This window comes from Salvelinus fontinalis, chromosome 14 (genome assembly GCF_029448725.1).
Source record: "Salvelinus fontinalis isolate EN_2023a chromosome 14, ASM2944872v1, whole genome shotgun sequence".
Lineage (NCBI taxonomy): Eukaryota > Metazoa > Chordata > Actinopteri > Salmoniformes > Salmonidae > Salvelinus > Salvelinus fontinalis.
This window is the reverse complement of record NC_074678.1, coordinates 5,584,384-5,656,472: the sequence shown is the minus strand read 5'-3', so window position 1 is coordinate 5,656,472 and position 72,089 is coordinate 5,584,384. Positions and strand designations below refer to the sequence as shown.

At 43.0% G+C, this 72,089-nt stretch overlaps 2 protein-coding genes across 2 annotated transcripts; one reads left to right on the top strand and one right to left on the bottom strand.

Moving 5' to 3' along the window:
- Positions 1-33,124: 33,124 nt before the first annotated feature.
- On the top strand, positions 33,125-40,080 carry LOC129869438 (claudin-18-like). The gene is made up of 5 exons (XM_055943849.1): positions 33,125-33,561; positions 38,041-38,205; positions 38,335-38,479; positions 39,240-39,359; positions 39,593-40,080. The coding sequence occupies exons 1-5, from the start codon at positions 33,342-33,344 to the stop codon at positions 39,726-39,728; spliced, it is 786 nt and encodes a 261-aa protein (XP_055799824.1). The 5' UTR covers positions 33,125-33,341; the 3' UTR covers positions 39,729-40,080.
- A 10-nt stretch (positions 40,081-40,090) lies between these two features.
- dzip1l (DAZ interacting zinc finger protein 1-like) lies at positions 40,091-71,767 on the bottom strand. Its single transcript, XM_055943848.1, has 17 exons — positions 71,512-71,767; positions 68,917-69,193; positions 68,415-68,707; positions 66,364-66,448; positions 62,357-62,481; positions 56,605-56,766; positions 55,745-55,873; positions 55,403-55,465; positions 54,777-54,917; positions 54,619-54,649; positions 54,182-54,268; positions 53,958-54,091; positions 50,686-50,908; positions 50,334-50,463; positions 44,618-44,877; positions 44,237-44,379; positions 40,091-42,716 (listed from the first exon to the last, which is right to left on the bottom strand). The coding sequence occupies exons 2-17, from the start codon at positions 69,140-69,142 to the stop codon at positions 42,543-42,545; spliced, it is 2,406 nt and encodes an 801-aa protein (XP_055799823.1). The 5' UTR covers positions 69,143-69,193; positions 71,512-71,767; the 3' UTR covers positions 40,091-42,542.
- Positions 71,768-72,089: the final 322 nt, after the last annotated feature.

Here is a 72,089-nt window from a genome sequence, read left to right as displayed (position 1 = left end):
GGGACTGACCATCCAATATAACTCTAACCTATACAGACCAGGGACTGATCATCCATTATAACTCTAACCTATACAGACCAGGGCCTGATCATCCATTATAACTCTAAGCTATACAGACCAGGGACTGACCATCCATTATAACTCTAACCTATACAGACCAGGCACTGACCATCCATTATAACTCTAACCTATACAGACCAGGGACTGATCACCCATTATAACTTTAACCTATACAGACCAGGGACTGACAATCCATTATAACTCTAAACTATACAGACCAGGGACTGATAATCCATTATACCTCTAACCTATACAGACCAGGGACTAATCATCCATTATAACTCTAAACTATACAGACCAGGGACTGATCATCCATTACAACTGTTACCTATACAGACCAGGGACTGACAATCCATTATAACTCTAACCTATACAGACCAGGGACTGACCATCCATTATAACTCCAACCTATACAGACCAGGGACTGATCATCCATTATAACTCTAAACTATACAGACCAGGGACTGATCATCCATTACAACTGTAACCTATACAGACCAGGGACTGACAATCCATTATAACTCTAACTTATACAGACCAGGGACTGACCATCCATTATAACTCTAACCTATACAGACCAGGGACTAATCATCCATTATAACTCTAACCTATATAGACCAGGGACTTATCATCCATTATACCTCTAACCTATACAGACCAGGGACTGATCATCAATTATAACTCAAACCTATACAGACCAGGGACTGATCATCCATTATAACTCAAACCTATACAGACCAGGGACTGATCATCCATTATAACTCTAAGCTATACAGACCAGGGACTGACAATCCATTATAACTATAAACTATACAGACCAGGGACTGATCATCCATTACAACTCAAACCTATACAGACCAGGGACTGACAATCCATTATAACTCTAAACTATACAGACCAGGGACTGACCATCCATTATAACTCTAACCTATATAGACCAGGGACTTATCATCCATTACAACTGTAACCTATACAGACCAGGGACTGACAATCCATTATAACTCTAACCTATACAGAATATGGACTGATCATTCATTATAACTATAACCTGTACATACCAGGGACTGACCATCCATTATAACTCTAACCTATACAGACCAGGGACTGATCATCCATTATAACTCTAACCTATACAGACCAGGGACTTATCATCCATTATAACTGTAACCTATACAAACCGGGGACTGATCATCCATTATAACTCTAACCTATACAGACCAGGGCCTGATCATCCATTATAACTCTAACCTATACAGACCAGGGACTGACCATCCATTATAACTCTAACCTATACAGACCAGGGACTGACCATCCATTATAACTCTAACCTATACAGACCAGGGCCTGATCATCCATTATAACTCTAACCTGCACAGACCAGGGCCTGATCATCCATTATAACTCTAACCTATACAGACCAGGGACTGACCATCCATTATAACTCTAACCTATACAGACCAGGGACTGACCATCCATTATAACTCTAACCTATACAGACCAGGGACTAATCATCCATTATAACTCTAACCTATATAGACCAGGGACTGACCATCCATTATAACTCTAACCTATACAGTCCAGGGACTGACCATCCAATATAACTCTAACCTATACAGACCAGGGACTGATCATCCATTATAACTCTAACCTATACAGACCAGGGCCTGATCATCCATTATAACTCTAAGCTATACAGACCAGGGACTGACCATCCATTATAACTCTAACCTATACAGACCAGGCACTGACCATCCATTATAACTCTAACCTATACAGACCAGGGACTGATCACCCATTATAACTTTAACCTATACAGACCAGGGACTGACAATCCATTATAACTCTAAACTATACAGACCAGGGACTGATAATCCATTACAGCTGTAACCTATACAGACCAGGGACTGACAATCGATTATAACTCTAACCTATACAGACCAGGGACTGACCATCCATTATAACTCTAACCTATACAGACCAGGGACTGACCATCCATTATAACTCTAACCTATATAGACCAAGGACTTATCATCCATTACAACTGTAACCTATACAGACCAGGGACTGACGATCCATTATAACTCTAACCTATACAGAATAGGGACTGATCATTCATTATAACTATAACCTGTACATACCAGGGACTGACCATCCATTATAACTCTAACCTATACAGACCAGGGACTCATCATCCATTATAACTCTAACCTATACAGACCAGGGACTTATCATCCATTATAACTGTAACCTATACAAACCAGGGACTGATCATCCATTATAACTCTAACCTATACAGACCAGGGCCTGATCATCCATTATAACTCTAACCTATACAGACCAGGGACTGACCATCCATTATAACTCTAACCTATACAGACCAGGGACTGACCATCCATTATAACTCTAACCTATACAGACCATTGACTGACCATCCATTATAACTCTAACCTATACAGACCAGGGACTGATCATCCATTATAACTCAAACCTATACAGACCAGGGCCTGATCATCCATTATAACTCTAACCTATACAGACCAGGGCCTGATCATCCATTATAACTCTAACCTATACAAACCAGGGACTGACCATCCATTATAACTCTAACCTATACAGACCAGGCCCTGATCATCCATTATAACTCTAACCTATACAGACCAGGGACTGATCATCCATTATAACTCAAACCTATACAGACCAGGGACTGATCATCCATTATAACTCAAACCTATACAGACCAGGGCCTGATCATCCATTATAACTCTAAGCTATACAGACCAGGGACTGACCATCCATTATAACTCTAACCTATACAGACCAGGGACTGACCATCCATTATAACTGTAACCTATACAGACCAGGGACTGATCACCCATTATAACTTTAACCTATACAGACCAGGGACTGACAATCCATTATAACTCTAAACTATACAGACCAGGGACTGATAATCCATTACAACTGTAACCTATACAGACCAGGGACTGACAATCGATTATAACTCTAACCTATACAGACCAGGGACTGACCATCCATTATAACTCTAACCTATACAGACCAGGGACTGACCATCCATTATAACTCTAACCTATATAGACCAAGGACTTATCATCCATTACAACTGTAACCTGTACAGACCAGGGACTGACGATCCATTATAACTCTAACCTATACAGAATAGGGACTGATCATTCATTATAACTATAACCTGTACATACCAGGGACTGACCATCCATTATAACTCTAACCTATACAGACCAGGGACTCATCATCCATTATAACTCTAACCTATACAGACCAGGGACTTATCATCCATTATAACTGTAACCTATACAAACCAGGGACTGATCATCCATTATCTCTAACCTATACAGACCAGGGCCTGATCATCCATTATAACTCTAACCTATACAGACCAGGGACTGACCATCCATTATAACTCTAACCTATACAGACCAGGGACTGACCATCCATTATAACTCTAACCTATACAGACCATTGACTGACCATCCATTATAACTCTAACCTATACAGACCAGGGACTGACCATCCATTATAACTCTAACCTATACAGACCAGGGACTGACCATCCATTATAACTCTAACCTATACAGACCAGGGCCTGATCATCCATTATAACTCTAACCTATACAAACCAGGGACTGACCATCCATTATAACTCTAACCTATACAGACCAGGCCCTGATCATCCATTATAACTCTAACCTATACAGACCAGGGACTGATCATCCATTATAACTCAAACCTATACAGACCAGGGCCTGATCATCCATTATAACTCTAACATATACAGACCAGGGACTGACCATCCATTATAACTCTAAACTATACAGACCAGGGACTGATCATCCATTACAACAGTAACCTATACAGACCAGGGACTGACAATCCATTATAACTCTAACCTATACAGACCAGGGACTGACCATCCATTATACCTCTAACCTATACAGAACAGGGACTAATCATCCATTATAACTCTAAACTAAACAGACCAGGGACTGATCATCCATTACAACTGTAACCTATACAGACCAGGGACTGACCATCCATTATAACTCCAACCTATACAGACCAGGGACTGATCATCCATTATAACTCTAAACTATACAGACCAGGGACTGATCATCCATTACAACTGTAACCTATACAGACCAGGGACTGACAATCCATTATAACTCTAACCTATACAGACCAGGGACTGACCATCCATTATAACTCTAACCTATACAGACCAGGGACTAATCATCCATTATACCTCTAACCTATACAGACCAGGGACTGATCATCCATTATAACTCAAACCTATACAGACCAGGGACTGATCATCCATTATAACTCAAACCTATACAGACCAGGGCCTGATCATCCATTATAACTCTAAGCTATACAGACCAGGGACTGACCATCCATTATAACTCTAACCTATACAGACCAGGGAGTGACCATCCATTATAACTGTAACCTATACAGACCAGGGACTGATCACCCATTATAACTTTAACCTATACAGACCAGGGACTGACAATCCATTATAACTCTAAACTATACAGACCAGGGACTGATCATCCATTACAACTGTAACCTATACAGACCAGGGACTGACAATCCATTATAACTCTAACCTATACAGACCAGGGACTGACCATCCATTATAACTCTAACCTATACAGACCAGGGACTGACCATCCATTATAACTCTAACCTATATAGACCAGGGACTTATCATCCATTACAACTGTAACCTATACAGACCAGGGACTGACAATCCATTATAACTCTAACCTATACAGAATAGGGACTGATCATTCATTATAACTATAACCTGTACATACCAGGGACTGACCATCCATTATAACTCTAACCTATACAGACCAGGGACTGATCATCCATCATAACTCTAACCTATACAGACCAGGGACTTATCATCCATTATAACTGTAACCTATACAAACCAGGGACTGATCATCCATTATAACTCTAACCTATGCAGACCAGGGCCTGATCATCCATTACAACTCTAACCTATACAGACCAGGGACTGACCATCCATTATAACTCTAACCTATACAGACCAGGGACTGACCATCCATTATAACTCTAACCTATACAGACCAGGGCCTGATCATCCATTATAACTCTAACCTGCACAGACCAGGGCCTGATCATCCATTATAACTCTAACCTATACAGACCAGGGACTGACCATCCATTATAACTCTAACCTATACAGACCAGGGACTGACCATCCATTATAACTCTAACCTATACAGACCATTGACTGACCATCCATTATAACTCTAACCTATACAGACCAGGGACTGACCATCCATTATAACTCTAACCTATACAGACCAGGGACTGACCATCCATTATAACTCTAACCTATACAGACCAGGGACTGACCATCCAATATAACTCTAACCTATACAGACCAGGGACTGACCATCCATTATAACTCTAACCTATACAGACCAGGGACTGACCATCCATTATAACTCTAACCCATACAGACCAGGGCCTGATCATCCATTATAACTCTAACCTATACAGACCAGGGCCTGATCATCCATTATAACTCTAACCTATACAGACCAGGGACTGACCATCCATTATAACTCTAACCTATACAGACCAGGGACTGACCATCCATTATAACTCTAAATTATACAGACCATTGACTGACCATCCATTATAACTCTAACCTAAACAGACCAGGGACTGACCATCCATTATAACTCTAACCTATACAGACCAGGGACTGACAATCCATTATAACTCTAACCTATACAGACCAGGGACTGACCATCCATTATAACTCTAACCTATACAGACCAGGGACTGACCATCCATTATAACTCTAACCTATATAGACCAAGGACTTATCATCCATTACAACTGTAACCTATACAGACCAGGGACTGACAATCCATTATAACTCTAACCTATACAGAATAGGGCCTGATCATTCATTACAACTATAACCTGTACATACCAGGGACTGACCATCCATTATTACTCTAACCTATACAAACCAGGGACTGATCATCCATTATAACTCTAACCTACACAGACCAGGGCCTGATCATCAATTATAACTCTAACCTATACAGACCAGGGACTGACCATCCATTATAACTCTAACCTATACAGACCAGGGACTGACCATCCATTATAACTCTAACCTATACAGACCAGGGCCTGATCATCCATTATAACTCTAACCTATACAGACCAGGGCCTGATCATCCATTATAACTCTAACCTATACAGACCAGGGACTGACCATCCATTATAACTCTAACCTATACAGACCAGGGACTGACCATCCATTATAACTCTAACCTATACAGAACATTGACTGACCATCCATTATAACTCTAACCTATACAGACCAGGGACTGACCATCCATTATAACTCTAACCTATACAGACCAGGGACTGACCATCCATTATAACTCTAACCTATACAGACCAGGGCCTGATCATCCATTATAACTCTAACTTATACAGACCAGGGACTGACCATCCATTATAACTCTAACCTATACAGACCAGGGCCTGATCATCCATTATAACTCTAACCTATACAAACCAGGGACTGACCATCCATTATAACTCTAACCTATACAGACCAGGCCCTGATCATCCATTATAACTCTAACCTATACAGACCAGGGACTGATCATCCATTATAACTCAAACCTATACAGACCAGGGCCTGATCATCCATTATAACTCTAACATATACAGACCAGGGACTGACCATCCATTATAACTCTAAACTATACAGACCAGGGACTGATCATCCATTACAACAGTAACCTATACAGACCAGGACTGACAATCCATTATAACTCTAACCTATACAGACCAGGGACTGACCATCCATTATACCTCTAACCTATACAGACCAGGGACTAATCATCCATTATAACTCTAAACTATACAGACCAGGGACTGATCATCCATTACAACTGTTACCTATACAGACCAGGGACTGACAATCCATTATAACTCTAACCTATACAGACCAGGGACTGACCATCCATTATAACTCCAACCTATACAGACCAGGGACTGATCATCCATTATAACTCTAAACTATACAGACCAGGGACTGATCATCCATTACAACTGTAACCTATACAGACCAGGGACTGACAATCCATTATAACTCTAACTTATACAGACCAGGGACTGACCATCCATTATAACTCTAACCTATACAGACCAGGGACTAATCATCCATTATAACTCTAACCTATATAGACCAGGGACTTATCATCCATTATACCTCTAACCTATACAGAGCAGGGACTGATCATCAATTATAACTCAAACCTATACAGACCAGGGACTGATCATCCATTATAACTCAAACCTATACAGACCAGGGACTGATCATCCATTATAACTCTAAGCTATACAGACCAGGGACTGACAATCCATTATAACTATAAACTATACAGACCAGGGACTGATCATCCATTACAACTCAAACCTATACAGACCAGGGACTGACAATCCATTATAACTCTAAACTATACAGACCAGGGACTGACCATCCATTATAACTCTAACCTATACAGACCAGGGACTGACCATCCATTATAACTCTAACCTATATAGACCAGGGACTTATCATCCATTACAACTGTAACCTATACAGACCAGGGACTGACAATCCATTATAACTCTAACCTATACAGAATATGGACTGATCATTCATTATAACTATAACCTGTACATACCAGGGACTGACCATCCATTATAACTCTAACCTATACAGACCAGGGACTGATCATCCATTATAACTCTAACCTATACAGACCAGGGACTTATCATCCATTATAACTGTAACATATACAAACCAGGGACTGATCATCCATTATAACTCTAACCTATACAGACCAGGGCCTGATCATCCATTATAACTCTAACCTATACAGACCAGGGACTGACCATCCATTATAACTCTAACCTATACAGACCAGGGACTGACCATCCATTATAACTCTAACCTATACAGACCAGGGCCTGATCATCCATTATAACTCTAACCTATACGGACCGGGGCCTGATCATCCATTATAACTCTAACCTATACAGACCAGGGACTGACCATCCATTATAACTCTAACCTATACAGACCAGGAACTGACCATCCATTATAACTCTAACCTATACAGACCATTGACTGACCATCCATTATAACTCTAACCTATACAGACCAGGGACTGACCATCCATTATAACTCTAACCTATTCAGACCAGGGACTGATCATCCATTATAACTCTAACCTATACAAACCAGGGACTGACCATCCATTATAACTCTAACCTATACAGACCAGGCCCTGATCATCCATTATAACTCTAACCTATACAGACCAGGGACTGATCATCCATTATAACTCAAACCTATACAGACCAGGGCCTGATCATCCATTATAACTCTAACATATACAGACCAGGGACTGACCATCCATTATAACTCTAAACTATACAGACCAGGGACTGATCATCCACTACAACAGTAACCTATACAGACCAGGACTGACAATCCATTATAACTCTAAACTATACAGACCAGGGACTGACCATCTATTATACCTCTAACCTATACAGACCAGGGACTAATCATCCATTATAACTCTAAACTATACAGACCAGGGACTGATCATCCATTACAACTGTTACCTATACAGACCAGGGACTGACAATCCATTATAACTCTAACCTATACAGACCAGGGACTGACCATCCATTATAACTCCAACCTATACAGACCAGGGACTGATCATCCGTTATAACTCTAAACTATACAGACCAGGGACTGATCATCCATTACAACTGTAACCTATACAGACCAGGGACTGACAATCCATTATAACTCTAACTTAAACAGACCAGGGACTGACCATCCATTATAACTCTAACCTATACAGACCAGGGACTAATCATCCATTATAACTCTAACCTATATAGACCAGGGACTTATCATCCATTATACCTCTAACCTATACAGACCAGGGACTGATCATCAATTATAACTCAAACCTATACAGACCAGGGACTGATCATCCATTATAACTCAAACCTATACAGACCAGGGCCTGATCATCCATTATAACTCTAAGCTATACAGACCAGGGACTGACCATCCATTATAACTCTAACCTATACAGACCAGGGACTGACCATCCATTATAACTGTAACCCATACAGACCAGGGACTGATCACCCATTATAACTGTAACCTATACAGACCAGGGACTGACAATCCATTATAACTCTAACCTATACAGACCAGGGACTGACCATCCATTATAACTCTAACCTATACAGACCAGGGACTGACCATCCATTATAACTCTAACCTATATAGACCAGGGACTTATCATCCATTACAACTGTAACCTATACAGACCAGGGACTGACAATCCATTATAACTCTAACCTATACAGAATAGGGACTGATCATTCATTATAACTATAACCTGTACATACCAGGGACTGACCATCCATTATAACTCTAACCTATACAGACCAGGGACTGATCATCCATTATAACTCTAACCTATACAGACCAGGGACTTATCATCCATTATAACTGTAACCTATACAAACCAGGGACTGATCATCCATAATAACTCTAACCTATACAGACCAGGGCCTGATCATCCATTATAACTCTAACCTATACAGACCAGGGACTGACCATCCATTATAACTCTAACCTATACAGACCAGGGACTGACCATCCATTATAACTCTAACCTATACAGACCAGGGCCTGATCATCCATTATAACTCTAACCTATACAGACCAGGGCCTGATCATCCATTATAACTCTAACCTATACAGACCAGGTACTGACCATCCATTATAACTCTAACCTATACAGACCAGGGACTGACCATCCATTATAACTCTAACCTAAACAGACCATTGACTGACCATCCATTATAACTCTAACCTATACAGACCAGGGACTGACCATCCATTATAACTCTAACCTATACAGACCAGGGACTGACCATCCATTATAACTCTAACCTATACAGACCAGGGCCTGATCATCCATTATAACTCTAACTTATACAGACCAGGGACTGACCATCCATTATAACTCTAACCTATACAGACCAGGGCCTGATCATCCATTATAACTCTAACCTATACAAACCAGGGACTGACCATCCATTATAACTCTAACCTATACAGACCAGGCCCTGATCATCCATTATAACTCTAACCTATACAGACCAGGGACTGATTATCCATTATAACTCTAACCTATACAGACCAGGGCCTGATCATCCATTATAACTCTAACCTATACAGACCAGGGCCTGATCATCCATTATAACTCTAACCTATACGGACCGGGGCCTGATCATCCATTATAACTCTAACCTATACAGACCAGGGACTGACCATCCATTATAACTCTAACCTATACAGACCAGGAACTGACCATCCATTATAACTCTAACCTATACAGACCATTGACTGACCATCCATTATAACTCTAACCTATACAGACCAGGGACTGACCATCCATTATAACTCTAACCTATTCAGACCAGGGACTGATCATCCATTATAACTCTAACCTATACAAACCAGGGACTGACCATCCATTATAACTCTAACCTATACAGACCAGGCCCTGATCATCCATTATAACTCTAACCTATACAGACCAGGGACTGATCATCCATTATAACTCAAACCTATACAGACCAGGGCCTGATCATCCATTATAACTCTAACATATACAGACCAGGGACTGACCATCCATTATAACTCTAAACTATACAGACCAGGGACTGATCATCCACTACAACAGTAACCTATACAGACCAGGACTGACAATCCATTATAACTCTAAACTATACAGACCAGGGACTGACCATCTATTATACCTCTAACCTATACAGACCAGGGACTAATCATCCATTATAACTCTAAACTATACAGACCAGGGACTGATCATCCATTACAACTGTTACCTATACAGACCAGGGACTGACAATCCATTATAACTCTAACCTATACAGACCAGGGACTGACCATCCATTATAACTCCAACCTATACAGACCAGGGACTGATCATCCGTTATAACTCTAAACTATACAGACCAGGGACTGATCATCCATTACAACTGTAACCTATACAGACCAGGGACTGACAATCCATTATAACTCTAACTTAAACAGACCAGGGACTGACCATCCATTATAACTCTAACCTATACAGACCAGGGACTAATCATCCATTATAACTCTAACCTATATAGACCAGGGACTTATCATCCATTATACCTCTAACCTATACAGACCAGGGACTGATCATCAATTATAACTCAAACCTATACAGACCAGGGACTGATCATCCATTATAACTCAAACCTATACAGACCAGGGCCTGATCATCCATTATAACTCTAAGCTATACAGACCAGGGACTGACCATCCATTATAACTCTAACCTATACAGACCAGGGACTGACCATCCATTATAACTGTAACCCATACAGACCAGGGACTGATCACCCATTATAACTGTAACCTATACAGACCAGGGACTGACAATCCATTATAACTCTAACCTATACAGACCAGGGACTGACCATCCATTATAACTCTAACCTATACAGACCAGGGACTGACCATCCATTATAACTCTAACCTATATAGACCAGGGACTTATCATCCATTACAACTGTAACCTATACAGACCAGGGACTGACAATCCATTATAACTCTAACCTATACAGAATAGGGACTGATCATTCATTATAACTATAACCTGTACATACCAGGGACTGACCATCCATTATAACTCTAACCTATACAGACCAGGGACTGATCATCCATTATAACTCTAACCTATACAGACCAGGGACTTATCATCCATTATAACTGTAACCTATACAAACCAGGGACTGATCATCCATAATAACTCTAACCTATACAGACCAGGGCCTGATCATCCATTATAACTCTAACCTATACAGACCAGGGACTGACCATCCATTATAACTCTAACCTATACAGACCAGGGACTGACCATCCATTATAACTCTAACCTATACAGACCAGGGCCTGATCATCCATTATAACTCTAACCTATACAGACCAGGGCCTGATCATCCATTATAACTCTAACCTATACAGACCAGGTACTGACCATCCATTATAACTCTAACCTATACAGACCAGGGACTGACCATCCATTATAACTCTAACCTAAACAGACCATTGACTGACCATCCATTATAACTCTAACCTATACAGACCAGGGACTGACCATCCATTATAACTCTAACCTATACAGACCAGGGACTGACCATCCATTATAACTCTAACCTATACAGACCAGGGCCTGATCATCCATTATAACTCTAACTTATACAGACCAGGGACTGACCATCCATTATAACTCTAACCTATACAGACCAGGGCCTGATCATCCATTATAACTCTAACCTATACAAACCAGGGACTGACCATCCATTATAACTCTAACCTATACAGACCAGGCCCTGATCATCCATTATAACTCTAACCTATACAGACCAGGGACTGATTATCCATTATAACTCTAACCTATACAGACCAGGGCCTGATCATCCATTATAACTCTAACATATACAGACCAGGGACTGACCATCCATTATAACTCTAAACTATACAGACCAGAGACTGATCATCCATTACAACAGTAACCTATACAGACCAGGGACTGACAATCCATTATAACTCTAACCTATACAGACCAGGGACTGACCATCCATTATACCTCTAACCTATACAGACCAGGGACTAATCATCCATTATAACTCTAAACTATACAGACCAGGATCATCCATTACAACTGTAACCTATACAGACCAGGGACTGACAATCCATTATAACTCTAACCTATACAGACCAGGGACTGACCATCCATTATAACTCCAACCTATACAGACCAGGGACTGATCATCCATTATAACTCTAAACTATACAGACCAGGGACTGATCATCCATTACAACTGTAACCTATACAGACCAGGGACTGACAATCCATTATAACTCTAACCTATACAGACCAGGGACTGACCATCCATTATAACTCTAACCTATACACACCAGGGACTAATCATCCATTATAACTCTAACCTATATAGACCAGGGACTTATCATCCATTATACCTCTAACCTATACAGACCAGGGACTGATCATCCATTATAACTCAAACATATACAGACCAGGGACTGATCATCCATTATAACTCAAACCTATACAGACCAGGGCCTGATCATCCATTATAACTCTAAGCTATACAGACCAGGGACTGACCATCCATTATAACTCTAACCTATACAGACCAGGGACTTATCATCCATTATACCTCTAACCTATACAGACCAGGGACTTATCATCCATTAAAACTCTAACATACACAGACCAGGGAATGACCGACCATTATAACTCTAACCTATACAGACCAGGGACTGACCATCCATTATAACTCGAACCTATATAGACCAGGGACTTATCATCCATTATACCTCTAACCTATACAGACCTGGGACTTATCATCCATTAAAACTCTAACATACACAGACCAGGGACTGATCATCCATTATAACTCTAACCTATACAGACCAGGGACTGACCATCCATTATAACTCTAACCTATACAGACCAGGGACTGACCATCCATTATAACTCTAACCTATACAGACCAGGGCCTGATCATCCATTATAACTCTAACCTATACGGACCGGGGCCTGATCATCCATTATAACTCTAACCTATACAGACCAGGGACTGACCATCCATTATAACTCTAACCTATACAGACCAGGGACTGACCATCCATTATAACTCTAACCTATACAGACCATTGACTGACCATCCATTATAACTCTAACCTATACAGACCAGGGACTGACCATCCATTATAACTCTAACCTATACAGACCAGGGACTGACCATCCATTATAACTCTAACCTATACAGACCAGGGCCTGATCATCCATTATAACTCTAACTTATACAGACCAGGGACTGACCATCCATTATAACTCTAACCTATTCAGACCAGGGACTGATCATCCATTATAACTCTAACCTATACAAACCAGGGACTGACCATCCATTATAACTCTAACCTATACAGACCAGGCCCTGATCATCCATTATAACTCTAACCTATACAGACCAGGGACTGATCATCCATTATAACTCAAACCTATACAGACCAGGGCCTGATCATCCATTATAACTCTAACATATACAGACCAGGGACTGACCATCCATTATAACTCTAAACTATACAGACCAGGGACTGATCATCCACTACAACAGTAACCTATACAGACCAGGACTGACAATCCATTATAACTCTAAACTATGCAGACCAGGGACTGACCATCTATTATACCTCTAACCTATACAGACCAGGGACTAATCATCCATTATAACTCTAAACTATACAGACCAGGGACTGATCATCCATTACAACTGTTACCTATACAGACCAGGGACTGACAATCCATTATAACTCTAACCTATACAGACCAGGGACTGACCATCCATTATAACTCCAACCTATACAGACCAGGGACTGATCATCCGTTATAACTCTAAACTATACAGACCAGGGACTGATCATCCATTACAACTGTAACCTATACAGACCAGGGACTGACAATCCATTATAACTCTAACTTAAACAGACCAGGGACTGACCATCCATTATAACTCTAACCTATACAGACCAGGGACTAATCATCCATTATAACTCTAACCTATATAGACCAGGGACTTATCATCCATTATACCTCTAACCTATACAGACCAGGGACTGATCATCAATTATAACTCAAACCTATACAGACCAGGGACTGATCATCCATTATAACTCAAACCTATACAGACCAGGGCCTGATCATCCATTATAACTCTAAGCTATACAGACCAGGGACTGACCATCCATTATAACTCTAACCTATACAGACCAGGGACTGACCATCCATTATAACTGTAACCCATACAGACCAGGGACTGATCACCCATTATAACTGTAACCTATACAGACCAGGGACTGACAATCCATTATAACTCTAACCTATACAGACCAGGGACCGACCATCCATTATAACTCTAACCTATACAGACCAGGGACTGACCATCCATTATAACTCTAACCTATATAGACCAGGGACTTATCATCCATTACAACTGTAACCTATACAGACCAGGGACTGACAATCCATTATAACTCTAACCTATACAGAATAGGGACTGATCATTCATTATAACTATAACGTGTACATACCAGGGACTGACCATCCATTATAACTCTAACCTATACAGACCAGGGACTGATCATCCATTATAACTCTAACCTATACAGACCAGGGACTTATCATCCATTATAACTGTAACCTATACAAACCAGGGACTGATCATCCATTATAACTCTAACCTATACAGACCAGGGCCTGATCATCCATTATAACTCTAACCTATACAGACCAGGGACTGACCATCCATTATAACTCTAACCTATACAGACCAGGGACTGACCATCCATTATAACTCTAACCTATACAGACCAGGGCCTGATCATCCATTATAACTCTAACCTATACAGACCAGGGCCTGATCATCCATTATAACTCTAACCTATACAGACCAGGGACCTACCATCCATTATAACTCTAACCTATACAGACCAGGGACTGACCATCCATTATAACTCTAACCTATACAGACCATTGACTGACCATCCATTATAACTCTAACCTATACAGACCAGGGACTGACCATCCATTATAACTCTAACCTATACAGACCAGGGACTGACCATCCATTATAACTCTAACCTATACAGACCAGGGCCTGATCATCCATTATAACTCTAACTTATACAGACCAGGGACTGACCATCCATTATAACTCTAACCTATACAGACCAGGGCCTGATCATCCATTATAACTCTAACCTATACAAACCAGGGACTGACCATCCATTATAACTCTAACCTATACAGACCATTGACTGACCATCCATTATAACTCTAACCTATACAGACCAGGGACTGACCATCCATTATAACTCTAACCTATACAGACCAGGGACTGACCATCCATTATAACTCTAACCTATACAGACCAGGGCCTGATCATCCATTATAACTCTAACTTATACAGACCAGGGACTGACCATCCATTATAACTCTAACCTATTCAGACCAGGGACTGATCATCCATTATAACTCTAACCTATACAAACCAGGGACTGACCATCCATTATAACTCTAACCTATACAGACCAGGCCCTGATCATCCATTATAACTCTAACCTATACAGACCAGGGACTGATCATCCATTATAACTCAAACCTATACAGACCAGGGCCTGATCATCCATTATAACTCTAACATATACAGACCAGGGACTGACCATCCATTATAACTCTAAACTATACAGACCAGGGACTGATCATCCACTACAACAGTAACCTATACAGACCAGGACTGACAATCCATTATAACTCTAAACTATGCAGACCAGGGACTGACCATCTATTATACCTCTAACCTATACAGACCAGGGACTAATCATCCATTATAACTCTAAACTATACAGACCAGGGACTGATCATCCATTACAACTGTTACCTATACAGACCAGGGACTGACAATCCATTATAACTCTAACCTATACAGACCAGGGACTGACCATCCATTATAACTCCAACCTATACAGACCAGGGACTGATCATCCGTTATAACTCTAAACTATACAGACCAGGGACTGATCATCCATTACAACTGTAACCTATACAGACCAGGGACTGACAATCCATTATAACTCTAACTTAAACAGACCAGGGACTGACCATCCATTATAACTCTAACCTATACAGACCAGGGACTAATCATCCATTATAACTCTAACCTATATAGACCAGGGACTTATCATCCATTATACCTCTAACCTATACAGACCAGGGACTGATCATCAATTATAACTCAAACCTATACAGACCAGGGACTGATCATCCATTATAACTCAAACCTATACAGACCAGGGCCTGATCATCCATTATAACTCTAAGCTATACAGACCAGGGACTGACCATCCATTATAACTCTAACCTATACAGACCAGGGACTGACCATCCATTATAACTGTAACCCATACAGACCAGGGACTGATCACCCATTATAACTGTAACCTATACAGACCAGGGACTGACAATCCATTATAACTCTAACCTATACAGACCAGGGACCGACCATCCATTATAACTCTAACCTATACAGACCAGGGACTGACCATCCATTATAACTCTAACCTATATAGACCAGGGACTTATCATCCATTACAACTGTAACCTATACAGACCAGGGACTGACAATCCATTATAACTCTAACCTATACAGAATAGGGACTGATCATTCATTATAACTATAACGTGTACATACCAGGGACTGACCATCCATTATAACTCTAACCTATACAGACCAGGGACTGATCATCCATTATAACTCTAACCTATACAGACCAGGGACTTATCATCCATTATAACTGTAACCTATACAAACCAGGGACTGATCATCCATTATAACTCTAACCTATACAGACCAGGGCCTGATCATCCATTATAACTCTAACCTATACAGACCAGGGACTGACCATCCATTATAACTCTAACCTATACAGACCAGGGACTGATTATCCATTATAACTCTAACCTATACAGACCAGGGCCTGATCATCCATTATAACTCTAACCTATACAGACCAGGGCCTGATCATCCATTATAACTCTAACCTATACAGACCAGGGACCTACCATCCATTATAACTCTAACCTATACAGACCAGGGACTGACCATCCATTATAACTCGAACCTATATAGACCAGGGACTTATCATCCATTATACCTCTAACCTATACAGACCAGGGACTGACCATCCATTATAACTCTAACCTATACAGACCATTGACTGACCATCCATTATAACTCTAACCTATACAGACCAGGGACTGACCATCCATTATAACTCTAACCTATACAGACCAGGGACTGACCATCCATTATAACTCTAACCTATACAGACCAGGGCCTGATCATCCATTATAACTCTAACTTATACAGACCAGGGACTGACCATCCATTATAACTCTAACCTATTCAGACCAGGGACTGATCATCCATTATAACTCTAACCTATACAAACCAGGGACTGACCATCCATTATAACTCTAACCTATACAGACCAGGCCCTGATCATCCATTATAACTCTAACCTATACAGACCAGGGACTGATCATCCATTATAACTCAAACCTATACAGACCAGGGCCTGATCATCCATTATAACTCTAACATATACAGACCAGGGACTGACCATCCATTATAACTCTAAACTATACAGACCAGGGACTGATCATCCACTACAACAGTAACCTATACAGACCAGGACTGACAATCCATTATAACTCTAAACTATGCAGACCAGGGACTGACCATCTATTATACCTCTAACCTATACAGACCAGGGACTAATCATCCATTATAACTCTAAACTATACAGACCAGGGACTGATCATCCATTACAACTGTTACCTATACAGACCAGGGACTGACAATCCATTATAACTCTAACCTATACAGACCAGGGACTGACCATCCATTATAACTCCAACCTATACAGACCAGGGACTGATCATCCGTTATAACTCTAAACTATACAGACCAGGGACTGATCATCCATTACAACTGTAACCTATACAGACCAGGGACTGACAATCCATTATAACTCTAACTTAAACAGACCAGGGACTGACCATCCATTATAACTCTAACCTATACAGACCAGGGACTAATCATCCATTATAACTCTAACCTATATAGACCAGGGACTTATCATCCATTATACCTCTAACCTATACAGACCAGGGACTGATCATCAATTATAACTCAAACCTATACAGACCAGGGACTGATCATCCATTATAACTCAAACCTATACAGACCAGGGCCTGATCATCCATTATAACTCTAAGCTATACAGACCAGGGACTGACCATCCATTATAACTCTAACCTATACAGACCAGGGACTGACCATCCATTATAACTGTAACCCATACAGACCAGGGACTGATCACCCATTATAACTGTAACCTATACAGACCAGGGACTGACAATCCATTATAACTCTAACCTATACAGACCAGGGACCGACCATCCATTATAACTCTAACCTATACAGACCAGGGACTGACCATCCATTATAACTCTAACCTATATAGACCAGGGACTTATCATCCATTACAACTGTAACCTATACAGACCAGGGACTGACAATCCATTATAACTCTAACCTATACAGAATAGGGACTGATCATTCATTATAACTATAACGTGTACATACCAGGGACTGACCATCCATAATAACTCTAACCTATACAGACCAGGGACTGATCATCCATTATAACTCTAACCTATACAGACCAGGGACTTATCATCCATTATAACTGTAACCTATACAAACCAGGGACTGATCATCCATTATAACTCTAACCTATACAGACCAGGGCCTGATCATCCATTATAACTCTAACCTATACAGACCAGGGACTGACCATCCATTATAACTCTAACCTATACAGACCAGGGACTGACCATCCATTATAACTCTAACCTATACAGACCAGGGCCTGATCATCCATTATAACTCTAACCTATACAGACCAGGGCCTGATCATCCATTATAACTCTAACCTATACAGACCAGGGACCTACCATCCATTATAACTCTAACCTATACAGACCAGGGACTGACCATCCATTATAACTCTAACCTATACAGACCATTGACTGACCATCCATTATAACTCTAACCTATACAGACCAGGGACTGACCATCCATTATAACTCTAACCTATACAGACCAGGGACTGACCATCCATTATAACTCTAACCTATACAGACCAGGGCCTGATCATCCATTATAACTCTAACTTATACAGACCAGGGACTGACCATCCATTATAACTCTAACCTATACAGACCAGGGCCTGATCATCCATTATAACTCTAACCTATACAAACCAGGGACTGACCATCCATTATAACTCTAACCTATACAGACCAGGCCCTGATCATCCATTATAACTTTAACCTATACAGACCAGGGACTGATTATCCATTATAACTCTAACCTATACAGACCAGGGCCTGATCATCCATTATAACTCTAACATATACAGACCAGGGACTGACCATCCATTATAACTCTAAACTATACAGACCAGAGACTGATCATCCATTACAACAGTAACCTATACAGACCAGGGACTGACAATCCATTATAACTCTAACCTATACAGACCAGGGACTGACCATCCATTATACCTCTAACCTATACAGACCAGGGACTAATCATCCATTATAACTCTAAACTATACAGACCAGGATCATCCATTACAACTGTAACCTATACAGACCAGGGACTGACAATCCATTATAACTCTAACCTATACAGACCAGGGACTGACCATCCATTATAACTCTAACCTATACAGACCAGGGACTGACCATCCATTACAACTCTAACCTATACAGACCAGGGCCTGATCTTCCATTATAACTCTAATCTATACAGAACAGGGACTGACCATACATTATAACTCTAACCTATACAGACCAGGGACTGACCATCCATTATAACTCTAATCTATACAGAACAGGGACTGACCATCTATTATAACTCTAACCTATACCGACCAGGGACTGACCATCCATTATAACTCTAACCTATACAGACCAGGGTCTGATCATCCATTATAACTCTAACCTATACAGTCCAGGGACTGACCATCCATTATATCTCTAACCTATACAGACCAGGGCCTGATCATCCATTATAACTCTAACCTATACAGACCAGGGCCTGATCATCCATTATAGCTCTAACCTATACAGACCAGGGACTGACCATCCATTATAACTCTAACCTATACAGACCAGGGACTGACCATCCATTATAACTCTAACCTATACAGACCAGGGCCTGATCATCCATTATAACTCTAACCTATACAGACCAGGGTCTGATCATCCATTATAACTCTAACCTATACAGACCAGGGACTGACCATCCATTATAACTCTAACCTATACAGACCAGGGCCTGATCATCCATTTAAACTCTAACCTATACAGACCAGGGTCTGATCATCCATTAAAACTCTAACATACACAGACCAGGGAATGACCGACCATTATAACTCTAACCTATACAGACCAGGGACTGACCATCCATTATAACTCGAACCTATATAGACCAGGGACTTATCATCCATTATACCTCTAACCTATACAGACCTGGGACTTATCATCCATTAAAACTCTAACATACACAGACCAGGGACTGATCATCCATTATAACTCTAACCTATACAGACCAGGGACTGACCATCCATTATAACTCTAACCTATACAGACCAGGGACTGACCATCCATTATAACTCTAACCTATACAGACCAGGGCCTGATCATCCATTATAACTCTAACCTATACGGACCGGGGCCTGATCATCCATTATAACTCTAACCTATACAGACCAGGGACTGACCATCCATTATAACTCTAACCTATACAGACCAGGGACTGACCATCCATTATAACTCTAACCTATACAGACCATTGACTGACCATCCATTATAACTCTAACCTATACAGACCAGGGACTGACCATCCATTATAACTCTAACCTATACAGACCAGGGACTGACCATCCATTATAACTCTAACCTATACAGACCAGGGCCTGATCATCCATTATAACTCTAACCTATTCAGACCAGGGACTGATCATCCATTATAACTCTAACCTATACAAACCAGGGACTGACAATCCATTATAACTCTAACCTATACAGACCAGGGACTGACCATCCATTATAACTCCAACCTATACAGACCAGGGACTGATCATCCGTTATAACTCTAAACTATACAGACCAGGGACTGATCATCCATTACAACTGTAACCTATACAGACCAGGGACTGACAATCCATTATAACTCTAACTTAAACAGACCAGGGACTGACCATCCATTATAACTCTAACCTATACAGACCAGGGACTAATCATCCATTATAACTCTAACCTATATAGACCAGGGACTTATCATCCATTATACCTCTAACCTATACAGACCAGGGACTGATCATCAATTATAACTCAAACCTATACAGACCAGGGACTGATCATCCATTATAACTCAAACCTATACAGACCAGGGCCTGATCATCCATTATAACTCTAAGCTATACAGACCAGGGACTGACCATCCATTATAACTCTAACCTATACAGACCAGGGACTGACCATCCATTATAACTGTAACCCATACAGACCAGGGACTGATCACCCATTATAACTGTAACCTATACAGACCAGGGACTGACAATCCATTATAACTCTAACCTATACAGACCAGGGACCGACCATCCATTATAACTCTAACCTATACAGACCAGGGACTGACCATCCATTATAACTCTAACCTATATAGACCAGGGACTTATCATCCATTACAACTGTAACCTATACAGACCAGGGACTGACAATCCATTATAACTCTAACCTATACAGAATAGGGACTGATCATTCATTATAACTATAACGTGTACATACCAGGGACTGACCATCCATTATAACTCTAACCTATACAGACCAGGGACTGATCATCCATTATAACTCTAACCTATACAGACCAGGGACTTATCATCCATTATAACTGTAACCTATACAAACCAGGGACTGATCATCCATTATAACTCTAACCTATACAGACCAGGGCCTGATCATCCATTATAACTCTAACCTATACAGACCAGGGACTGACCATCCATTATAACTCTAACCTATACAGACCAGGGACTGACCATCCATTATAACTCTAACCTATACAGACCAGGGCCTGATCATCCATTATAACTCTAACCTATACAGACCAGGGCCTGATCATCCATTATAACTCTAACCTATACAGACCAGGGACTGACCATCCATTATAACTCTAACCTATACAGACCAGGGACTGACCATCCATTATAACTCTAACCTATACAGACCATTGACTGACCATCCATTATAACTCTAACCTATACAGACCAGGGACTGACCATCCATTATAACTCTAACCTATACAGACCAGGGACTGACCATCCATTATAACTCTAACCTATACAGACCAGGGCCTGATCATCCATTATAACTCTAACTTATACAGACCAGGGACTGACCATCCATTATAACTCTAACCTATACAGACCAGGGCCTGATCATCCATTATAACTCTAACCTATACAAACCAGGGACTGACCATCCATTATAACTCTAACCTATACAGACCAGGCCCTGATCATCCATTATAACTCTAACCTATACAGACCAGGGACTGATTATCCATTATAACTCTAACCTATACAGACCAGGGCCTGATCATCCATTATAACTCTAACATATACAGACCAGGGACTGACCATCCATTATAACTCTAAACTATACAGACCAGAGACTGATCATCCATTACAACAGTAACCTATACAGACCAGGGACTGACAATCCATTATAACTCTAACCTATACAGACCAGGGACTGACCATCCATTATACCTCTAACCTATACAGACCAGGGACTAATCATCCATTATAACTCTAAACTATACAGACCAGGATCATCCATTACAACTGTAACCTATACAGACCAGGGACTGACAATCCATTATAACTCTAACCTATACAGACCAGGGACTGACCATCCATTATAACTCTAACCTATACAGACCAGGGACTGACCATCCATTACAACTCTAACCTATACAGACCAGGGCCTGATCTTCCATTATAACTCTAATCTATACAGAACAGGGACTGACCATACATTATAACTCTAACCTATACAGACCAGGGACTGACCATCCATTATAACTCTAATCTATACAGAACAGGGACTGACCATCTATTATAACTCTAACCTATACCGACCAGGGACTGACCATCCATTATAACTCTAACCTATACAGACCAGGGTCTGATCATCCATTATAACTCTAACCTATACAGTCCAGGGACTGACCATCCATTATATCTCTAACCTATACAGACCAGGGCCTGATCATCCATTATAACTCTAACCTATACAGACCAGGGCCTGATCATCCATTATAGCTCTAACCTATACAGACCAGGGACTGACCATCCATTATAACTCTAACCTATACAGACCAGGGACTGACCATCCATTATAACTCTAACCTATACAGACCAGGGCCTGATCATCCATTATAACTCTAACCTATACAGACCAGGGTCTGATCATCCATTATAACTCTAACCTATACAGACCAGGGACTGACCATCCATTATAACTCTAACCTATACAGACCAGGGCCTGATCATCCATTTAAACTCTAACCTATACAGACCAGGGTCTGATCATCCATTATAACTCTAACCTATACAGACCAGGGACTGACCATCCATTATAACTCTAACCTATACAGACCAGGGACTGACCATCCATTATAACTCTAACCTATACAGACCAGGGACTGAACATCCATTATAACTCTAACTTATACAGACCAGGGCCTGATCATTCATTATAACTCTAACGTATACAGACCAGGGACTGATCATCCATTATAACTCTAACCTATACAGACCAGGGACTGACCATCCATTATACCTCCAACCTATACAGACCAGGGCCTGATCATCCATTATAACTCTAACCTATACAGACCAGGGACTGACCATCCATTATAACTCTAACCTATACAGACCAGGGACTGACCATCCATTATAACTAAAATATACAGACCAGGGCCTGATCATCCATTATAACTCTAACCTATACAAACCAGGGCCTGATCATCCATTATAACTCTAACCTATACAGACCAGGGACTGACCATCCATTACAACTCTAACCTATACAGACCAGGGACTGATCATCCATTATAACTCTAACCTATACAGACCAGGGACTGACCATCCATTATAACTCTACCTAAACAGACCAGGGCCTGATCATTCAATATAACTCTAATGTATACAGACCAGGGACTGATCATCCATTATAACTCTAACCTATACAGACCAGGGACTGACCATCCATTATAACTCTAACCTATACAGACCAGGGACTGACCATCCATTATAACTCTAACCTATACAGACCAATGACTGACCATCCATCATAACTCTAACCTATACAGACCAGGGACTGACCATCCATTATAACTCTAACCTATACAGACCAGGGACTGACCATCCATTATAACTCTAACCTATACAGACCAGGGACTGACCATCCATTAAAACTCTAGCCTATACAGACCAATGACTGACCATGCATTATAACTCTAGCCTATACAGACCAGGGACTGATCATCCATTATAACTCTAACCTATACAGACCAGGGCCTGATCATCCATTATAACTCTAAACTATACAGACCAGGGACTGATCATCCATTATAACTCTAACCTATACAGACAAGGGACTGACCATCCATTGTAAAATGTATATGTAATATATATGAAAAATGTATATGTAAATTGTATGTGTAAAATTATATGTGAAATCTATATGAAAAATGTATGTGTAAAATGTATATGTAAAGTGTATATGTAAAATGTATATATAAAAAGTATATGTAAAACATATGTGTAAAATGTATATGTGAAATGTATATATAAAATGTATATGTAAAATGTTTATGTAAATTGCATGTGTAAAATGTATATGTAAAATGCATGTGTAAAATGTATATGTAAAATGTGTAACGGTCCTGACCTGTTTTATGTTGTTTTTTGTATGTGTTTAGGTCAGGGCATGTGTTTTTGGTGGGCAGTCTATGTTATCTGTTTCTATGTTGGTTTTGGTTGCCTGGTATGGCTCTTAATTAGAGGCAGGTGTTTTGCGTTCTCCTCTAATTAAGAGTCATATTTAGGTAGGGTGTTCTCACTGTTTGTTTGTGGGTGATTGTCTCCTGTGTCGTCGAATGTATGTACCATACGGGACTGTTTGGCTGTTCGTTTATTGTGATGTCGTCTGTTTCCTGTCCGTGAGTTTACGTTTAGTTATGTAAGTTTATGTTCAGGTTTCGTCAACGTCGTTTTCTTGTTTTGTATTTTTGAAAGTGTTTTTGTTTTTTCGTGTTGCCATCATAGTTTTTTTCAAATAAAGAGATGGCCTATTTCCCTACTGCTGCATTTTGGTCTGATGATCCTTCTCTCCTCTCCTCGTCCGAGGATGAGGAGAGAGACAGCCCTCACAAAATGTATATATAAAATGTTTATGTAAAAAGTATATATGAAATGTCTATGTAAAATGCATATGTGAAATGTATGTGTAAAATGTATGTATATTTAGCAGAAAAGCTGTAAAAAAAACTAAAAGATAATTGTCCTCTGAAGACCGGTGGTGTAGGGGTTAATAAACAATAATAAATACAAAAATAAAAATATATATATAAAAAGTGAGCTAGCAAGTTTTTAAAATACATATTTTTTTTACATTTTGACATTTCTGAAAGCTTATGTAAAACGCTCATATCCTTGGCTAGAATACGAAAAGCTTTACAACAAGGTTCTCCCAAAGCAGGATTTTGTAAAGGAGTGCATGGATGTAGAATGCTGACCTACCATATACTCCTGTCAACCACGGAGGTTACATTTGTTCTCTGCTATCTAGCACAGCAGGACTCCACTCAGGGCAATAATCTGCCCTAGGCTGTCACTCACTCACAGTCCCTTGCACAGAAAGGTAAAACAGGAAAGTACTCTACACTTCCTCCTTCCATGGTTTGTGAGCACAAGACTGCAGGTAGATTACGTCTGTCAGATAAGCCCTGAAGTGGCATACTGCTTCCTGGGTCGTGAGGACAGCAGTGCAGGACAGGTAGACTGTGTGTCCTGGTTGTGAGGACAGGAGTGCAGGAAAGGTAGAGTCTGTGAGTCTCTGTGTGTGTCAGATAGGGCCCAAAGGGCATGGTGCAGCCTAGTACTTAAAGCTTCCAACACAAAACAGGGCTGTCACCTGTCCTCTCCGCCTCTCCACCTCCCCTCTTCACCTCCTCTCCCCCTCTCTAACTCCTCTCCTCCTCCTGTCCTCTTCTTAATCTCCACCCCCACCTCCTCTCCTCCTCTCTACCTCCTCCTCTCCTCCTCTCCACCTCCTCTTCTCAACCTCCACCCCCACCTCCTCTCCTCATCCTTCCTCCTCTCTACCTCCTCCTCTCCTCTCGACTTCCCCTTTCCACCTCCCCCTCTCCTCTCCACCTCCTCCTCTCCTCTCGACTTCCCCTCTCCACCGCCTCTCCATCTCCTCCTCTCTACCTCCACTCCTCCTCTCCACTCCTCCTCTCCACCTCCTCCTCTCCTCCTCTCCACCTCTCCACCTCTTTTCATCTCTACCTCTCCACTTCCACCGCCACATCCTCTTCCTCCACTCGTCTCCTCCTCCTCCTCCTCCTCCCCACCTGTCTCTAATCCTGCAGCTGTATAGACATAATTAACCCAGGCTGGTTGACTGTGGTTTAGCCTGACACCTCCACATCCCCCTTACTCTTCTGATCAACCTCAGCTCAGGTAAATAGTGGAATTAAGTACTGCTAAGTATCTTGTCGAGCACAAACAGATCAGGAACTCTGCTCCGTTTCGCTGCTGACATGTTGTTGTTGTTGTTGTTGAGCTCCTCCTCTGCTTTTTGTTAGGTACCAGAAATACTCTACCGTTCAAAAGTTTGGGTCACTTAGAAATGTACTTGTTTTTTAAAGAAAAGCGAGAAAAAAAAAATGTGTCCATTAAAATAACATCAAATTGATGTAGATGTAGAAATACTGTGTAGACATTGTTAATGTTGTAAATTACTATTGTAGCTGGAAACGGCAGATTTTTTAATGGAATATCTACATAGGCGTACAGAGGCCCATTATCAGCAACCATTAGAGTGTCTCGTTTGAAAAACAGAGAAGGCCAGCATCCTGGATTCGCATCTTCACTGTTGACGTTGAGACTGGTGTTTAGCGGGAACTATTTCATGAAGCTGCCAGTTGAGAACTTGTGAGGCGTCTGTTTCTCAAACAAGACACTCTAATGTACTCGTCCTCTTGCTCAGTTGTGCACCGGGGCCTACCTCTCCTCTTTACATTCTGGTTAGAGCCAATTTGCGCTGTTCTGTGAAGGGAATAGTACACAGCGTTGTACGAGATCTTCCGTTTCTTGGAAATTTCTCGCATGGAATAGCCTTAATTTCTCAGAACAACAATAGACTGACGAGTTTCAGAAGAAAGTGCTTTGTTTCGGGTCATTTTGAGCCTGTAATCTAACCCACAAATGCTGATGCTACAGATACTCAACTAGTCTAAAGATGGCCAGTTGTATTGCTTCTTTAATCAGGACAACAGTTTGCAGCTGCGCTAACATAATTGCAAAATTTTTTCAATGGTCAATTAGCCTTTTAAAATGTTTAACTTGGAATAGCTAACACAACGTGACATTGGAACACAGGAGTGATGATTGCTGGTAATGAGCCTCTGTACGCCTATGTAGATATTCCATAAAAAATCTGCCATTTCCAGCTACAATAGTCATTTACAACATTAATAATGACTACACTTTATTTCTGATCAATTTGATGTTATTTCAATGGACCAAAAATTTGCTTTTCTTTAAAAAACAAGGATACTTCTAAGTGACCGCAAACTTTTTAACGGCAGAGTATACATCTTACAGCGCGATAGTCAGTTACACTCTTTGTAGAGGAGTATCTGTCAACAATAGCCAGGTCCCCAAAAAATACCGACATGTAAGCTATTGTAAGTCTTTGTTGCTAGGTAGACTGTCTGCACACTAAACCAAGATCTAGGCCTACTCGGAGCAAGGCAATGTGTATCGTGCTGATACAAGGCGGTGAACAGAAACCTGACAGATTCTAACTCCCCTACCAAGCAGGTAAAGAACTAACAGAAGCCCAGTTCTTTTTCCAGTTTTGTTTTATCAAGTTTCAGCCGAGGTAGAGTAGCTACCGTCTGTCTGTCCCGGAGGTCCAGCAAACTTAATCTCTCATGCACCCCCCCTCAACGCCAAACAGACGGGAACTAATTTACTGTCTCATCCTCATTCTTTCAGCAGCGCCAAGTAGCTGTATACAGTACATACCAGATCAAAGCCGTAATTGAAAAATAATTATAGGCACTTAATCATAGAAAGCAGTGGGCTAATTGAAGTGGCAACAAGGAGGCGAGCAGCGGCCCTCGGAATCGTGACAGAATAGATGATATTGCATTGTCTTTAATAAAGCATCTTCTTCAATCCTCATTGTCTCTCAGATTAAATTGGAGAGGGCTATTAGCCTGGTTAATTGACTCTCTAATTTAGATCTCGCCCCACTGAATGCATAACGGATGCACGCCTGTCGGCCAATGATGTGTGCACTCTGTCACACCGTCCTGCTAGACTCCGATTGGTTAATTGCTCAGGGATTTTAGAAGTTTTCAGTCATTCTTCAAAATGGAACAGAACGGTGAGGTGTGAGACTCCCTTCCTCTCCTCTCCACTCTCTCTCTCTCTCTCTTTATGGCCTCTATTTGACAGAATAGTCAAATGTGTGCTGAAATCCTAATTGTCCTCCTTCTGACCTGTTCACATTCTCTAAAAGTTCCTGAGGCCCGTTGAGAAATACAAATGGCACATTTCCGCTCAAGGCCTCTTTGCGTGAATGAAGGCGTTCTTATCACGCTCTCTGCAAACGTCTCCCCCGCTGTGATGGTGGAGACAGCCTGGGTGGAGACAGCCTGGGTGGAGACAGCCTGCTACAGCTCTGCCCTCTAGTGGTGAAAGGCTGGTAGTAAAGTGATTGCTGGCAGAACAGGAGCCCATTTGAGGAGGAGTTCTGCTTTCCCCAATGGGATCTTATTCCATATAAAGTGCACTACTTTTGACCAGGGCCCATATTATACCGGGGCCCATGTTAAAAAGGGAATAGGGTGCCATTTAGGACTCAGCCGAGGAGGTCAAAGCAGGCATCTGACGGTGAAAGGAAGGTAGTTGGTAGTAAATAAATGCACCTATTTTACCATCATTTCCCAGGGCAGCCTTTCATCATTTTCAACAGAGATAGGTGTGTTTTGTGTTCCTTCCTTTTCTCTGTGGCCTCACTAATGGAATTCCAAATTCACTAATGAAATGGAACTCGGTGTAAAGAAAGATGCCCCCTAAAAGTTACAGCCCTGAAAACTTTTCTACAACATATCAGCACTTGTAAAATGACAGTGGGCTGATAAAGCAGCCAGATCGCTCAAGATTGACTTCGAATTTGGACGTTTGTCCATGTCTTCAGGATGTCTGGAAATGCTTTCATAACCGGCCACTAGGGGCAGCAGTGAGCGCAATTACCATCAACTAGGCATGGGTTTGCTAGGGTATTGTAGACAGAGGTGGTGGATGGTTATAATCACATGACTCCAGAAATAAAGGTTGTGTCTTCAATATCAGTGGTAGACGATTTTTTTTTTTAAACTTAATCCTATCCCAAACCTTAACCCTTCACTCAACTTAAGGTTGTAACCCTATCCAAAACCTTAACTTCGAAATGTTACGTTTGTAAAAACGGAATGATGAGGAGCAGCAGGAGCAACCCAGGGTGTCACACTTGGAAATATGATGTTTGGAGAAACGTGAATAAACGTCAGAATCTGAAGCGAAATTGGTAAAAACGTGAGATCTTGTTGGCCCGGGTCAAAAGTAGTACACTATCTACAGATGTAGGATCATAATTTGTGTGTGCTACAGCAAGAAAAAAAATCCTGCAGCAACTGGGAAAAGTGAATTATCATATGGATTAGAATCATAGGTCTTTTTAAAACTCAAATACACTACAAATTTTAAGAGAATATCCTACATCTGTAGGGAATAGAGTGCCTTTTGGATAAGGCCACAGTCTACTCTGCTGCAAGAACTACAGTACCACTCTACTGACAGTGATAACACTAAGTAGTCAGGTCGCTGTGTGAATATGTACAAAATACTACTACTAGTATAATACTTGAATACGGCCTAATGTCACGTTGGTGTGAAGGATCGGGAGACAGACGCAGCAATGCGTAATAGGATTTTTTTTTATTAAACCCAAATTACGGCGTGCCGTGTAAAGGTACGGGGACGAAGACCAAACAAGCACGTAACAAAAACACAGGGTAGAAACCCAAACAGAAACACAGGGTAGAAACCCAAACAAAAGAGCGAGGAGTACATCGAAATAAATAACACACGCGCACAATAATTATCACACGGGACGAGACCCGTAATCATCTGCGCAATCCACAATGGCACGAAAGCCCAAAACCCACAGCACAAGTACTCACACGCACCAACGGACATTGTAACAATAGTCGACCGCCCAATGGAAGCCAAAGGGCACATACATACAAATACAATCAGTGGGAAATAGGAGCCAGGTGTACGTCATCAAAGTTCCGGCGGGATCCGTGACACCTAAGTTCCATTATTCTTCAAACTATAAAACAACTTTCATTAAATATTATAGCTTAGTATTTATTGAGCCCTGTACCCAGGAATGAGACAAATGCTTATGTTCTGTTTCTGTCTAATCAGACAGTCGAGGGGGGGTCTACTACAGGCACCGTATCTGCTCCCTTTTTCTGGGCGGACTCCCATCTAATCTCTTTATCTAACTGATTAGAGTTCTAAACGACCTGAGAAGGCCATTCCACTACAATACGGTATCACAGGATATCTCTGTTGACTCTCACATTTTTCATTAACTACATAGAGACATTGGCCTTTCTGTTTGTTAGAATGAGCTGGTATAGCCATCATTCTTTCGGTCACTTTCTATCATATTAAATATATAACGTACTTCTAGCAAAGTTTAAAAAAAATCCAAATTAAATTTGTGCTACTTTAACAGATATCTTTCTGTCAGGAACCTACATATTCAGGAACCTACATACATATACAGGAACCTACATATTCTGTTGGATAAATCCATTTCATCTTTTGGATGTTATATTCAATGACCTGAAATTACCGATATTTTGTTTCTCTCTCGCAAACGCAGGTGCCTGACATTTCTTTTCAAGATATCAGCCTTTGTCAAATTGGTTTCAGTTCTCCACAATTATACAATCATATCAGTATTTTCTATTTACCTTAGCTTGACTGGCTGACTGACTGACTGGCTGGTTGGCTGGCTGGTGGTGGTGATACAGAACTACAGTGTGTCAATAGAGTCATCGGGTATCATTATTAAAAAGGCACAGAAACAGGCACAAAACACAGAACCCAAAGTAGAAAATGCTTTTCTGTCCACATCAAGGATGCGTTAGATAATTACTGAGTATCCTTACGTTTAAGGCATGAATCAAAAAAAGAAAACTGCTTGTAATAGAGAAATATCTGACTTCATGCCGTTAGTATACAAAGTATAGACATCAAATATACAAAATGTTAAATACTGTAGGTTGAGTGTTCAATTGACTTCTAGGTTCTCAGATCAGTTCGAGAAACTCTTGTGAGAAACTCCTGATGTAATGAGAGGAACCCCCCCCCCCCCCCTGGGCTAAATGTGGAGTATCAGTTCAGAAATGGAATACATAGTCTTGTTATCAAAGTATTGGTCAACCTCTTAGCTTCCTGTGTGACCGTTTCACCTACCGTAACCTCCTACGCCCCACCCAACAGTAAGGGGTACGTCCCAAATGCCACCCTATTTGCTATATAGTGCACTACTTTTGACCAGAGATCATGGTCAAATGTAGTGCACCGTATAGGGAATAGGGTGGCATTTGGGAGACAGGCGATGACTTGGCAGCAGTGGGCAAACACAGAAGGACAGATGTAACAGTCTTTCAGGAGGTCAAGCCTGCCAGTATCAGATTCACTTCAAACACAGCGAGTCAAGAGCCCAGTCTCAGTGTTGGCATTGGGGCATTAGAAACAAGCAGAAGCTGAGAGACTCTGCAGTAGCTAAGGTTCCGATTTGTTTTGTTGTTGTTATTTTTGCCTACCGAGAGAGAAAGAAGAAGGTTGTGATAGCGTTGAACGTTAGCTTTACCAGAGAGAGAGAGGCAGGAGTTGGTTTCCCACCAAGAGAGAAGAGAGAGAGAGAGGCATCTGCATCATGGCGGCGACCCTGTGCCAGGTGATGGGCTTTGTGCTGAGCCTGCTGGGGGTGGGTGGGATTATAGCCGCCACTGGGATGGACCAGTGGGCGACCGAGGACCTGTACGACAATCCTGTGACCGCCATCTTCTCCTACTCAGGACTCTGGAGATCGTGCGTCCGGCAGAGCTCCGGATTCACAGAGTGCCGACCCTACTTCACCATCCTGGGGCTACCAGGTACGTACACTATAACAAATATGCCTGATAAAGGTTGAGTGAGACCAAAACGTTGGTGACTTGGATCCATTAAATGGTTTGCATGAAGATCACTGACGAGTTTTCCTTATTTTTAAACATTCACCATTGCCAACCTTACTTCCTGGGGCTACCAGGTACGACGAACGCCATTGTCCTCATACAGTGGCAGCAGCCTCTACTCTACACAGTGGTGACCAGAGCAACAAGTTGACATGACCCAAGCTCTTTGACTCAACATGTAATAATAGTAACTTGTTTGATTTACTGTGATAGTTTAGTTTAGTTTAGTGATAGTTTAGTTTAGTCAGTTACTATGGATCCAGTTCAATAGTTCATTGAATGCAACTGACTAAAGTAAGTTGGACAAATTCCCATTTTATTACACATAAAGCCAAGAAAGTCAGGAAACGTAGGACATTAGTTTATGCTAGGTTCATTTCCACGATGTATGAATAGATGGTAATATTGATGGATTAGTAAAAGTCACACCACTTTGGGGATAGACTCAGAATCACAATTGAGAAGAAGGTCAATATTGTAGTGTGGTGATTGGGAAATATCTAAATAGTTTGGATTTTTGTTCCCTGAGAACCACATATAAAAATAAGGTCAGGCGAGGCACACCCTTCGTTAGTTACGAAAAGCGCGGAAACTCTTACTGAAAATACAACCGTTGCCCGAAACTGTGACAGCAACTCACGAAAATGTTTTGCATACACCTGATAAGGTTCGTTCCCTGTTCAAGAGTACATAGTGATAAAAACCAGATGATAGACAGCCATTTCATGACTTCATTTACATCACGAAGCCAAGGAGGCGTTTGACATCGAACAAAAAGGGAACTTAAAATGGCCGCCACAAAGATTATTTTATCGGCTTTATGCTGGGTGCATTGGGTCAGTTTTTGATATCTGCTGCCACAGCCATGTAGGGTTTACAGAACCATCATTTCTCAGTTGTAACATCTCCGTTGAGCTTTGTATGTCGAGTACACCTCAAAGGTGTGGCTCTGTCTAAAAAAATATATTACATTTGTTTATACTGTATAAGTACACATTAATTAGTGGAATAAAACAAACATTTGTTTCCTTTCACTTGACTTTGAAACAAACCATTTTGAGCATTTCTAATCTAGTTTCTGCAGCAGTGTTTGATCTTTAAGAGTGCGTGTTAAAAGCAGGAAGTGAGATTATCTTCCTGGGGAAACAAAATATAGTTTAGTAAGGTGGGTCATTTTAAAGAATAGTGTTCAAGGCCATGATCAATAAAAGGTCAAGTTTGTTTTTGTCTCACAAAATCTAGTTTTGTTGATTTAAACAACTTTACTAGATCAGTTCAATCTTTTTTTTTTTTAAACAACCTAGAGTTGATAGACGCACCAGAGATATTTGTTTTACTGCGTTTTAATCCACCACATCCGTCGATCAAATGAAATCAAATTTATTTATATGGCCCTTCGTACATCAGCTGATATCTCAAAGTGCTGTACAGAAACCCAGCCTAAAACCCCAAACAGCAAGCAATGCAGGTGTAGAAGCACGGTGGCTAGGAAAAACTCCCTAGAAAGGCCAAAACCTAGGAAGAAACCTAGAGAGGAACCAGGCTATGAGGGTTGGCCAGTTCTCTTCTGGCTGTGCCGGGTGGAGATTATAACAGAACATGGCCACGATGTTCAAATGTTCATAAATGACCAGCATGGTCAAATAATAATAATCACAGTAGTTGTCGAGGGTGCAGCAAGTCAGCACCTCAGGAGTAAATGTCAGTTGGCTTTTCATAGCCGATCATTAAGAGTATCTCTATCGCTCCTGCGGTTTCTAGAGAGTTGAAAACAGCAGGTCTGGGACAGGTAGCACATCCGGTGAACAGATCAGGGTTCCATAGCCGCAGGCATCTGCAGTGGAATGTGGCAGAGCTACAGCCCTGTTTGTCAGAGATATCCCGGAAAATCGGTCTTCTCATGAAAATGTCTGTGGCTGTCACGGCTGTTGAAGGATGAGGACCAATGTGCAGCGTGGTGAGCGTACATTTTCTTTATTAACTCAAAATGACGCCAAACAAAAGAATAAACACTACAAAACCAAACCGTGAAGCTCAAAGGCTATGTGCCCTAAATAAAGTCAACTTCCCACAATGAACGGTGGGGAAAAAAGCTACCTAAGTATGGTTCCGAATCAGAAACAACGATAGACAGCTGTCCCTGATTGAGAACCATACCCGGCCAAAACATAGAAATAGAAAATCATAGAAACACAAAACAGAATGCCCACCACAACTCACACCCTGACCAAACCAAAATAGAGACATAAAAAGGATCTCTAAGGTCAGGGCGTGACAGTAGCGTCCGAACGGTTTGGCCTAACAACTAATATGACCCCACTATGGAAAGAGGAGACTCTCACGAACACGATGGTGTTCTACAACCCCCACAAGTGTCGTGGGACTTGTCTGAAGGTAACCCGTTACTGGTTTTAAAAAATGTATGGAAGCATGGAAGTAGTTTTGTGCCAGTCCGCACATTTTTTGGGGGGTCAAATATGTGTCCAAAAAACCTAACATTTTTCCTGAGCTTTTTTATATCTCCTAGATATAGGACAGACACTTCCAAACCATATTACTTATGATTTATTTTTTGAATGTCTGTTTTGCAATTTATGAATGTGTTATTTAATACGTTTTTATGGGCTATAGCAGTAAAGGCCAAACTCTATATTTAATCAGAAAATTATATATATTTTTAAATTGAGACCTAAAGGGGTCCAAAAATTCAAAACCAAATAGCTAAATGACCTTCCTAAAATAATTCAAAATGTTAGCTTAGTAGACCCCCCCCCCCCCCCCCCCACACACACACAAAAAAAGACTTAGACTTTTACGGGTTAAATAATTTTATACAACTACATTCAAGAGCAGGGAGTGAGATTATCTTCTGGGCACAAAATGTAGTTAAGTGGCCCCTCAAAACAGCAGTACTATAGGGCCTAATCAATACAACAAACAGGAGTACTATAGGGCCTAATCAATACAACAAACAGCAGTACTATAGGGCCTAATCAATACAACAAACAGTAGTACTATAAGGCCTAATCAATACAACAAACAGGAGTACTATAGGGCCTAATCAATACAACAAACAGGAGTACTATAGGGCCTAATCAATACAACAAACAGGAGTACTATAGGGCCTAATCAATACAACAAACAGGAAAACTATAGGGCCTAATCAATACTATAGGGCCTAATCAATGGTTTGACCTGTAGACTAGTTTATCTGACTATATGTTTTGGTTTGACCTGTAGACTAGTTTATCTGACTATATGTTTTGGTTTGACCTGTAGACTAGTCTATCTGACTGTGTGTTTTGGTTTGACCTGTAGACTAATTTATCTGACTGTGTGTTTTGGTTTGACCTGTAGACTAGTTTATCTGACTATATGTTTTGGTTTGACCTGTAGACTAGTTTATCTGACTATATGTTTTGGTTTGACCTGTAGACTAGTCTATCTGACTGTGTGTTTTGGTTTGACCTGTAGGCTAGTTTATCTGACTGTGTGTTTTGGTTTGACCTGTAGACTAGTTTATCTGACTGTGTGTTTTGGTTTGACCTGCAGACTAGTCTATCTGACTGTGTGTTTTGGTTTGACCTGTAGACTCATTTATCTGACTGTGTGTTTTGGTTTGACCTGTAGACTAGTCTATCTGTGTGTTTTGGTTTGACCTGTAGACTAATTTATCTGACTGTGTGTTTTGGTTTGACCTGTAGACTAGTTTATCTGACTATATGTTTTGGTTTGACCTGTAGACTAATTTATCTGACTATATGTTTTGGTTTGACCTGTAGACTAGTTTATCTGACTATATGTTTTGGTTTGACCTGTAGACTAGTTTATCTGACTATATGTTTTGGTTTGACCTGTAGACTAGTCTATCTGACTGTGTGTTTTGGTTTGACCTGTAGACTAGTTTATCTGACTGTGTGTTTTGGTTTGACCTGTAGACTAGTCTATCTGACTGTGTGTTTTGGTTTGACCTGTAGACTAATTTATCTGACTGTGTGTTTTGGTTTGACCTGTAGACTAGTCTATCTGTGTGTTTTGGTTTGACCTGTAGACTAATTTATCTGACTGTGTGTTTTGGTTTGACCTGTAGACTAGTTTATCTGACTATATGTTTTGGTTTGACCTGTAGACTAGTTTATCTGACTATATGTTTTGGTTTGACCTGTAGACTAGTCTATCTGACTGCGTGTTTTGGTTTGACCTGTAGACTAGTTTATCTGACTGTGTGTTTTGGTTTGACCTGTAGACTAGTCTATCTGACTGTGTGTTTTGGTTTGACCTGTAAACTAGTTTATCAGACTGTGTGTTTTGGTTTGACCTATAGACTAGTCTATCTGTGTGTTTTGGTTTGACCTGTAGACTAGTCTATCTCACTGTGTGTTCTGGTTTGACCTGCAGCTATGCTCCAAGCTGTGCGGGCCCTGATGATAGTGGGGATGGTCCTGGGAGCCATCGGTTGTCTGGTTGCCATCTTTGCCCTCAAGTGTCTGAAGATGGGGAACATGGAGGACAGCGTCAAGGCTACCATGACGTTGACCTCTGGGGTCATGTTTCTGCTCGGAGGTGAGATGATGTTTTGGTATTGATGTTCATAACTGACAAGCAAAATAATTCTGATTCAAATTTGGGTTTAAAGCCAAAAAGACACATTTATGTGATCTGAAAATGACAATGTAATTTCCATCCTCCTAGGTGTTTGTGGCATTGCTGGAGTTTCGGTCTTTGCCAACCTAATCGTTAGCAGCTTCCGGTTCACCACCTATGCAGGTGGTGGATATGGAGGAGAAGGAGTACTGGGGGGAGGATTAGGAGGAATGGGAGGATCTCTCACTCCCAGGTACATTAAAGCCCTCATACAGTCTTTTATTCATTATTTTAATTGTCACTGTAGTCTAATAAATCAGTGTGTTTTTTATTTTAATTGAAATAGAGTAACTCCAAGTATATATTTGTATAATTTGTGTAATTGAAAACGCTCGGTCTAAACATGTGGGCGTGTCAATGCAAATGTCAATATATTTACGTACACAGCCCTGATTGGTGGATAGGATCGTATAGACTCTAGAGCCTACCCAGGTTACCTCTTTAAAGTAGGAGGATACATATGCAAATAAAAGATGACTGGTCATTGGTCAAAATAATCAGATCAGATTGTGATGTCATAATCTGGGCCAAAAATTCCAGGCATTATATTTCAAACAGCTCTTACAGAATTTTGGGGGTTATTTTTGACCTCATAGTGTGGAAATACCATCAAACAAATAGGAAAATCAAGTTTTTTTTAACTGCACTGGCCCTTTTACTTACAATATGAGGATTCACTTTTGTTAAGTCCCAAATGGCACCCTATTCCATATATAGTGCACTACTATTGACCAGAGCCTTATGGGATAAAATATGGCATTTGTTTCTATTAGTGGACATGAACAAGTGGTATAAAATGAATATGTGGGTCCTGGTCAAAAGTAGTACACTATGTAGGGAAGAGTGTGGCATTTGGGTGGCAAGCCTTGGTACATAAGCTGGTATCTATTATAAAGTGATGATGCCAATTTGTAATTGTTTTAACGTGTCAATGTATCTCTTTGGTTTCTCAGGTACACCTTTGGCTCCGCCCTCTTTGTGGGGTGGATAGGCGGAGCCGTGCTGGTCGTGGGAGGGGTTATGATGTGTATGGCCTGTCGGGGGATGGTTCCACCAGAGGAGAAGAGACAAAAGTAAGTTTCATTTTTCTCCACCATATCATGAGTCAGAGAAACATGCTCATTCCCTCAATAAAATGACATCATTCTCAAGAAAAAAAAACATACAAGAACTTTCAAATCATGAAACACATGCCTCATACACGGCTTATAAATTAAAGTTATAGTGTGACCAAACTTTCAAGTAATTCCTGAATATTCCCGTGTTATTCTTAATCCATAATCATTTTGTTTTCTTTCTACCTCAGTTATGGGATGGCCTACAAGCCTGCTTCCCAACACACAACAGTTTACAAAGCTAACACCAGACCCAGAACGGCCTATGACGATTCTTTCAGAGCCCAGAGTATGGATGGAAGACAATCCAACCAGCAATATGTGTGAAGAATAGAATATTATGTACCGTTAGGTTTTAGAGGTTCTCTGAAAACTAAGCAAAACTGTTTTAATGTATCAATGCCAATCTCATGTAGCTCTGAGGGACTTAGAAGATTTCATAGAGGGTTGCTATAGAGGTTGCTATAGAAGTTGCTATAGAGGTTGCTATAGAGGGTTGCTATAGAGGGTTGCTATAGAGGATATCCTTCATAGAGGGTTACGTTGAAGGAAAACCTTTTCAGGTTTGATTAGTTATTTTTGTACTTGGAGCTCTCTTATATTTTATGTTTTTGTTATTCTGCATTTAAGGGGACAATATTGTAATTATCTAATGCATCTGTATTAAAAGTCAATCAAATTTCCAGAACTTCATGTTTGTTTTTTTATTTTCAAACGCAGCATAAAATATATAAACAAGGTTAATGAACAATCCATTTCTTCACACATTGATTTGAGAAATATTAAATTATTTATTCATTATTTATTCAGTGCAAATAGTGGGAAATATGTTATAAATATGAATATTGGTAATTTTCTTTAAAATGAGAAAATAAAAAATATATATTAACAGTAGCTATATCAAAATCATTTAAATAAAACAAACAGTATAAACTCCCTACAGCGCCAGAAAGTATTCCCCACTTTTGCTTTTTCCACATTTTGTTTTTTTACAGCCTGCATTTAAAATGGATTAAATTGATATATATTGCATTTAAAATTGATTAAATTGATATATGTGTCACTGGCCTACACACACACACACAATATCCCATATTGTCAAAGTGGAATTAAGTTTTTAGACGTTTTTACAGATTCATTAAAAATGAAAAGCTCAAACTGTCAATAACTATTGAACCCCTTTGTTATGGAAAGCCTAAATAGGTTCAGTAGTAAGAATGTGCTTAACAAGTCACAAAATTAGCTGCATGGACTCACTCTGTGCAATAATAGTGTTTATCATGATTTTTGAATGACTACCTTATCTCTGTACTCAACACACATACAGATAATTGTACGGTCCCTCAGTCGAGCAGTGAATTTAAAACACAGATTCAACCACAAAGACTAGGGACGTTTTCTAATGCCTCGCAAAGAAGGTTACCTATTGGTAATTTAAAAAAAAAAGAAGCAGACATTGAATATCCCTTTGAGCATAGTGAAGTTATTAATTCCATTTTGGATGGTGTATCAATACACCCAGTCACTACAAAGATACAGGCGACTTTCCCAACTCAGTTGCCGGAGAGGAAGGAAACCGCTCAAGGATTTCACCATGAGGCCAATGGTGACTTTAAAACAATTCCAGAGGAAAGAAGGAGGCCTGTATCGAATAAAAAAATATTCCAAAACCTGCATTGTGTTTTCACTATTATTGCACACATTGTTCATGCAACGTATTATGTGACTCCTGAACTTATTTAGGCTCGCCATAACTTTCTGAAGGCACTATATCTCCTGATTATTAAAAAAAACAAGTCATTACCACATTCAAAGTACCAACATAGTTCGAGTCCTACCAAGAAAGTCCCTATATATACACGGAACAAAAACTATAAACGCAACATGCACCCTTTTCCAACTGTTACTGAGTTACAGTTCATATAAGGAAATCAGTCAATTGAAAAAAAAAATCATTACGCCCTAATCTATGGATTTCAAATGACTGGGTACCCCACAAAAGGTCTTTATTACTGATAGAAATCTGTCCGGGTGGCTAGTCTCAGACAATCCTGTAGGTGAAGAAGCCTGATGTGGAGGTCCTGGGCTGGCGTGGTTACACGTGGTCTGCGGTTGTGAGACCAGTTGGACGTTCTGCCAAATAATCTAAAACAACGTTGGAGGTGGCTTATGGTAGAGAAATGAACATTCAATTCTCTGGTAACATCTTTGGTGGACATTCCTGCAGTCAGCATGCCAATTGCATGCTCCCTGAAAACTTGAGACATCTGTGGCATTGTGTTGTGTGACAAAACTGCACATTTTAGGAGTGGCCTTTTATTGTCCCCAGCACAAGGTGCACCTGTGTAACGATCATGCTGTTTAATCAGCTTCTTGATATGCCACACCTGTCAGGTGGATAGATTATCTTGGCAAAGGAGAAATGCTCGCTAACAGGGATAAACAAATTCGTGCCAAAAATTTGATAGAAATACACTTTTTTAGAGAAATATGCTTTTTGTGCGTATGGAACATTTCTGGAATATTTTATTTCAGCTCATGACACATGGGACCAACACTTTACATGTTGGGTTTCTATTTTTGCTGAGTATAGTTTGATCCTGGAAAATTGAATAAAACTGAAAGGCTATTTATTCTGTTATTGTTTTATAACTGGTATTACACGCCAGCTCCTCATCACGTTGGAATGGATCTTCTGTTATTGTTTTATAACTGGTATTACACGCCAGCTCCTCATCACGTTGGAATGGATCTTCTGTTATTGTTTTATAACTGGTATTACACGCCAGCTCCTCATCACGATGGAATGGATCTTCTGTTATTGTTTTATAACTGGTATAACACGCCAGCTCCTCATCACGTTGGAATGGATCTTCTGTTATTGTTTTATAACTGGTATTACACGCCAGCTCCTCATCAAGTTGTAATGGATCTTCTGTTATTGTTTTATAACTGGTATTACACGCCAGCGCCTCATCACGTTGGAATGGATCTTCTGTTAATAGTTTTAAAACTGGAAAAGAGTCATTCATATATCACATAGGCCCATTGAAAATAGATTTCCATCTCAAAAAGGCACTCATCTGGATAAATAAAGGATACATAGCACAAAATAAAATAAAAAAAAACAGGAAAAGTGCATTAAAGCCCTCCTGCTCTGCTGGTTGAGGAGCTCCACACGCTGGTTCCTGAGGTTCCTCCCAGGCCCACCTCGGTGCTCCCTCGCCCACCTAGGGACTGAGACTGGCCCCCTACCGGCAGAGACAGGAGCTCCTCGATGGACGACAGTTCTAGGTCGCTCTCCTCATCCGATAACTAGGACAAAATGGAACATGTAGGAATGTTGAATCACTCGTGTAGGTATCACACAAAGAAAAAGAAACAGGCCCATGCTATATAAGTATTGAGAGAGAAAATATACAATAAAAGTGTATTGATACATAGAGAGACATTATAAAAGGCTCATACATGCTTAAAAAAAATTATAAAGAACTACAACCTTAAGTAAAGTGTTAGAGTATACAGTGCCTTCAGAAAGTATTCATACCCCTTGACTTATTCTACATGTTGTTGTGTTACAGCCTAAATTCAAAATGGATTAAATTGATATATATATATATTTTTTTTCACCCATCTACACACAATACCCCATAATGACAAAGTGAAAACATGTTTTTAGAAATGTTAGCAAATATATTAAAAATGAAATACAGAAATATCAAATTCACATAAGTATTCACACACAAGTCAATACTTTGTAGAAGCACCTTTGGCAGCAATCTAGAGCTGTCAGGCGTTCTAGGTAAAAGGCGCTGCATGGCCAATCCGATGTCTGCATTTGCCGTGCAGCATTTCCGGTGATACGGCCTCCGCAGAAGTCAGGGCATTCATAATTATTGTACTTTGCAGAGCAGCGCAAAGCTGTTGTGAAGGAAGTTCTCAAGGAAGTGAGTTTGTGTTTATACAGGATGTACCACCCCCTCCTACCGTCAACCAATTATGTCATTGCGGAGCTATACGTAGCCCTCCACATTGTTACAAAATTTGGGAGGTGCACGGCGATGCGGTACAGAGCTAAATTTGGCCTCTGCATCCCTCCGGAGGCTCCGCAATTGGTTCAGTATTACTTTAGTGCCTTGTTGCAAACACGATGCAACAAGGCACTATTCTGTACAGGCTTCCTCTGTAATTGTTTTAAAGTCACCATTGGCCTCGTGGTGAAATCCTTGAGCGGTTTCCTTCCTCTCCTGCAACTGAGTTAGGAAGGATGCCTGTATCTTTGTAGTGACTGGGTGTATTGATACACCATCCAAAGTGAAATTAATAACTTCACCATGCTCAAAGGGATATTCAATGTCTGTTTTTTTTGTTTACCCATCTACCAATATATGTCCTTTGCAAGGAATTGGAAAACCTCCCTGCTGTTTGAAATTCACTGCTTGACTGAGGGACTGTACAGTTAATTGTATGTGTGGGGTACAGAGATGAGGTAGTTATTCAAAAATCATGTTAAACACTACTATTGCACACAGAGCGAGTCCATGCAACTTATGTGACTTGTTAAGCAAATTTTTACTCCTGAACTACAGTATGTAGGCTTGCCATAACAAAGGGGTTGAATAATTACTGACTCAAGACAATTCAGCTTTTGCATTTTTAATTTGTAAATAAAAAAATAAAAAAACATAGTTCTACTTTGACATTATGGGGTTTTGTGTCTAGGCCAGTGACAAAAAAATAAAAATGTGTCCATTTACAATCCAGACTGTAACACAACAAAAATGTGGAAAAAGTCAGCGAGTGCGAATACTTTCTGAAAGCGCTGTATTTGTTACCTGTAGGGTTTTTAACGCTGTCCTGGGTTTGGGTTTGGGTAAGACTTTGGCTGCTGCTGGTGGCACCACCACTCTGGTTCCTCCTACTGGCTTGTTCATTGGAGAACTCAACTGTCTCTCCAAGCTTCTGGTCAGCGTTTTAACTACAGACCCAGACAACACAAAACAAGGGACCCAGCTGAAATAATCCTGATACTTCTTCAATACTCATTCATCAAAAACATAAAATTAGAGCCCTGGGCAAGATGAAAACTTACTGTATAGCAATGAAATGACAATACAATTTGTAGAACTGTAAGATTTACATAATGAGATGATACGTTTTGGATTCATGGTAGATTGGCCCTTATTGTGGGCTAAAACAGATTCAAATAAACAAACCAGTCTGATCTCCACGGTGAGTTGTTAGACTTGTAGGCCCTTCTGAGAGCTCTGTGTCTGTCCCAGACCAGTCCTCCCCCTGGGTAGAACCAGACATTGGGTACATCTGCCTTGGGCTGGATCCAGACTGCACCACCCTCACAGAGGGGCCAGACCTACTGCCAGGGCTGGTGACAGAGACACCAGACCTACTGCCAGGGCTGGTGACAGAGGGAAAGTCTTCTCCTGATGCCTCATCCTCAGAACTGAAGGGAGGGGTGCTGAAAGAGGAAGACATGTTTCTGACTTTAACGCGCATTTAAAGAGAAGTGGGAAATGTATACAGTGGGGAGAACAAGTATTTGATACACTGCCGATTTTGCAGGTTTTCCTACTTACAAAGCATGTAGAGGTCTGTAATTTTTTATCATAGGTACACTTCAACTGTGAGAGACGGAATCTAAAACAAAAATTCAGAAAATCACATTGTATGATTTTTAAGTAATTCATTTGCATTTTATTGCATGACATAAGTATTTGATCACCTACCAACCAGTAAGAATTCCGGCTCTCACAGACCTGTTAGTTTTTCTTTAAGAAGCCCTCCTGTTCTCCACTCATTACCTGTATTAACTGCACCTGCTTGAACTCGTTACCTGTATAAAAGACACCTGTCCACACACTCAAACAGACTCCAACCTCTCCACAATGGCCAAGACCAGAGAGCTGTGTAAGGACATCAGGGATGAAATTGTAGACCTGCACAAGGCTGGGATGGGCTACAGGACAATAGGCAAGCAGCTTGGTGAGAAGGCAACAACTGTTGGCGCAATTATTAGAAAATGGAAGAAGTTCAAGATGACGGTCAATTACCCTCGGTCTGGGGCTCCATGCAAGATCTCACCTCGTGGGGCATCAATGATCATGAGGAAGGTGAGGGATCAGCCCAGAACTCCACGGCAGGACCTGGTCAATGACCTGAAGAGAGCTGGGACCACAGTCTCAAAGAAAACCATTTGTAACACAATACGCCGTCATGGATTAAAATCCTGCAGTGCACGCAAGGTCCCCCTGCTCAAGCCAGCGCATATCCAGGCCCGTCTGAAGTTTGCCAATGACCATCTGGATGATCCAGAGGAGGAATGGGAGAAGGTCATGTGGTCTGATGAGACAAAAATAGAGCTTTTTGGTCTAAACTCCACTCGCCGTGTTTGGAGGAAGAAGAAGGATGAGTACAACCCCAAGAACACCATCCCAACCATGAAGCATGGAGGTGGAAACATCATTCTTTGGGGATGCTTTTCTGTAAAGGGGACAGGACGACTGCACCGTATTGAGGGGAGGATGGATGGGGTCATGTATCGCGAGATCTTGGCCAACAACCTCCTTCCCTCAGTAAGAGCATTGAAGATGGGTCGTGGCTGGGTCTTCCAGCATGACAACAACCCGAAACACACAGCCAGGGAAACTAAGGAGTGGCTCCGTAAGAAGCATCTCAAGGTCCTGGAGTGGCCTAGCCAGTCTCCAGACCTGAACCCAATAGAAAATCTTTGGAGGGAGCTGAAAGTCCGTATTGCCCAGCGACAGCCCCGAAACCTGAAGGATCTGGAGAAGGTCTGTATGGAGGAGTGGGCCAAAATCCCTGCTGCAGTGTGTGCAAACCTGGTCAAGAACTACAGAAAACGTATGATCTCTGTAATTGCAAACAAAGGTTTCTGTACCAAATATTAAGTTCTGCTTCTCTGATGTATCAAATACTTATGTCATGCAATAAAATGCAAAATAATTACTTAAAAATCATACAATGTGATTTTCTGGATTTTTGTTTTAGATTCCGTCTCTCACAGTTGAAGTGTACCTATGATAAAAATGACAGACCTCTACATGCTTTGTAAGTAGGAAAACCTGCAAAATCGGCAGTGTATCAAATACTTGTTCTCCCCACTGTATATATATATATATATATATATTTTTTTACATAAAACATTAAAACAGACACAATTATAAAAACGAAACCTATTCAAAACACATTCTTACAAAAAAAATCCCAAGCTAGGGAGAGGTGCTGAAAGAGAAATACATATTTGTCATTAATTACACACACTTATAGAGGGGTCACGCTCCTCAGGGAGGTTAAAGTAAGGACAATACAGTACGTTACAAAACAGTACAGGAGAGGACAGGAGAAGAGTGGGGTATGTTCAGTAGATACTGTAAACATGGCAGTGGGGTATGTTCAGTAGATACTGTAAACATGGCAGCGGGGTACGCTCAGTAGATACTGTAAACACGGCAGTGGGGTATGTTCAGTAGATACTGTAAACACGGCAGTGGGGTATGTTCAGTAGATACTGTAAACATGGCAGTGGGGTATGTTCAGTAGATACTGTAAACATGGCAGTGGGGTACGTTCAGTAGATACTGTAAACATGGCAGTGGGGTATGTTCAGTAGATACTGTGGGCATGGCAGTGGGGTATGTTCAGTAGATACTGTAAACATGGCAGTGGGGTATGTTCAGTAGATACTGTAAACATGGCAGTGGGGTATGTTCAGTAGATACTGTAAACATGGCAGTGGGGTACGTTCAGAAGATACTGTAAACATGGCAGTGGGGTACGTTCAGTAGATACTGTAAACATGGCAGTGGGGTACGTTCAGTAGATACTGTAAACATGGCAGTGGGGTATGTTCAGTAGATACTGTAAACATGGCAGTGGGGTATGTTCAGTAGATACTGTAAACATGGCAGTGGGGTACGTTCAGTACATACTCTACCGTTCAAAAGTTTGGGGTCACTTAGAAATGTCCTTGTTTTTGAAAGAAAAGCACATTTTTCGTCCATTGAAATAACATCAAATTGATCAGAAATAAAGTGTAGTCATTGTTAATGTTGTAAATGACTATTGTAGCTGGAAACGGCTGATTTTTTAATGGAATATCTACATAGGCGTGCAGAGGCCCATTATCAGCAAACATCACTCCTGTGTTCCAATGGCACGTTGTGTTAGATAATCCAAGTTCATCATTTTAAAAGGCTAATTGATCATTAGAAAACCCTTTTGCAATTATGTTAGCACAGCTGAAAACTGTTGTCCTAATTAAAGAAGCAATACAACTGGCCTCTTTAAGACAAGTTGAATATCTGGAGCATCAGCATTTGTGGGTTCGATTACAGGCTCAAAATTGCCAGAAACTAAGAACTTTCTTCTGAAACTCGTCAGTCTATTCTTGTTCTGAGTAATGAAGGCTATTCCAAGAGAGAAATTGCCAAGAAACTGAAGATCTCGTACAACGCTGTGCACTACTCCCTTCACAGAACAGCGCAAACTGGCTCTAACTAGAATAGAAAGAGGAGTGGGAGGCCCCGGTGCACAACTGAGCAAGAGGACAAGTACATTAGAGTTACACACTAGTTTGAGAAACAGACGCCTAACAAGTCCTCAACTGGCAGCTTCATTAAATAGTGCCCGCAAAACACCAGTCTCAACGTCAACAGTGAAGAGGCGACTCCGGGATGCTGGCCTTCTAGGCAGAGTTGCAAAGAAAAAGGACATTTCTAAGTGACCCCAAACTTTTGAACGGTAGTGTACATGGCAGTGGGGTACGTTCAGTAAATGTAAATACTCTGGGCACGGCAGTGGGGTACGTTCAGTAGATACTGTGGGCACGGCGGTGGGGTACGTTCAGTAGATACTGTGGGCACGGCGGTGGGGTACGTTCAGTAGATACTGTAAACATGGCAGTGGGTTACGTTCAGTAGATACTCTGGGCACGGCAGTGGGGTACGTTCAGTAGATACTGTGGGCATGGCGGTGGGGTACGTTCAGTAGATACTGTGGGCACGGCAGTGGGGTACATTCAGTAGATACTGTGGGCACGACAGTGGGGTATGTTCAGTAGATACTGTGGGCACGGCAGTGGGGTACGTTCAGTAGATACTGTAAACATGGCAGTGGGGTATGTTCAGTAGATACTGTAAACATGGCGGTGGGGTATGTTCAGTAGATACTGTGGGCACGGCAGTGGGGTACGTTCAGTAGATACTGTGGGCACGGCAGTGGGGTACGTTCAGTAGATACTGTGGGCACGGCGGTGGGGTACGTTCAGTAGATACTGTAAACATGGCAGTGGGGTAGGTTCAGTAGATACTGTAAACATGGCAGAGGGGTACGTTCAGTAGATACTGTAAACATGGCAGAGGGGTACGTTCAGTAGATACTGTAAACATGGCAGTGGGGTACGTTCAGTAGATACTGTAAACATGGCAGAGGGGTACGTTCAGTAGATACTGTAAACATGGCAGAGGGGTACGTTCAGTAGATACTGTGGGCACGACAGTGGGGTACGTTCAGTAGATACTGTGGGCACGGCGGTGGGGTACGTTCAGTAGATACTGTGGGCACGGCGGTGGGGTACGTTCAGTAGATACTGTGGGCACGGCGGTGGGGTATGTTCAGTAGATACTGTGGGCACGGCGGTGGGGTACGTTCAGTAGATACTGTGGGCACGGCGGTGGGGTATGTTCAGTAGATACTGTAAACATGGCAGTGGGGTACGTTCAGTAGATACTGTAAACATGGCAGTGGGGTACGTTCAGTAGATACTGTGGGTACGGCAGTGGGGTACGTTCAGTAGATACTGTGGGCATGGCAGTGGGGTACGTTCAGTAGATACTGTGGGCATGGCAGTGGGGTACGTTCAGTAGATACTGTAAACATGACAGTGGGGTACGTTCAGTAGATACTGTAAACATGGCAGTGGGGTACGTTCAGTAGATACTGTAAACATGGCAGTGGGGTACGTTCAGTAGATACTGTGGGCACGGCAGTGGGGTACGTTCAGTAGATACTGTGGGCATGGCAGTGGGGTACGTTCAGTAGATACTGTGGGCATGGCAGTGGGGTACGTTCAGTAGATACTGTAAACATGGCAGTGGGGTACGTTCAGTAGATACTGTGGGCACGGCGGTGGGGTACGTTCAGTAGATACTGTGGGCACGGCAGTGGGGTACGTTCAGTAGATACTGTGGGCACGGCAGTGGGGTATGTTCAGTAGATACTGTAAACATAGCAGTGGGGTACGTTCAGTAGATACTGTGGGCATGGCGGTGGGGTACGTTCAGTAGATACTGTGGGCACGGCAGTGGGGTACGTTCAATAGATACTGTAAACATGGCAGTGGGGTATGTTCAGTAGATACTGTAAACATAGCAGTGGGGTACGTTCAGTAGATACTGTGGGCACGGCAGTGGGGTACGTTCAGTAGATACTGTGGGCACGGCAGTGGGGTACGTTCAGTAGATACTGTAAACATGGCAGTGGGGTACGTTCAGAAGATACTGTAAACATGGCAGTGGGGTACGTTCAGTAGATACTGTAAACATGGCAGTGGGGTACGTTCAGAAGATACTGTAAACATGGCAGTGGGGTACGTTCAGTAGATACTGTAAACATGGCGGTGGGGTACGTTCAGTAGATACTGTGGGCACGGCAGTGGGGTACGTTCAGTAGATACTGTGGGCACGGCAGTGGGGTACGTTCAGTAGATACTGTTGGCACGGCAGTGGGGTACGTTCAGTAGATACTATGGGCACGGCAGTGGGGTACGTTCAGTAGATACTGTGGGCACGGCAGTGGGGTACGTTCAGTAGATACTGTGGGCACGGCAGTGGGGTACGTTCAGTAGATACTGTGGGCACGGCAGTGGGGTACGTTCAGTAGATACTGTGGGCATACCTGTTCTTTTTTCTATGAGTGCTTGGTGTCTGTTGAGGTTGTGGAGCCTTCTCTCGCCTCAAGGAGGCTTTCACCTTCACTGGTGTCTGTCTGCTTTTTGGACTCTTCTCCCGGCTAGGACTCCTCTTCTCTAAAGACAAACATGTTAGTGTGCTAAGCAGATCTGGGGGATTTCAGTTTACTTCCTGAATTGAGTAAATTGAAATATAATTGAGGCCAACCCTGGTACTAAGAGCAGGAGTGTGTGTGAAAATGTAGACTGAGTGGCACATCTCCGTGGAGATGAGGCTGTGTTACATGCTTCTTGGACCTGAGGGTTAGGTACAATATGGAGGTGTGTGTTGGTCCTTACTGTGGGACTGAGACGTGGTACTGGGTATGGTAGCCTGTCTGGGTAAAGTAGGTACGGTGGTTCCCTGGCTCCTCTGCAGGGCGTGCACCCTGCGCGTCAGCTCTCTGGCCAGGCTCTCTCTGAGCTCCAGGAGGTCTGCTTTCTGTTTGGACATCTGATGTCGCTGACCAGATACCAACGCGCTCAGGCTCTTAAAGGACTTCTTGGATATACCCTTGGTTCCCTAGAATGTAACATAAAGGATTTTAGATATAGATCACTTCTCCCATTAGGCATTTGTTATAATAAAATGACAGATTTTGACTTCAGTTAGAGAGAATACTGTCTTGAATATATGGATTTCCGTGCATGTAGGGTGTTCACCCATAAAATGGTTATTCAATTAAATGTTCATGAAATATGTTCATTCAATAGAGAATTAAATTAGAAAAACATTAGTTCAACCCGTATGTCTCTACCATATATGGTTCCACGGTTACAGACAATCTACCTCTTGAGAATGTAGCCTGATTAGAGTGAATAGAATGTCCTTATGGGTCAACAGTGGTCGCTGCTCAACAGAACGCTGTCACTGCTCTGTGGGCAGAATGGCCTGGACTTTGAACGTCAACTCACAAGCTAGCTAGTAGCTGCAGGTCAGTGTGTGATAACATGAGCTTTTTCTAAAAGAAATCGGCGGAACACAAACAAAATTGAGCCTATATATATATATATATATACACACACACATACTGAGACAAGGATATCCCTACCGGCCAAACCCTCCCAAACCCGGACGACGCTATGCCAATTGTGCGTCGCCCCACGGAATTCCCGGTTGCGGCTGCGACAGAACCTGGGCGCGAACCCAGAGACTCTGGTGGCGCAGCTAGCACTGCGATGCAGTGCCCTAGACCACTGCGCCACCCGGGAGATTATATATATATATATACACACACACACAGTATATATAAAATTTACAAAGCTAACATAATTCATTTCAATATCTGCCCTCTGACATAAAAATAAAAGATGTATTTCTGAGTCTTTCCCTTTAAATCGCGGTAGAAACGGCCCCTCAACATTGATTGACCAGGATTAGAGAAATAAAATACCACAGATCTACAGATGATAAATGACGACGGTATCAAGTTGATTTTGATTGGTCCAAAGTGCAGAAGCACCTTCTAATGTTACCACCTCCCAATGCAGAAATACGGAAGAGATGTAAACAGTATAGCTTCCGTCCCTCTCCTCGCCCTTACCTGGGCTCGAACCAGGGACCCTCTGCACACATCAACAACTGACACCCACGAAGCATCGTTACCCATCGCTCCATAAACAACTACTTCAAGGTCTCAGAGCGAGTGACGTTACCGATTGAAACGCTATTAGCGCGTACCCCGCTAACTAGCTAGCCATTTCACATCGGTTACAGAAATACAACCAAGAGCTTGACGATCTAAACTAGCAACGGTCACAGCAAACGTATTTAATCAACACTGTTCAGTAAAAGCATACTTAGGTTATAATATTGTAGAGAACAGTCTAATGATTGATTGTATGTAATTCATGATGGCAATAGGCTAAAGAAAATGCCATTTAGACATTTATATTTCACTACATTCCAGAGCACTGAGAGAACACCCTATATGCACCCTATATACACCCTATTCAGTAGTATTCAGACCCCTTGACTTCTTCAACATTTTGTTTACAGCCTTATTCTAAAATTGAACAAATAAAACAAATCCTCAATCTACACACAATAGCCCATAATGACAAAGTGAAAACAGGTTTTTAGAATTTTTTGGGGTCAAAATACAAAACAGAAATACCTTATTTACATAAGTATTCAGACCCTTTGTGAAGAAACTCGAAATTGATCTCAGGTGATTTCTGTTTACATTGATCATCCTTGAGATGTTTCTACAACTTGATTGGAGTCCACCTGTGGTAAATGTAATTGATTGGACATGATTTGGAAAGGAACACCTGTCTATATAAGGTCCCACAGTTGACAGTGTATGTCAGGGCAAAAACCAAGCCATGAGGTCGAAGGAATTGTCCGTAGAGCTCCGAGACAGGATTGTGTCGAGGCACAGATCTGGGGAAGGGTACCAAAAAACATTTGCAGCATTGAAGGTCCCCAAGAACACAGTGGCCTCCATCATTCTGAAATGGAAGAAGACTCTTCCTAGAGCTGGCCGCCCGGCCAAACTGAGCAATCAGGGGTGAAGGGCCTTGGTCAGGGAGGTGACCAAGAAACCGATGGTCACTCTGACAGAGCTGTAGAGTTCCTTTGTTGGGATGGGAGAACCTTCCAGATGACAACCATCTCTGCAGCACTCCACCAATCAAGCCTTTATGGTAGAGTGGCCAGATGGAAGCCACTCCTCAGTAAAAGGCACATGACAGCCCACTTGGAGTTTGTCAAAAGACACCTAAAGCACTCAGACCATGAGAAACAAAATTCTCTGGTCTGATGAAACCAAGATTTAACTCTTTGGTCTGAATGCCAAGCGTCACGCCTGGAGAAAACCTGACACCATCTATGGTGAAGCATATGGTGGTGGCAGCATCATGCTGTGGGGATGTTTTTCAACGGCAGGGACTGGGAAACTAGTCAGGATCGAGGGAAAGATGAACAGAGCAAAGTACAGAGAGATCCTTGATGAAAACCTGCTCCAGAAAGCTCAAGACCTCAAACTGGGGAGAAGGTTCACGTTCCAACAGGAAAATAGCACACAGCCAAGATAAACTCAGGAGTGGCTTCGGGACAAGTCTCTGAATGTCCTTGAGTGGCCCAGCCAGAGCCCGGACTTGAATCCTATTGAACATCTCTGGAGAGACCTGAAAATAGCTGTGCAGCGACGCTCCCCATCCAACCTGACAGAGCTTGAGAGGATCTGCAGAGAAGAATGGGAGAAACTCCCCAAATACAGGTGTGCCAAGCTAGTAGCGTCATACCCAAGAAGATTCGAGACTGTAATCACTGCCAAAGGTGCTTCAACAAAGTCCCGAGTAAAGGGTCTGAATCCTCACGTAAATGTAATTTCAGTTAAAAAATAAAAATAAAAAGTTTTTGCTTTGTCATTATGGGGTATTGTGTGTAGATTGATGAGGGGGGGAAAAACGATTTAATCAATTTTAGAATAAATCTGTAAGGAAACAAAATGTGGAAAAAGTCAAAGGGTCTGAATACTTTCCGAATGCATATTCATTTAACTTGAACTTTGTGACAACTGCTGATTTGATTGACCTGAGTGATTGATTGAATTCAGTGTACGTACCTTTCTAAGGCCCATCTTCTCCAGCCTCTCCTCCAGCGTTTCCTCTAGTATGGCTCTGAACTCCTTCACCAAGGCGGGGTTCCTCCGGAGGGACTCCAACAGTCTCCTCCTGGTCTCACCAGAGTCCTCCAGACCTAGGAGATATCACAGGATGTTGACTGTAATTGTTCTATAAAAAGAAGACTAACAAAAGATACATGATTCATAGTATGATTAATGCATACTTTCTTCCTCCTCTTCTTCCTTCTCCTCCTCCTCCTCTTCCTCCTCCTCCTCTGTGGAGTGTTGGACCGCTTGTTTGATGGCAGTATCTGACAGAAAACCATCACATCAACATAGAAAATATGTTTTATTTGATTGAATATCCAAAACATACAATATACTTGCAGTGAAGCCGCTCAACAACTACGTCACACCAGTCGTCCAACAGACTCCCATTCAGAAGCATCCAGGGTCAATGCCCTGCTCAAGGCCACGTCGACAGATCTCCCACAAGGCCAAAAAACGGGGACCCGAACCCTCCAACATCCCCCCCCCCCCCCCCCCCCCCACCACCCACACAGTTCCCCAAGAGCTGCCTCTCTAGAACATAGTATCTTGAATACAATTCTTGAATACAAACAAGTCTAGAATAAATAAATAGGCCTGTGTTTTGTATTACCTGCCACTGGTCTTCTAGACATCCTGTTGATCTGTAATACAGATGGTAATACAGACCTGATAAAAGCGCTCTCGACCAAGACAACAACTTAACATACTGCCGTAATTATAGACGGACAGCAATCAACAACAACAGCATAGCGTTGGTAGCTATCATACCTTATCCTCCTGAGACCTGATGAGCCGGTCTTTCTGTTGGACCCTGGCAGACAGGGAGGTGACCTGTTGTTCTAGCCCGTGTCGGTCTGACCTGTGTTCTACAGACAGGGCCAGCTGCAGCCTATCATTCTCACTCTGCAGCTGAGGAGGACAACACGTTAGGAGGAGAATACTTTTAGTTTCCGCTATTCAACCCGGCACGCACGCACGCACGCACGCACGCACGCACGCACGCACGCACGCACGCACGCACGCACGCACGCACGCACGCACGCACGCACGCACGCACGCACGCACGCACGCACGCACGCACGCACGCACGCACGCACGCACGCACGCACGCACGCACGCACGCACGCACGCACGCACGCACGCACGCACGCACGCACGCACGCACGCACGCACGCACGCACGCACGCACGCACGCACGCACGCACGCACGCACGCACGCACGCACGCACGCACGCACGCACGCACGCACGCACGCACGCACGCACGCACGCACGCACGCACGCACGCACGCACGCACGCACGCACGCACGCACGCACGCACGCACGCACACACACACACACACACACACACAAATCCAAAGAAGGGGGCACCAAAGCACAGACATGCATCTTACCTCATCTCTCTCCAACATGTGCCTGTTCTGGACCTCTTTAAACCGTTTGTTCCACTCGCGCTTCTGAAGGAGACGGACAGAGATAGAAAAAAGGCCCATGCTAACACCCAACGTGGATTTTAGTTTAAGCTTTGTGTCGATTCTCCTGATTTCATAGCAACATGTCTTAATAGACCACATACTGTCATCTCAGCTGGTGATAGATAGATAGATAGATAGATAGATAGATAGATAGATAGATAGATAGATAGATAGATAGATAGATAGATAGATAGATAGATAGATAGATAGATAGATGGCCAGAAGAGTACTGAGACAGAGTGGTGTGTTCTTCTGTCTTACCTGCTCAGACATCTTCTTCTTCATCATCCTCTTCGCTGCCTCCTCTCTCAGCTGCAGCTCATCGTCCTCTTGATAGGAGCCCAGGTTAGAAACAGTCACTTCTTCTCTGGTCTGGAGCTCCTGCAGTTTCTGTCAAGTGAGTTTTCCCATCTTGTTAAGTCATGAGACAACACAGTAAGTAAAGAAAAACTGAACATATTATTATTATTATTTTCATGTTGGCATTAAGTATTTGTTTTAGAAAAAATACATCAAGGTATTAAACCTTGAGGTATAAAACTGGCATAACTGGTATAAAACTGGCATAACTGGTATAAAACTGGCATAAAACTGGTATAAAACTGGCATAAAACTGGTATAAAACTGGCATAAAACTGGCATAAAACTGGCATAAAACTGGCATCTGCATTTGGGGAAACAGCGTTCGCTTCAGCAGTTCTGTTAATGTTTTTGTTTTTATGATGAAACGATGAGAGGAGCGTCCAGCAACGGTGTGAACATCTTTTATTAAATAGCAGTACACGTTGTGATGTTCTACTGTGGCGTGCGATGATGTCAGAGCGGAGAGAAACAATGTTGGCTTGTAACTCACTTGTTGTTGTAATATCCCAAACGGATGTGACTGTTTCACCATTAAGGATTATAGCTTCAAAGGCCTCAGAAAAATGACTGATACTGGATTGTGTGTAGGCTAGCAGCAGGGTGTGCTTGAGCTTTTGTAGCCTGCTCATTCTTTACACTGTGGCGCCATCTAGTGGCTGGAAAACACCACACCTTCTATTGACTCAACATCACTCATAGCACCACGCCACTAAGCCCCCTGGTTCATGCATGTCCTTTAAAATGGGAATAGGACTCACAGCCTCGATGGAGGAGCTCCTGCTGGCCATATCTCTGAACTCCTGCAGGAACAGTTGCTTCAGGTCCCTCATTTCCTCTTTAAACTTCTTCCTCTCCTCCTCCTTCCAGCTCTCCATCTTCTCTCGCTCCGAGGTCTCTTTCCTTCGCTGATCTTCCAGCTCCTGGTGGTTAAACCCATTGAAGCACTCATGAGAGACACAGCAGTATTGATATAGATCTGGGATGGGAAACTTTGATGGGCGTGGGGGAAACACAACAACAAATATGAAATCATCATGAGTGGTCACACTGGGTCGTGGGTCTGCATGTACCCACATCTATACCCACATATGCAGTCAGTGCCGGTCCTAGCCTTTTGGGGGCATTAAGTTACATTTATTTGAGGACACCACCTCCCCACCTCGTGAGAAAAACATTTTAGCAGGCCCCCCTTTTGACAGCAGAGGGGAGGAATGTTTTAAAGTTATTTTCCTGCAATTCTACACATTTTGTTATGGAGCAGAGAGACATGTTCGCAGTTTTAAAAATTATATCTATGTGAGAGTGACTAACAAAATTAATGGGGGCAACAGGTTGATAATTCGACAATGATTCCTACAAGTTTAGATAGGTAAGTTCGTATAGTCTAAAACATTTTAGCTGACATGGGCTAATTGAGTGACTGTCAGTGGTAATCAGTGCCTGTATTGGAGGGGGAGTACTGTCATGAATCTGCCTGTATTGGAGGGGGAGTACTGTCATGAATCTGCCTGTATTGGAGGGGGAGTACTGTCCTGAATATGCCTGTATTGGAGGGGGAGTACTGCCCTGAATCAGCCTGTATTGGAGGGGGGGTACTGTCCTGAATCTGCCTGTATTGGAGGGGGAGTACTGTCCTGAATCTGCCTGTATTGGAGGGGGAGTACTGTCCTAAATCTGCCTGTATTGGAGGGGGAGTACTGTCCTGAATCTGCCTGTATTGGAGGGGGAGTACTGTCCTGAATCTGCCTGTATTGGAGGGGGAGTACTGTCCTGAATCTGCCTGTATTGGAGGGGGAGTACTGTCCTGAATCTGCCTGTATTGGAGGGGGAGTACTGTCCTGAATCTGCCTGTATTGGAGGGGGAGCACTGTCCTGAATCTGCCTGTATTGGAGGGGGAGCACTGTCCTGAATCTGCCTGTATTGGAGGGGGAGCACTGTCATGAATCTGCCTGTATTGGAGGGGGAGCACTGTCCTGAATCTGCCTGTATTGGAGAGGGAGTACTGTCATGAATCTGCCTGCATTGGAGGGGGAGTACTGTCCTGAATCTGCCTGTATTGGAGGGGGAGCACTGTCCCGAATCTGCCTGTATTGGAGGGGGAGCACTGTCCCGGATCTGCCTGTATTGGAGAGGGAGTACTGTCCTGAATCTGCCTGTATTGGAGGGGGAGTACTGTCCTGAATCTGCCTGTATTGGAGGGGGAGTACTGTCCTGAATCTGCCTGTATTGGAGGGGGAGTACTGTCCTGAATCTGCCTGTATTGGAGGGGGAGTACTGTCCTGAATCTGCCTGTATTGGAGGGGGAGTACTGTCCTGAATCTGCCTGTATTGGAGGGGGAGTACTGTCCTGAATCTGCCTGTATTGGAGGGGGAGTACTGTCCTGAATCTGCCTGTATTGGAGGGGGAGTACTGTCCTGAATCTGCCTGTATTGGAGGGGGAGTACTGTCCTGAATCTGCCTGTATTGGAGGGGGAGTACTGTCCCGAATCTGCCTGTATTGGAGGGGGAGTACTGTCCCGAATCTGCCTGTATTGGAGGGGGAGTACTGTCCCGAATCTGCCTGTATTGGAGGGGGAGTACTGTCCCGAATCTGCCTGTATTGGAGGGGGAGTACTGTCCTGAATCTGCCTGTATTGGAGGGGGAGTACTGTCCTGAATCTGCCTGTATTGGAGGGGGAGTACTGTCCTGAATCTGCCTGTATTGGAGGGGGAGCACTGTCCTGAATCTGCCTGTATTGGAGGGGGAGCACTGTCATGAATCTGCCTGTATTGGAGGGGGAGTACTGTCCTGAATCTGCCTGTATTGGAGGGGGAGTACTGTCCTGAATCTGCCTGTATTGGAGGGGGAGTACTGTCCTGAATCTGCCTGTATTGGAGGGGGAGTACTGTCCTGAATCTGCCTGTATTGGAGGGGGAGTACTGTCCTGAATCTGCCTGTATTGGAGGGGGAGTACTGTCCTGAATCTGCCTGTATTGGAGGGGGAGTACTGTCCTGAATCTGCCTGTATTGGAGGGGGAGTACTGTCCTGAATCGGCCTGTATTGGAGGGGGAGTACTGTCCTGAATCGGCCTGTATTGGAGGGGGAGTACTGTCCTGAATCGGCCTGTATTGGAGGGGGAGTACTGTCCTGAATCGGCCTGTATTGGAGGGGGAGTACTGTCCTGAATCGGCCTGTATTGGAGGGGGAGTACTGTCCTGAATCTGCCTGTATTGGAGGGGGAGTACTGTCCTGAATCTGCCTGTATTGGAGGGGGAGCACTGTCATTAATCTGCCTGTATTGGAGGGGGAGCACTGTCATTAATCTGCCTGTATTGGAGGGGAAGTACTGTCCTGAATCTGCCTGTATTGGAGGGGAAGTACTGTCATGAATCTGCCTGTATTGGAGGGGGAGTACTGTCCTGAACCTGCCTGTATTGGAGGGGGAGTACTGTCATGAATCTGCCTGTATTGGAGGGGGAGTACTGTCACGAATCTGCCTGTATTGGAGGGGGAGTACTGTCCTGAACCTGCCTGTATTGGAGGGTGAGTACTGTCATGAATCTGCCTGTATTGGAGTGGAAGTACTGTCATGAATCTGCCTGTATTGGAGGGGGAGCACTGTCCTGAATCTGCCTGTATTGGAGGGGGAGTGGTTTCACCTCTTTTCTGAGAATATAACCAGCTTCTCAGGCTCCATCTTAGTGTGCTTCATCCTATAGTTAGAGGATTCCTGATATCTCCAGGAGTGATAAGTATAATTGTTGTCTTTATCTGCTGTCTACGACTGTCTTTTTTCTAGCTAGGGCCATCTATATTAAGTGCTTCCTGTCTTCCCTGTAGTCTAGTTGGTGTGTGAACTGCTTCCTGTCTTCCCTGTAGTCTAGTTGGTGTGTGAACTGCTTCCTGTCTTCCCTGTAGTCTAGTTGGTGTGTGAACTGCTTCCTGTCTTCCCTGTAGTCTAGTTGGTGTGTGAACTGCTCCCTGTCTTCCCTGTAGTCTAGTTGGTGTGTGAACTGCTTCCTGTCTTCCCAGTAGTCTAGTTGGTGTGTGAACTGCTTCCTGTCTTCCCTGTAGTCTAGTTGGTGTGTGAACTGCTTCCTGTCTTCCCAGTAGTCTAGTTGGTGTGTGAACTGCTTCCTGTCTTCCCAGTAGTCTAGTTGGTGTGTGAACTGCTTCCTGTCTTCCCTGTAGTCTAGTTGGTGTGTGAACTGTTTCCTGTCTTCCCTGTAGTCTAGTTGGTGTGTGAACTGTTTCCTGTCTCCCCTGTAGTCTACTTGGTGTGAACTGCTCCCTGTCTTCCCAGTAGTCTAGTTGGTGTGTGAACTGTTTCCTGTCTCCCCTGTAGTCTACTTGGTGTGTGAACTGCTTCCTGTCTCCCCTGTAGTCTAGTTGGTGTGTGAACTGTTTCCTGTCTCCCCTGTAGTCTAGTTGGTGTGTGAACTGCTTCCTGTCTTCCCTGTAGTCTACTTGGTGTGTGAACTGTTTCCTGTCTCCCCTGTAGTCTAGTTGGTGTGTGAACTGCTTCCTGTCTCCCCTGTAGTCTACTTGGTGTGTGAACTGCTTCCTGTCTTCCCTGTAGTCTAGTTGGTGTGTGAACTGCTTCCTGTCTTCCCTGTAGTCTAGTTGGTGTGTGAACTGCTTCCTGTCTTCCCTGTAGTCTACTTGGTGTGTGAACTGCTTCCTGTCTTCCCTGTAGTCTAGTTGGTGTGAACTGCTTCCTGTCTTCCCTGTAGTCTAGTTGGTGTGTGAACTGCTTCCTGTCTTCCCTGTAGTCTACTTGGTGTGTGAACTGCTTCCTGTCTTCCCTGTAGTCTACTTGGTGTGTGAACTGCTTCCTGTCTTCCCAGTAGTCTAGTTGGTGTGTGAACTGCTTCCTGTCTTCCCAGTAGTCTAGTTGGTGTGTGAACTGCTTCCTGTCTCCCCTGTAGTCTACTTGGTGTGTGAACTGCTTCCTGTCTCCCCTGTAGTCTACTTGGTTTGTGAACTGCTTCCTGTCTCCCCTGTAGTCTAGTTGGTGTGTGAACTGCTTCCTGTCTTCCCATTAGCCTACTTGGTGTGTGAACTGCTTCCTGTCTCCCCTGTAGTCTAGTTGGTGTGTGAACTGCTTCCTGTCTTCCCTGTAGTCTAGTTGGTGTGTGAACTGCTTCCTGTCTCCCCTGTAGTCTACTTGGTGTGTGAACTGCTTCCTGTCTTCCCTGTAGTCTACTTGGTGTGTGAACTGCTTCCTGTCTTCCCAGTAGTCTAGTTGGTGTGTGAACTGCTTCCTGTCTCCCCTGTAGTCTACTTGGTGTGTGAACTGCTTCCTGTCTTCCCTGTAGTCTACTTGGTGTGTGAACTGCTTCCTGTCTTCCCAGTAGTCTAGTTGGTGTGTGAACTGCTTCCTGTCTCCCCTGTAGTCTAGTTGGTGTGTGAACTGCTTCCTGTCTCCCCTGTAGTCTATTTGGTGTGTGAACTGCTTCCTGTCTTCCCTGTAGTCTAGTTGGTGTGTGAACTGCTTCCTGTCTCCCCTGTAGTCTACTTGGTGTGTGAACTGCTTCCTGTCTTCCCTGTAGTCTACTTGGTGTGTGAACTGCTTCCTGTCTCCCCTGTAGTCTATTTGGTGTGTGAACTGCTTCCTGTCTCCCCTGTAGTCTACTTGGTGTGTGAACTGCTTCCTGTCTCCCATTAGTCTACTTGGTGTGTGAACTGCTTCCTGTCTCCCATTAGTCTACTTGGTGTGTGAACTGCTTCCTGTCTTCCCAGTAGTCTAGTTGGTGTGTGAACTGCTTCCTGTCTTCCCTGTAGTCTACTTGGTGTGTGAACTGCTTCCTGTCTCCCCTGTAGTCTACTTGGTGTGTGAACTGTTTCCTGTCTCCCCTGTAGTCTACTTGGTGTGTGAACTGCTTCCTGTCTTCCCTGGAGTCTAGTTGGTTTGTGAACTGCTTCCTGTCTCCCCTGTAGTCTACTTGGTGTGTGAACTGCTTCCTGTCTTCCCAGCAGTCTCCTTGGTTTGTGAACTGCTTCCTGTCTCCCCTGTAGTCTAGTTGGTGTGTGAACTGCTTCCTGTCTTCCCAGCAGCCTACTTGGTGTCTTACGGAGCGATGGATCACCCCAGAGGACACTGCTACTCCAGCTGCTCTCTCTTCATCCGACTACGTTTTCTCTCATAGTCCGAGAGCATCTGGTCGTCGTGGTGACGGCACAGGACTACTAATGTTTCCTATGTGGAGATTTTCTTTTCTCCCTCTCTCACCTGTCCATCTCCTCACTCACCTGTCCATCTCCTCATTTCAATTCCATGTGGTCACTATCGCTTGTCCATTCAAGCTTAACATTGTTGTAATCTATCTTCCATCAGGTGCCCTTGGAGAGTTCCTCAATGAGCTTGACACCTCGAAAAGCTCATTTCCTGACGATGGCTCATCGTACTGAGTGGCTTCAACCTCCTGACATCTGCCTTCCATTAATTTCTTTCCCCTCCTTGACTTCACCCTTTCCCAGTCCCCTCCCACTCACAAGGTAGGCAATACGCTTGTGTATGGTGTTACCTGCTGTTTCCTTAGGGCCTCTGCTTCCCTCTCGATGTCCAGTCTAGTCTGGGACAGTTTCAGCCTCTCTCTCAGCTCCTCTATCCCATCCTCCATCTGTTCCACCTGCCTCTTCTTCTGCCGCTCTGAGGAGAGGACAACAGACAGCAGTGATCTGTCTCTCTGAGGAGAGGACAAGAGACAGCAGTGATCTGTCTCTCTGGGGAGAGGACAAGAGACAGCTGTGATCTGTCTCTCTGAGGAGAGGACAAGAGACAGCAGTGATCTGCCTCTCTGAGGAGAAGACAAGAGACAGCAGTGATCTGCCTCTCTGGGGAGAGGACAAGAGACAGCAGTGATCTGTCTCTCTGGGGAGAGGACAAGAGACAGCAGTGATCTGCCTCTCTGAGGAGAGGACAAGAGACAGCAGTGATCTGCCTCTCTGAGGAGAGGACAAGAGACAGCAGTGATCTGTCTCTCTGAGGAGAGGACAAGAGACAGCAGTGATCTGCCTCTCTGAGGAGAGGACAAGAGACAGCAGTGATCTGTCTCTCTGAGGAGAGGACAAGAGACAGCAGTGATCTGTCTCTCTGAGGAGAGGACAAGAGACAGCAGTGATCTGTCTCTCTGAGGAGAGGACAAGAGACAGCAGTGATCTGTCTCTCTGGGGAGAGGACAAGAGACAGCTGTGATCTGTCTCTCTGAGGAGAGGACAAGAGACAGCAGTGATCTGCCTCTCTGAGGAGAAGACAAGAGACAGCAGTGATCTGCCTCTCTGGGGAGAGGACAAGAGACAGCAGTGATCTGTCTCTCTGGGGAGAGGACAAGAGACAGCAGTGATCTGCCTATCTGAGGAGAAGACAAGAGACAGCAGTGATCTGCCTCTCTGAGGAGAGGACAACAGACAGCAGTGATCTGCCTCTCTGAGGAGAAGACAAGAGACAGCAGTGATCTGCCTCTCTGAGGAGAGGACAAGAGACAGCAGTGATCTGCCTCTCTGAGGAGAGGACAAGAGACAGCAGTGATCTGTCTCTCTGAGGAGAGGACAAGAGACAGCAGTGATCTGTCTCTCTGAGGAGAGGACAAGAGACAGCAGTGATCTGTCTCTCTGAGGAGAGGACAAGAGACAGCAGTGATCTGTCTCTCTGAGGAGAGGACAAGAGACAGCAGTGATCTGTCTCTCTGAGGAGAGGACAACAGACAGCAGTGATCTGTCTCTCTGAGGAGAGGACAACAGACAGCAGTGATCTCCCTCTCTGAGGAGAGGACAACAGACAGCAGTGATCTGTCTCTCTGAGGAGAGGACAAGAGACAGCAGTGATCTGTCTCTCTGAGGAGAGGACAAGAGACAGCAGTGATCTGCCTCTCTGGGGAGAGGACAACAGACAGCAGTGATCTGTCTCTCTGAGGAGAGGACAAGAGACAGCAGTGATCTGTCTCTCTGGGGAGAGGACAACAGACAGCAGTGATCTGTCTCTCTGGGGAGAGGACAACAGACAGCAGTGATCTGTCTCTCTGAGGAGAGGACAACAGACAGCAGTGATCTGTCTCTCTGGGGAGAGGACAACAGACAGCAGTGATCTGTCTCTCTGGGGAGAGGACAAGAGACAGCAGTGATCTGCCTCTCTGAGGAGAGGACAAGAGACAGCAGTGATCTGTCTCTCTGAGGAGAGGACAAGAGACAGCAGTGATCTGTCTCTCTGGGGAGAGGACAAGAGACAGCAGTGATCTGTCTCTCTGGGGAGAGGACAAGAGACAGCAGTGATCTGCCTCTCTGGGGAGAGGACAAGAGACAGCAGTGATCTGCCTCTCTGGGGAGAGGACAAGAGACAGCAGTAATCTGTCTCTCTGAGGAGAGGACAAGAGACAGCAGTGATCTGTCTCTCTGAGGAGAGGACAAGAGACAGCAGTGATCTGCCTCTCTGAGGAGAGGACAAGAGACAGCAGTGATCTGTCGCTCTGAGGAGAGGACAAGAGACAGCAGTAATCTGTCTCTCTGAGGAGAGGACAAGAGACAGCAGTGATCTGTCTCTCTGAGGAGAGGACAAGAGACAGCAGTGATCTGTCTCTCTGAGGAGAGGACAAGAGACAGCAGTGATCTGTCTCTCTGAGGAGAGGACAACAGACAGCAGTGATCTGTCTCTCTGAGGAGAGGACAACAGACAGCAGTGATCTGTCTCTCTGGGGAGAGGACAAGAGACAGCAGTGATCTGTCTCTCTGAGGAGAGGACAACAGACAGCAGTGATCTGTCTCTCTGAGGAGAGGACAACAGACAGCAGTGATCTGTCTCTCTGAGGAGAGGACAAGAGACAGCAGTGATCTGTCTCTCTGAGGAGAGGACAACAGACAGCAGTGATCTGTCTCTCTGAGGAGAGGACAACAGACAGCAGTGATCTGTCTCTCTGGGGAGAGGACAAGAGACAGCAGTGATCTGCCTCTCTGAGGAGAGGACAAGAGACAGCAGTGATCTGTCTCTCTGAGGAGAGGACAAGAGACAGCAGTGATCTGTCTCTCTGAGGAATGGACAAGAGACAGCAGTGATCTGCCTCTCTGAGGAGAGGACAAGAGACAGCAGTGATCTGTCTCTCTGAGGAGAGGACAAGAGACAGCAGTGATCTGTCTCTCTGAGGAGAGGACAAGAGACAGCAGTGATCTGTCTCTCTGAGGAATGGACAACAGACAGCAGTGATCTGCCTCTCTGAGGAGAGGACAAGAGACAGCAGTGATCTGTCTCTCTGAGGAGAGGACAAGAGACAGCAGTGATCTGTCTCTCTGAGGAGAGGACAAGAGACAGCAGTGATCTGCCTCTCTGAGGAGAGGACAACAGACAGCAGTGATCTGTCTCTCTGAGGAGAGGACAAGAGACAGCAGTGATCTGTCTCTCTGGGGAGAGGACAACAGACAGCAGTGATCTGCCTCTCTGGGGAGAGGACAAGAGACAGCAGTGATCTGCCTCTCTGAGGAGAGGACAACAGACAGCAGTGATCTGTCTCTCTGGGGAGAGGACAAGAGACAGCAGTGATCTGCCTCTCTGAGGAGAGGACAAGAGACAGCAGTGATCTGTCTCTCTGAGGAGAGGACAAGAGACAGCAGTGATCTGTCTCTCTGAGGAGAGGACAAGAGACAGCAGTGATCTGCCTCTCTGAGGAGAGGACAAGAGACAGCAGTGATCTGTCTCTCTGAGGAGAGGACAAGAGACAGCAGTGATCTGTCTCTCTGAGGAGAGGACAAGAGACAGCAGTGATCTGTCTCTCTGAGGAATGGACAACAGACAGCAGTGATCTGCCTCTCTGAGGAGAGGACAAGAGACAGCAGTGATCTGTCTCTCTGAGGAGAGGACAAGAGACAGCAGTGATCTGTCTCTCTGAGGAGAGGACAAGAGACAGCAGTGATCTGCCTCTCTGAGGAGAGGACAACAGACAGCAGTGATCTGTCTCTCTGAGGAGAGGACAAGAGACAGCAGTGATCTGTCTCTCTGGGGAGAGGACAACAGACAGCAGTGATCTGCCTCTCTGGGGAGAGGACAAGAGACAGCAGTGATCTGCCTCTCTGAGGAGAGGACAACAGACAGCAGTGATCTGTCTCTCTGGGGAGAGGACAACAGACAGCAGTGATCTGTCTCTCTGGGGAGAGGACAACAGACAGCAGTGATCTGTCTCTCTGAGGAGAAGACAAGAGACAGTAGGGAATGCAACCACTCAGTGACTATTAGAGCACGATGTAGGTAGGCAACATGAGGTCGAAGGTTAAATTCCTGTATGGGGCATATGTGCCATTTTCAAATGGTCACAGTTCTATAAGTCACTTTGGATAAAAGAGTGAAGTGGCTCATAAATGGAACATATCATTATTGAAAAATGTACTCTAAAATCACATAACATAGTACTGTTCAAACCTCCTAACCAGAAAAACATGTTTTATAATGCATTGTGAGTTGAACGATAGCCTTTGTGTTGACTGACTACTTATAATAAATAGTAACTCGGGTACAGAAAAAAGTCTGAGGGCGTGTATTTATCAAACCAACCTGTGTCTGTCAGCTCTGGATGCCTGCGCTGTAGGTGGGCTTGTAAGTAGGAATAGTTGACGAAGGACTTCTCACAGCATTGGCACTGAAAAATATCATAGTTTGGTCAGGGTGGAGGGTACAGTACAGAGAGGGTCAGGGTGTTTACATTGAAGTCAGACGTTTACATAAACCTTCGCCAAATACATTTAAACTCAGTTTTTCACAATTCCTGACTTTTAATCCTAGAAAAAATTCCCTGTTTTAGGTCAGTTAGGATCACCACTTTATTTTAAGAACGTGAAATGTCAGAATAATAGTAGAGAGAATGATTTATTTCAGATTTTATTTCTTTCATCACATTCCCAGTGGGTCAGAAGTTTACATAAACTATATTAGTATTTGGTAGCATTGCCTTTAAATTGTTTATCTTGGGTCAAATGTTTCGGGTAGCCTTCTACAAGCTTCCCACAATAAGTTGGGTGAATTTTGGCCCATTCTTCCTGACAGAGCTGGTGTAACTGATTCAGGTTTGTAGGCTTCCTTGCTCGCACACACTTTTTCAGTTCTGCCCAAAAACTTTCTATAGGATTGAGGTCAGGGCTTTGTGATGGCCACTCCAATACCTTGACTTTGTTGTCCTTAAGCCATTTTGCCACAACTTTGGAAGTATGCTTGGGGTCATTGTCCATTTGGAAGACCCATTTGCGACCAAGCTTTAACTTCCTGACTGATGTCTTGAGATGTTGCTTCAATATAACCACATAATTTTCCTGCCTCATGATGCCATCTATTTTGTGAAGTGCACCAGTCCCTCCTGCGGCAAAGCACCCCTACAACATGATGCTGCCACACCCGTGCTTTACGGTTGGGATGATGTTCTTCGGCTTGCAAGCCTCCCCCTTTTTCCTCCAACATAATGATGGTCATTATGGCCAAACAGTTCCATTTTTGTTTCATCAGACCAGAGGACATTTCTCCAAAAAGTACGATCTTTGTTCCCATGTGCAGTTGCAAACCGTAGTCTGGCTTTTTTATGGCGGTTTTGGGAGCAGTGGCTTCTTCCTTGCTGAGCAGCCTTTCAGGTTATGTCGATATAGGACTCGTTTTACTGTGGATATAGATAATTTTGTACCGGTTTCCTCTAGCATCTCCACAAGGTCCTTTGCTGTTGTTCTGGGATTGATTTGCACTTGAAGCACCAAAGTACGATCATCTCTAGGAGACAGAATGCATCTCCTTCCTGAGCGGTATGATGGCTGCGTGGTCCCATGGTGTTCATATTGTACTATTGCGTACTATTGTTTGTACAGATGAACGTGGTACCTTCAGGCATTTGGAAATTGCTCCCAAGGATGAACCAGACTTGTGGAGGTCTACCATTATTTTTCTGAGGTCTTGGCTGATTTCTTTTGATTTTCCCATGATGTCAAGCAAAGAGGCACTGAGTTTGATGGTAAGCCTTGAAATACATCCACAGGTACACCTCGAATTGACTCAAATGATGTCAATTAGCCGATCAGAAGCTTCTAAAGCCATGACATCATTTTCTGGAATTTTCCAAGCTGTTTAAAGGCACAGTCAACTTAGTGTATGTAAACTTCTGATCCACTGGAATTGTGATACAGTGAATTATAAGTGAAATAATACGTCTGTAAACAATTTTTGGGAAAATGACTTGTGTCATTCACAAAGTAGATGTCCTGACCGACTTGCCAATACTATAGTTTGTTAACAAGACATTTGTGGAGTAGTTGAAAAACTAGTTTTAATGACTCCAACTAAGTATGTGTAAACTTCCGTATTCAACTGTAATAGTAATTAAATTATTGGTCAGGAGGACAAATGGGTTTAACGAAATTGTGAGCTCATCAAACTGACATTTACAAATACACTCACTTGATACTAAACCCAAGGTTCACAAGCCAATTTGAAAAAATAAATTCAAGACAGCATTAAAGCGCAGAAGTGAGTTGACACTTCTGGGGATGCGTAGAAATAAAATAATATAATTTGATGGTCCATCCGGATGTAAAAAGGACAACCGGGTGTGGTCCAAAGATAACGTTTACCTTGTGGTAGTTGTTGAAGCTAGCCTGCAGTAGAAGCTGCTGTGTGGCTAGCATCTTCTTCCTGAGTTTGCTCTCCTGTTTAGTGGCCTGTAGCTCAGAGTCCAGCCTGGCCCTCTCCTCTCCCTCTCTGTCTGCCTTAGAGAGGGCCCCCTGTAGACGGTCCTCCAGCCCAGACACCTGGGAGCTCAGGTAGTCCTGACAGTGCAGCAGGTACTCTGTGCTGAGCTGGGACATACGTAGGAGCTTGACAAGGGCCGGATCAGCAGGGCTACGGCAGTGGGGACACCTCTCACCTTCAGGGATGGAGTTGGTGTCAATTTTAAATCTAAACAGTTTGGTGCATTAAACCAATAAGCAATGAAGTTAAAAAAAAAATATTAAAAAAATGGGAGGTTCACACACAAAAATGGACAAAAGTCAGGACAGTTCCAATTGATGTCATTGCTTTTCAATTGACTGAAGTGAAATGGAATTGACCCCAGGACCAAGCCTGCTCTGTTACCTGTGACATCACAGAAGGTGACAGCAGATATGTACTCCTGCAGTACGACCACGTCCATCTCCCTGGCCACGTGATCCACATCCAGGGCAGAGAGGCGCCGCCAGTCCATGGATTCAGTTCGGGCTCGGAAACGTAGGGGGTGCAGGTGGCCAGGGCTCCAGGAGGAGGGGAAAGAGAGGAGGCTGGACACAGGAGGGTCACTGGGGGTTCTGAACTGGCCAGGCATGGTGGTGTAGGCTCTGGCAAGGGAAGGTAGTGGGCCTTGGAGGAGATGCTGCTGTGATAGAAAGAGAACCCTATTTACACTGAACAAAAATTAAACGCAACATGTAAAGTGTCGGTCCCATGTTTCATGAGCTGAAATAAAAAGACCCCAGCAATTTTCCATACGCATAAAAAGCAGATTTCTCAAATGTTGTGCAAAAATGTGTTAACATCCCCTGTTAGTGATAATTTCTCCTTTGCCAAGATAATCCATCCATCTGACAGGTGTTACATATCAAGAAGCTGATTAAACAGCATGATCATTACACAGGTGCACCTTGTGCTGGGGATAATAATAGTCACTCTAAAATGTGCAGTTTTGTCACACAACACAATGCCACAGATGTCTCAAGTTTTGTGGGAGCGTGCAACTGGAATGCTGACTGCAGGAATATCCACCAGAGCTGTTGCCAGAGAATGTAATGTTCATTTGACTATAATCCAATTTGTAAGTCGCTCTGGATAAGAGCGTCTGCTAAATGACTTAAATGTAAATGTAAATAAGCCGCCTCCATGGTCATTTACGAAAATTTGGCAGTACGTCCAACACGGCCTCACAACCGCAGACCATGTGTAACCGCACCAGCCCAGGAGCTCCACATCCGGCTTCTTCACCTTGGACTCAAACATTAACTGGTGTACTATAACTATTAACTTTCAATCTTGTTTCAATAAACACCTGGAGAAGAATGACTGCACATGGCACAGCACTGGTGTTAAGTGCAGCTTAATAGACTTGTCTCCTTGGGAGTTGATGATGTAAACAGATCAGCTCATAAGAATCCATTGTTCCAATGTAGCCTGGCCTTACAAAACAGACGTAACTAGCTACCTCAAAACACAAAACAGACGTAACTAGCTACCTCAAAACAGACGTAACTAGCTACCTCAAAACAGACGTAACTAGCTACCTCAAAACACAAAACAGACGTAACTAGCTACCTCAAAACAGACGTAACTAGCTACCTCAAAACAGACGTAACTAGCTACCTCAAAACAGACGTAACTAGCTACCTCAAAACAGACGTAACTAGCTACCTCAAAACACAAAACAGACGTAACTAGCTACCTCAAAACACAAAACAGACGTAACTAGCTACCTCAAAACAGACGTAACTAGCTACCTCAAAACAGACGTAACTAGCTACCTCAAAACACAAAACAGACGTAACTAGCTACCTCAAAACAGACGTAACTAGCTACCTCAAAACAGACGTAATTAGCTACCTCAAAACAGACGTAATTAGCTACCTCAAAACAGACGTAACTAGCTACCTCAAAACAGACGTAACTAGCTACCTCAAAACAGACGTAACTAGCTACCTCAAAACAGACGTAACTAGCTACCTCAAAACACAAACAAACAGGATCGTTGCTACATCCTTGTTGCTATCCTCTCAACCGGTGAGAGAACAACAGCTCACCGCCTTCCTTTCCAGAGGGATTTCACTGGTCGTGTGTGGCAGTTGATATGAGGGAGGCGCTAGCTAGCAACGCCAACGGTATTTTTGGGGGTGTATTTTTTTATTTGGATCCCCATTAGCTGTTGCAAAATCAGCAGCTACTCTTCCAAAACATGAAGCATAATACAGAACATCAATAGACAATAACAGCTCAAGGACAGCACTACATAGATGTTTTAAAAAGGCACATATAGTTTTGTGTGTCTGCATTGATATGTAGGCTACCTAGGTCAAATAGGGGAGAGGTGTGAGATGTTGCTTTATCTGGTTTTTGAAACCAGGTTTGCTGTTTATTTCAGCAATATGAGATGGAAGGAAGTTCCATTACAATAAGGGCGCTATATAATACTGTACGCTTTCTTGAATTTGTTCTGGATTTGGGGACTGTGAAAAGACCCCTGGGGGCATGACTGGTGGGATAAGTGTGTGTCAGAGCTATGTGTAAATTGACTATGCAAACAATTCGGGATTTTCAACACATTAATGTTTCTTATAAAAATAATTAGTTATGCAGTCAGCCTCTGGTATTCATAGTACTGGTATTCATAGTATTTATATTAGCCCTCTGACTACAATTAAGAGCAAAACGTCCCGCTGCTCTGTTCTGGGCCAGCTGCATCTTCAATAGGTCTTTCCTTGCAGCACTGGACCACACGACTGGACAATAATCAAGATTAGATTTGGGGTCGTGAGTTCAATTTCCCGCATGGATCACATACACACAACTATGATTGTGGCTAGCTAAACTCACGGGACTAAATGGCACGATACGTAACTAGCTTCCTAGATCTGACAGCAAATAGTTACCGGAAAATGCATCATCGCATATTGAAAGTTTCAAAGTTAGCAAGTTAGCTAGTTTGCTTACCTGTCCTTGGAGTAGCACTGTTTTGCTTTCTTGCTTGCTCCTGCGTTGTTCCTGCGAAGTGAATCTATTGCCAATTTTCTCAAATTTGCAATAGTTCACTAAAAGGTTACTAGAGGCACAACTTTACAAAAATTTAATTTGCACGAATAATGCATGTGGTGTTCGCTAGTTTGCACCAAAAACTGTTTGATGGCTGGAGGGCTGACCCCCCAGGTGCCTTCTACAGCGGAAGGTGCAGCAACGAGGCACGCTCCGACTGTTACCTAGGAAACGAAACGCCCTTTGGGCCATTGTCTTGCGTCAGATGGCGTCACTCCTACGTGACGCTCGTCCCTCGAACGATTTGGGATTATGGGTTTGATTTCAGTGCGTTCAAGACAACTGGGAACGAGGGATTAAACGAGCTCCAACTGGGAAAATATATTTAGAACAGTCATCCAGCTCGGAATTCCAACTCGGGTACTCAGGCCTCTTTCTAGAGCTCCGAATTTCCGACCCTTTCGAGTTTCCAGTTGTCTTGAAAGCACGATTATGCCGCGTTCAAGTACTAGTCGGAACTAGGAAACTCAGAAATGTTT

What these genes read in the sequence shown, in the direction of transcription:
- dzip1l (XM_055943848.1), bottom strand. Translation starts at nt 69,142, where the DNA reads ATGCCTGGCCAGTTCAGAACCCCCAGTGACCCTCCTGTGTCCAGCCTC. An exon ending in TCAGGTCTCAGGAGGATAAG is followed by an intron (nt 54,650 to 54,776) that starts GTATGATAGCTA and finishes TCTGTATTACAG; the next exon opens with ATCAACAGGATGTCTAGAAG. An exon ending in GGAAGAAGAGGAGGAAGAAA is followed by an intron (nt 54,092 to 54,181) that starts GTATGCATTAAT and finishes GATATCTCCTAG; the next exon opens with GTCTGGAGGACTCTGGTGAG.
- LOC129869438 (XM_055943849.1), top strand. Translation starts at nt 33,342, where the DNA reads ATGGCGGCGACCCTGTGCCAGGTGATGGGCTTTGTGCTGAGCCTGCTG. An exon ending in CACCATCCTGGGGCTACCAG is followed by an intron (nt 33,562 to 38,040) that starts GTACGTACACTA and finishes TTTGACCTGCAG; the next exon opens with CTATGCTCCAAGCTGTGCGG. An exon ending in CCAGAGGAGAAGAGACAAAA is followed by an intron (nt 39,360 to 39,592) that starts GTAAGTTTCATT and finishes TTTCTACCTCAG; the next exon opens with TTATGGGATGGCCTACAAGC.